Here is a 72,089-nt window from a genome sequence, read left to right on the forward strand (position 1 = left end):
CCTCTATGATCTCCATGCGTTGGTTACCCACCATATCCTCCTTTGTGATCTCCATGTGCTGGTCACCCACCATATCGAAATATGGTGGGTAACCAGCGCATGGAGATCATAGAGGAGGTGATTGCTGAGGCTACGTGCCTGGAGCTTGAGGGTCTCAATTTCTACAGGAAGCGGATCGATATGGTGGGTAACTAGTGCATGGAGATCACAGAGGAGGTGATTGATGAGGCTACGTGCTTGGAGCTTGAGGGTCTCAATTTCTACAGGGAGTGATAGTTATCTGACAGAGTCGTGCATGATTTTATGGACTCTGAGATTGAGAAGGCTCGCCTAGTTAAAATTGGTAAGTCCTTCATCAACCCGGCTTCAATATCCTGCCCATGGCGGTTCGTCATGTTTGTTATCATGGAATATTTAATGTTGGATGGGAGATTTACCAAATGTTATGGTTACCACTTCATGTTGGCCAACCATTTTAGGCCTAATGTGAAAATTAATTTCCCCTATTATCTGAAGCAGTCTCTCACTATCTCTATCCAAGCTTTACAAAAAGACCCAAATGGTGAACATGTCTGCCATGAGGGTCTAATAGTGCTTATTTTGAATACTTTAAAGGCCAAAAGAATAATGAGGAGCAGGGGTCGAATTAAAGATGCTGACTATGAAACAGAAGGGAGTGCCCAGGAGAAGGGTTATGACTCTGAAACCTCCTTGTTATTGTCTTATATTGTCAATAATTAGTGCAAAAAATATGAATTTTAATTAAAAATGATTAATTTCTCTATAATTGTAATTTGCAATGTAACACAAATTTTTATTTTTTTCATCATAATGAGTTGTCATCATTTGACAAACAAATATCCACAATAATATGATATAAGTGCACATCATATGTGACATAAAAATAATTCTTGACAGATAATACTATTCTCTATATTCATTGCCATTCACTTTTTAATCTAACATTTAAAAAAAAAAAAGATATTCATTTGAATCAATCATAGTATCGAACTTACAAATTTGAACAAAAAGTCTATAGTTACATTTTCTCATAAATTAAATATAATTTTTTTTCTCTTTTTAAATTAGTTTATGTTGTGAAGAACGAGTGCAAAACACATAACTTTCAATTAAAATAATTTAAATTTCTCTATAGTTGTAACTTGCAATCTAACAAAGTTTTATTTCCTTTTCATCATAATGAGATGTCATCATTCGATGGCAAATTATTGATAAATAAAATGAATATATGTCTACATTAAAAGTGATGTATAATTAAATTCTTGACAAATAATACTATCCTATGTATTCAATGTTATTCACTTTTAATCAAACATATTAAAAGAACGAAAAAAACTATTCTAACAAAAATTATTTTGTGCTCATCCTCATTTTCTTGCTTTGATACTTTAATTTTTGGTTACTCTTCTTATTGTTATGCAACTAATACATTTACACTCTATTTATCCTTCTTATCAATTTGATTGCTTCATAACTTCTTTGTTTGGATGCTTTGCACTAACAACATATGTTGTGCTTATTTCCAAACTAACTTGAAACACTAGAATCCAGTTTCTTTCTAGAAGATGCAAATCTTTCTCTTTTATTTTCTATTCTTTCTTTCTCTCTCACCAATTATGTAGTCAGAATCAACCACTTATTTTTCCCACTGTATGTTCTCAGAGTTGTTGTAACACCCCACTAGGGAACCCAAGAGAAACTAATCTATAACAATGCTAAGTTTGCCAAACAATTTTTTTTTTAAAGATAAAAGTATACAAGAGATAGCAATGTGAAAGTATTAACTCAAATACACATCATATAGATACATAAGCAAAGTACTAACAATTACATTTCCCAAGGGTTCCATAACATTGAATCACATATGTAAGTTTTATTAAGTTAATTTTGATAACTAAACTAGTCCATGACATTAGAATGACTACATGTGCCAAAATCTCACAAAATAATATACAGTTAGAAAAGGATGCATAATCATCCACTACACATGTCTAGGGTATGGGATGCTAAAATACTATACATCATGATAAGAACATCATCCCATAGGATCTCAACAAATGGAGTACAAAATATCAGAGTAATAACATGCAACATAATCATCAAGTAGAAATAATGAAATTTCTGCATCCATGATATAACTAGCACCGATGTCTAGCTATTGAATCTCAATGGAAAAGAATCACTATCTCCCAACCTCGTGGAACCTAAGTGGCCCCACTGGCATTGTGCTAAGGAGATAATCTCAAGACCCAAACCGGTATCAATCCAAAAGTCATGCATGCAACAATAATCTAATTCTCAAGATCCTAAAAGCAATCTATCTCAAAGGTACTAAGCACACAAGGAACATCTAATCCCAGAGGCAACAAGACACGTAGGAAACCTAATGTGCATAAGGGAAAGTTTAATCACATGAGTCAACTTTAAGGTTATATTGGCAGCCTCTCAAGGCCTCGACCCCCTAGTGACTCTATGTGGTATCAACATCCTTTCACACAGACAAGGCATACCGATGAAGCAACATTACAACCAATCACCCTCTCTTACTCCCATCCTACTTTGTACTAGAATTCGAGACATGGGCGAGGTATGAAAACTGACATCTTGTTAATTCATTTTAACCTCATTAGTGAAAATGTTATCATTTATTAATACTACTTACAATGAGTTATCCAGACAACCTCTTTAGGGCTTTGGTACCATTGTAAGCCACTTCCCAACATACACATAGATAACCTACTCTAAGCTCACATAAATGCATCTGATGAACATTCACCATAAACATATTAGTTCTATGCAATCAACTGGAATTACAAATAGACCATAAATCAAAACCCTCAATAGGTCACATCATAGAATCACAACACATGAGCTTACATAGAAGTATTGATTCTTGTCACATAATACATGAGTTTAGAACAATGGTTGGGAAGGGAATTATCGTCACTAAAACATCACACAAAATCATCATAAAATAAATTACCCACTTCCCAAGCCTCTGGTAAACTTTTCTATTTGGCCAAACTACAAGGTTTCCCCAAACCCATAACAAGAATTAAATATAACATCACAACTATTTACTTACACCAAGTATAGTTTTCTCATGAAGTTTTTAATAAAATTCCCTAAGTGGATTGAAATAATAGTTAACATTTTTGTTTGCAAGAGTTTTCTCAGTTGATATAAATTTCGAGTTTAGTGTATGTATGGGGGTAAGTTTTGTTTTCAGATATTTAAATTCTAGCTTTTCAAAATGTAGGAGGTGTTTATATGAGCATAAAATAATTAACTCCAAATGATAATAATCATTCCACAAGTAATTGTTCTATTTAGTTATTGCGTACACAATTCATACTTGATAACATTTTAATTCTAATTATAGTAAGACTAAATAGAAAATACCCATATTAAAAACATATTAAATTCCATTAAATAGATAACTAAATCTAATACTTTTATATAATAAATTAAAATTTACTTATAATAAATCAAATTAAATGTCATTATTTAAAATAGATTAAATAGTATTTAAAACTTTTTTTAATAAATACATAATTTAAAAAAGTATTTAATATTATTAACTAATTTATTTTTTAAAAAAACATATAAAATAAAACTTTTAGTAAAAAAATTGTTTGTTTTTATAAAATTTTAAATCCCCAAATTTGGGGTGGTTGTTGCGCGACTTTATGAGCTTGTGCGTGGCTTAGCTACCTTGGTAGCCTCGGTTGTTGTGGCAACCTCGATTGTTGTGACAATCTTGGCAACTTTAGTTTTTGTGGTAGCCTTGCCAGCCTTAGTTGCTGCAACAACCTTGGTAGCTGTCGTAAATGACAAGGAGGAGAGAAGGGGAGGTCGTGGCCCCCACCCTCCCAATTCATTTTTAATTTTTTTTTTAATTATAAAAATTATATAACGAGCCCTAATTATAGAATAGAAGAGATAAACCAAGATAAATATTTACTACAATAATTTTATTTACTGTGGTAAGTATTTATGTATATCTAAAAAAAAAAACTTTTTGCTAGTGGATCTGATAGATGAAAAATTTCATCCATTCAATTTTTTTAGCTTTTTTTTTTCCTAAATAAGACTTGGTTATTAATATATTTCTTTTGTTTTCAAAACCCTAGTTGTAGAACAATTTCCAAATTCAATCTATTTCCAATTGGTTTTCAATTTCTAGTTTTCACAGATGTTTCCAAGCCAAGCACATTCAATCTTTCCAACGAGGTTTTTCCCAATTCTTTTACTAGATTTATAGAAATAAAAACAATGTAAATTTTCACAGATTTGACATAGTAGTTTTCTCATTCTTGCAAGCATAAAGAAGACAAAATCTTTGAGAGAATTTCTAAAATGGAATCTAATGCTAAACAACTAGTGAATCCTTGTGCTCACTGAATTCATGCCTTCAAATACCCACAGAGAAATTTGTTTTTATTGATTCTCAAGTTACTCCTCCAAATCTCTATGTGGAGAAATGGGCTCCAATTCCCAAATAAAGGCCACCAACCCTAGTTAGGGTTTCTATTTTCCAAATGGCTTCCCACTTAATTATTTTTGTTTTTATTTTATTTTAATTAAATATTTCATGCATACTTAGTGCCTTGTATATATTATAAATAACTCCCATTTGTCTTAATTAGCAAGCTACTTTTAGAAAGTAATAGTATTATTGTGATTTCAAATAATATTAAATTCTTGTTATTTAAAAAGCAACTTCTAAATTTTCAAAGACAAAATTAAATAATTATTATTTCGCCAACTTTAGCTTTTTGGCAAATTTAATTGTTATTAATTTCCAAATTTTAGACTCTTTACCCAAGTCTTTTAATCCAATGCTTTTATTTAATTAATTCACAATCAATTAAATAAACTATGGTAATGATTTCTTCTTAAAAAAAAATTGTCTAAATTATTAAATTAATTAATTCCTTTGGCTGACTAATTACACTTGAAGTCAAAAAGTAAGTCATGTTCTTAAAAGAGACTTGACCATCGGACAAAACATAAAAATCAAACTCAAGGCTCATGTCATTGACAAATTGGATCGGGGTTGGAATTGGACTTGAAAACTATCTCCCCTCTTTTACCATTAAGATATTGTGATAGGGCATACTCATCCTCATAATTAAGGGAAGTCGGCCCACTACCTACAACTTCCATAAAAGCCGAGCATGCACACACATAAACGAAACATGCAATGACAAGGAGTGGTATATTGTGTAGATCCCAACTAGTAGGTGACTACAACTCCCTCCCTCAACCACATCAGTCACAACAAACATAAAAGTAAAACAGACACATGCACCATACACATGCAAGTATGGGGTAATTATCCATAGTCCATATAACACATCATCATAAACCTAATTGTAACCATTAAATAAAAGCATCTAAACATCATCACATGAGGAACCATGAATAATAATAACACATGAAATATCCCACACATGAAGCATCTCATCAAATATATAAGAAAATCATGAAGGTAGTATAAATCAACCGGGTAACCAAGTATAACTACATCAAATATCTTAACACAAAAGCTGGCTTAAAAGTATTCGTTAATATAATTGAAAGTAAAACAAGGTAGGCACAACAATTGCTTCTAAATTGTCATAACTAGTCTTTGGAATTTTTGCGATCCTTTTCAAGAAAGTTTGTGAGAAAGCTATGTTTGCTAAGTATTTTCAAGATTAGATGTTTTGCAAAAAAATCCTTCTTGCTCACGAGTATGATGCAGTGCAAGGTAGGAGAATCCCCAAAGGAGATGTCCTAGCCCCCAACAAATAACCACACAGCAGAAAAATAACAATAACATAAAGATTTAGATCCAAATTAATGACAATTCTCATAATTTAATCATAAGATTTACATCCAAATTTCCCTACTATAAGGCCTTCTAGGTTATGGCCAAATACATGAGCAAATACAACAATCGCTTGGCAGGATCTTGCAAGATCTAAACCCTAGCTAGCCCAAATCTGCAATCTGGTAGAAAACCCCAAGAAGAATTTAAATTTGTGCTCACAAGCCACCAAGCAACCTTCCTATTTTTCCAAGCCACAACTACTAGCTCTGTTAATAAACTTCGCTCTTTTCAACTACTCCTCTCTAGCTGACTTCCTCCATGCTGGATCCCATACCGAATGAACAATGACTCTAGATTCCACAAGACCCTCTACTTATACTAAACCAAGCCACAAGTTGGCCTAGCATAAAAGACATTAAATAAACACTCTCATTATATACACCTTCAAGCCACAAGTTGGCTTGGCAACAAATATTAAATACACGAACTAAGGAACTTTCCACTAACTTCTAAAATGCCACCTTGGTAAATGATATGCCTTTTTCTCTATTTTTTCTAATTTTTTAAATTAATTTTTCTTTATTTTTTGTTACTTTCTCTCTCCTCCACAATTTTTTTTTAAAATAAATAAAATGATGCCCTATTTTATTTTGTGATTCAAGATGCTCCTACATTAGGCTCCCCAGGTAGATAGAAAAGTATGACTATATTTTGATGCCAAAAGAAATGTCTGCACACACCTTCATCTTCACCAAAGGTTTCTAATCTATCCCAGATAGAAGAACAAATATGAAAATCAACCATCTATGCTTCATCCACTCAAACACTAGAATCCAATGAATCTCAACAACCCAATCAACAAGTTCAGTCCTAGGAACAAACTGAACATAATGCTTGACCAATAGTCTCTGCAATTGATCACTACTGCCAACAACAAAATCCTCAAACATGAAATCCATGCCAGCAACATATGGTAACTCCCAAACCAAATCAACAACATGTAAGCTCAAACTCATAATAAGAGTAACATGTAAATCCTTAGCCATGTCAACCACATGCATATTAGGAACATATAGGCTTGCAGTATCATGTAGATCCTTAACCACATCAACAACTAGTGAATCCATGCCAACATCATTCAACTCAATATTAGTCAAAACATCCATATGTGAATTCTCACAATCAACAATCTCATCATCCACAATAAGGTGCTCTACAATTTTCATGTCAGATCCATCTAATTGATCATGAAAACAAATATAATCTTCAGTTTTAGTGAAGTCATCCTTTACCTCTTCCTTAACAACAAAGTGTCTTCTCTTCTACACAATCTTCTTAATTGGCCAAACCACTCTCTTTTGGATCGGTAGACTCCAGCTCTAGAAATCTCTACAAAACTCAATTATCCCTTCCTTAACTTGATTGGTTAAACTAGTTTCCAACCAAGTAGTCATATCTACAATCTTCTTCTCCACCATGTTATAGAGATCTACAATCATCCCAAGGTCCAATCTTCTTGTAGGCATCTTCCAAGATCTTTGCAAACCCTCTACAACAAATCCATGCTCTTAACAATCACAAACTAGATCAAACCTTTCGTCAAGATCAAATTTCCATCTTCGCAACCATTGATCCATCTACAAGACCTTTGTAATTGTAAGTCAGAACCACAATCTGCTACCTCACAACTAATATATCTAGGACTCTTGAAGCAACAACCCACCACAAGATCAAACTCTTCTCTGGTACCACTTTATGTAGTGCAAGGTAGGAGAATCCCCAAAGGAAATGTCCTGGCCCCCAACAAATAACCACACAAAAGAAGAATAACAATAACACAGAGATTTAAATCCAAATTAATGATAATTCTCATAATATAATCATAAGATTTACATCCAATATGCATGGGTGTAAGGCCTTCCAGGTTACAACCAAATACATAAGCAAATACAACAATCGCTTTGCAAGATTTTGCAAGATCCAAACCCTGGTTAGTCCAGATCCGTAGTCTGATAGAGATCTCCAAGAAGAATCTAAATTTGTGCTTGCAAGCCATTAAGCAATCTTCCTATTTTTCCAAGCTGCAACTACTAGCTCTACTAACAAACTTTGCTCTTTTCAACTACTCCTCTCTAGCTGACTTCCTCCATGCTAGACCCTATGTCAAATGCGTAATGACTCTAGACTCCAAAAGACCCTCTACTTATACTAAACCAAGCCACAAGTCGACCTAGCATAAAACATACTAAATAAATACTCTCATTTAATAAATCTTCAAGCCACAAGTCGGGGCAACAAACATTAAATACATGAAATAAGGAACTTTCCACTAACTTCTAAAATGCCACCTTGGTAAATGAAATGCCCCTTTCTCCATTTAAATAAAATAAACATTTTTCCTCTTATTTTTGTCACTTTCTCCCTCTACAATTTTTTTTTTTTTTTTTTTAAATTATAAAAATTATGCCCCATTTTATTTTGTGATTCAAGATGCTTCTGCATCAAAGTACTATATGTTTTGATTCATTTTTGCACGAATTTTTGACCTCAAATTTTATTGGCTCATTAACCTAACTATGACATAGAGAACAAATAAAATCATTATATGTATTCTTTTAACATATGAAAATTTTAATTATACCTTTGTGAGAGTATTGTCGAAGTGATTGAGTACAAGCTTTTTTTCCAATATTTTAAAATTTCTTGGAGTTTTGGCTTTGAGTTTTTTTTCTTTCTTTACATTAGGATTATTTAATTTGTTTATTTAAGTTTATATTTAGTCATTTTCTTCATCATTGTACTTCTCTATTAAATCTATGCATAAATGTACAAATTTGTTCATTAAGTTAGACTTGCCTAAATAAGCTCATATTTCCTCACCCCTTCCACTCTTCATCTTTTTCATGTTCCCATCCATGTCAGTAGAAATCACAAACACCTTGTCTAAAGAATCCATGTTTTCGTTTCTATCATCCAGATTTTCTCTATGTTTTTTTCTATTTGTTCGATTAGAAATATAACTCACATACAAATATATTTTACAGGAAACATTCTATTCAACATATTTGATAAAACTATAGGACATGAGATGCTTTTATGATCTTATTTTTTTTTTATAAAAATCAATTGAGAACCATATAAGCCTAAACACTTACATATGGTTGTTTATTCTTGGATCTTTGTCTTTTAGGATGACTAACCACATTATGATGATCCCTTCCTTTGAAATTGTTCCTCTATTTGAACTATCACATCGTCAGCACATATACATTCATGATTTCATTGTTATTTATCATGATTATTTATTTATACACTGAACTTGGTTGTTCACATGACTCTAAATATTCAATCTATTACCATTTGGACAATGCACCCAATTCTAATGTTTCAATTTGTGCTAGGCTGAATAATAGATTCATATTTAATCTTATTAAAATATTATACTCTAACAATATAAGTTGTGAAATTTACTACTATAACTTATATTTCAAAAAATTAAAAATACACTTTGATCAATATAATTTTCTACTAATCAATTTTCAACATATTACATTTAACTTGAAGATGAACTTTACATTTAACTTGAAGATGAACATTGAAGCTTTGCATCCTTGTTCAAAATTTTTCTTTAATTTTATAAAATAAAATAAATTTATTTAGCACAATTTTTTTTTTTGATGGAGGTCATCGACAAAGACATTTTAGGTACGCGATACGGGCCCACGCGTGTTTGAAACCTCTTCGGCTAAGAGCTAAGGACTGAGGAGCATCCACACTGCCAAATTCGCCAAGGGCATGATCCCGACCTCATCCCTTTTTGATGTCTTTGGACCTTGCACTCAGCAAGACTTGATTCCTGGTGGGCTCTTTGTGAGCCATTCAACTTTACCAATAGACCAAGGGCCCAAAGGCCCGTTGACCCGGCACAGATTTTAGGGTCACTAACGTCTCTTGAACAAATTTCTTATGACATTTATCCATTCGAAATGGTCCTTCAAACTTCGACGTACAAATTATTTGTGCCTACAACTTTTCCACGATCAGTTCTAAATTTTTTTAACCTTCGACGTGCTAAAGGGCGTCTTCGATAAATATGGCCACACGGCCACCAAATCTAAAGCTTCGCGAAGAGCACTCTCCAAGATTAGTTAGCTAGGGTTTAAATATACTTGTTGTGGATAAGAGCGGACTGAAGTGCGGAAATGGCTTGCTGGGCAACGTCCTCGCTCCTCTCAGCATTACCTTCCGTAAAATGTGGCTATTCTCCTTCTCTTGCCATTGGAAGGCCCGCTCTCCCTTCCTTTGAACTCCCGATGAGTAAAGGCTTCAAATTGGAGAAGCAGAACCGCACAAATCATTCATGGAGAGCACTGTCATTGTCAAGCTTCGCTTCACTCAATTGTCTTCAATTTAAATCAGGTAAGATGCTTCCTTTAGGTTGCTTTAATGCGTTTACTCTTCTTCCCAATTCGATTTCTCCATTGATTTTGGTCGCCTGCGAGTGCTTTTCCTTCTTACTTCCTCCTTGTTTACCTGAATTCAGTTTTATTTTTGAAAAATCTATTTTCATTCAAAGATAAACCAATAAGGGGTGGGTTTTTTACGTTCAGGCCTAGTCAGCAAGGGGAACGAAAAATAGTAAACACTCAACTTCCAATCTTCTAACCACACTATGCAGTAAAATATACCTTGCCTATCTACTTATTCCTTATCAGAAATTAAGCTGCCATCTATTCAGAAAACTGTTGCTATTTCAATTAAGGATCTCACAGGAGGCTGTTAAACTATATCATAAATGCTAAATATGCTAGACACTCACCAACAATATCCCCCTCAGCATTAATCGACGGGACCTGAACTTGGGACCCTATTTAATACGAAGTTGAGCTGGCTGTTTCTCCCAAAAGATGCATCTATTTATGATTCTTACTGGAGGCTGTTAAACCATGTCCTGACTCCCAAAGAGATATGTGTTGGATACTTACCCACATTCCTTGGGTGCCAGGCTGTCAGCTAGGGTTGTAGGATTCCTGCATGATTAGTAGATTTTCTTTGAAAGCTCACTTCCAAAATTTTACCATCTTTACTTTATTTTCTAAGCTATCAGGCTTTGTGCTACAGCTTTTATGACTGAGCTGTAGCTGTTATTAAGATAGAAATTTGCAATATTCTCATAATCGACATTCAAATTTTGAGGACCTCCAAGATCTAGAAAAAAAGTTATCTTTCTTACCTCAGCTGAGTTGAGGTTTGACTTATTTGAATGTGAGTTCAAGTGCGTTATGTGGCACTAATGCTGCAGGTGTGGGATACTATTGGCCCTAAGGTCATTTAAGTGCTCTACTGATTTTCAAGTGACACATACTCTCTCCATCTTCCTATCTTAAAGTGCTCCTCTCAACCCATTCCTCTTATAGGGACAACTTAGCCGTTTTGGATACTTGGATGGCGGCACTCAGTTGAAATGAAGGTATATAGAGGTCATGGCCTAGCCAGCTTGTCAACCAAGCAAATGAGGTTTCTATGTGTACAGCTTCATAGATTTTGGGTGAGATTATTATATGCATGTGTGTTGGTGTATTGGGGAATATGGACACGAGTATAAGTACTACAATGCAAGAGTTAGTCTTACAAGTATATCCATCAATAATTATCAATGATCATTACTTAACACAAAAACACAAGTCTTTTGGTTATATCCACTATCTTTCTATTTTTACTAGAATATGGTTAAGTAGGAGATATTTTCCACAGCAAGTTTAATTGTGACATTGCTATCAGGATTCAACTGTGGAGTTTTTGAGTCAAATTCATTGACCCATGTTTCATGAGTAGTGGTTCACACGAACCCATCTGTCATGAGAATGAATGGATCATTTAACACTCATTGGATCTTGGTGATGCTCATAGAGGTGAATATTATTCTAAATGCTAGGTGCTTTTTGGTTTGGGTCTGTAGCTGAGGTGCATATAGTTTAGTAAATTTCACCCAGTAGGCATGCAGATGGTATCACATGCCATAAAAGGCTGTTGTGGAAATATCCGTACAACATGAATGTCATCATTGAAGAACAATATATAAAAAGCTCTGAATGGTAGTATGTAATAGTTTTAAGCTTTAAAAATTAAAAAAAGACAGTTAAACAAAAAATAAATTATAAAGGGCTCTCCGGTGGGCATTTCCAATTTATAGATTTGCATTGAGTACATTCATAATACTCAGCACTGTCCAGTCAAACATTGGCGGGCTCCATAACTCCTTATACCAGTGAAACAAACTTAGCAAAAAATGACAATGTTTCTGATAGTGTGTGTCTCAGTCCAAAATGCTTTATAAGATTGCTGCGGGAGCATCACGCTTACAGGATTTCTATTCTGATTCAATGATTTTCGGTTTTATTGTTTGATGTTTTCATGCCTGTTTGTCATTTTATTAGTCTGCAGAATGAGCTTTCAAGTTCCTGTTGCCAGTCCTAACTTCCTATTGCCAATAAGAAAACTATTTGTGGAATTAGTTGACATTTAAAGGAACTGAACCAAATGGTTGGTCAGCATTTGTGGAAAATGTCTCTTTCATATGGGCATAGATTTCCTTGAGCGGGCTTTAGCCAAGAGAGAAAGATGGGGATATTCACAAAAGGAATTGAATGGGTGTAAGGAGTGAAGTCAAGAAGAAAGGCATGTGAAACTCTGAATCTGGCTCAAGAAATCCACACAGACCGATTGAAGGAAATGACTTGAAGTCTTGGCAGTTGATATTCATGTCTGATTGATCTTTGAAGGATCAAAAGTCTCTGTTTCTTTATATTTGTAACTGTACTTAAGTCTGGAATAACAAAATGAAGTTGGAATCTCTGTTCTGAGATTCTTGTTTTGGCTCTCTGCAGAAGCAGCCTCCAGTAAGCATTTGGATTCTGCGTGTCTTCTTTTATCTGGTTCCTGTCTCTCTGTTTCAATTACTGTTTGATTAAGACATCATTGGAATAATTTTGATGTTGTTCATTGTTTCTTTGTCTCTGTTCGCTGTTAAGTATCTTTTGCCCCCTGTTTGTCTTCAAGGCTGTCATCTGATTGTCAGAGCCTTAAGAACTTGGGAGTTTGTGGGATAAATAATATGCCTCCTAGGAGAATGAATAGGGGAGGAGGTAGGAAAGGTCAAGAAGAAGGGACTTTTGAAATGATGCAGCCTATTATGGCAAGGTTGGATGCGATAGAATGGTCCCAAAGAAGAGGTGTAGTGACTGATGAAGGCAGTTATGTTGAAGAAGTAGAGGAACCCCAATCAGTGAGGGTGTTATTGCAGACCCAGTTGGGGAGGATTAGAGATTAATAAGAGCAATTATCAGTGTGGGCGCTAAACTGAAAGTAGAGGTTTTTACGTATTCCAGAAGCCTCATTGGAAAGGAACTTCTTGATTGGATTCGTGAACTCCATAAAGTATTATGAGTTTGAAGGAGTGGCAGAAGAGAAGAGAGTGAAGTTTTCCTGTACAAGGCTCAAAGGCCATGCTGCAATGTGGTGGGATCTGAGAGACAAAATAAGAATAAGGAAACATTAAATCTTGGGATTGAATGCTTGTGAAGTTGCAGGCCAAGTTCCTTCCGAGTGATTATCAAACCAATTTTTTAGAAGATTGCAGAACTTGAGTTAAAATGATATGTCAGTCAAGGACTGTACTGAAGAGCTCTATAGGTTGGTGATCTGATCTGGGCATAGTGAAGAAGACATGGAGAAAGTGGCAAGGTACTTGAATGGGTTGAAATATAGTTTGCAAGACGAGTTGAGTCTTGCATCCCCTAGAAGCCTTGGAGAGGCTTATTAACTAGCCCTCGAAGCAGAGGAGAAATTAATGAGGAAGCGAAAAAAAAAAGAGAGGAAGAGGATTTATAGGAAGAAGACAGGAAGCTGAAAGAGGGAAACAACTGCTAGGTTTAGTGGGGCAGCAAATAGTGAAAGAGGACGTTATCAAAATAAAGGAGGAAGATCATATGGAAGAGGTTGTTTTCACGGAAGAGGAAGAGGCTTTGCTGGTAAATGTTTTAAGTGTAACCAATATGCTGGTTAGAAAAGTTAGGAATGTCCAGAATCTGCACAAGGAGGGCATACCAAGTTTGAAAGGAGCAATCAAATTGTTCAAGCAGACCAAGAGAGCGTGGGGTCATTTACACTGTTACACACCATAAAGATGAACCAAAATGAGGTGAGTAATTGCTGTCTGAGAGGGTATTGTTGAAGCCACCAAAAGAGAGCCCAGAACTGGTTCAAGTAAAGGCACTGCTTAAAACCAAATTGAGGTCAAAAGGTAAGTGCTGCAAACTGACTATTGATAGTGGTAACACAGATAATCCTGTAGCCACAGAGATGGTAGACAAGTTAGGTATCAAGAAACTTGAAAATCTTGCACAATATAAAGTCTTTTGGTTACAAAAGGGCACCGATTATTGGTTTATCAACAAGCTCTTTTGAATGTCAGATTGGCTGTTATAAGGATAATGCACCATGTGATGTTATGCCTATGGATCTATGCCATTTATTTGTTGGAAGATCGTGGCAATTTGATAGGGAGGCAGTACTTGATGGGAGAGACAACACTTACACCTTTGGGAAGGATGGAGTTATGCATACCTTGATGCCTATGCAAGAACAAGATGGGGACAGCAGCAATAAGGTAATGGTGCTAAGTTTTCTTACATGATATGAAGATTGATGAAGTAGGGTTTGCTTTGATTCTTAAACCTACAATGGTGCTTACTTCTACAAAACTATATGATTTGCTAAAAGAAATGCAAATCTCAGAGGAGCATAAAGACGTTCTTGCAACAGAGTTGCTGGATGACTTGCCACCTATGAGGAATATAAGTTATCATATGGATTTGATACCTAGAGCTAGCCTACCAAATAAGGTTGCATATGGATTGACTCCCAAAGAGAATGAGGAGATTAGAAAGCAAGTGGATGAACTACTGAAGAAATGTTTGATAAGGGAAAGTCTTAGCCATTGTGATGTTCCTATTGTTTTGGTGCCCATGAAAGGAGGTGAATGGAGAATGTGCACTGATTCTAGGGCTATTAATAAGATTAATAATTAGATATAGATTTCCAATTTCTAGGATTGACGATTTAATGGAATGTTTAAGTAGTTCAATGCATTTTTCTAAATTGGATCTGAAAAGTGGTTACCATCAGATAAGGACCAAACTTGGAGATGAGTAGAAAATGATTCAAGACTATTGATGTACTCTAAGCACCTAGTTATTCCATTTGGAGTTTTTAATATACCTAGTACTTTCATGAGGCTTATGAATGAGGTTTTGAAACCCTTTTTCGAAAAATTTGTGATTATATATATTCATGACATATTGGTCTTTAGCAGGTCAAATGAGGAACATTTGGGGCGTTTGAGGTTGGTTATGAGGGGTTTCATGAAGAAAAGTTGCAGATTAACCTCAAGAAATGTGTATTTCTTCGACCGAATTGGTTTACTTGGGCACGTTGTGGTGTCCAAAGATTGATAGAGAGAAGGTTCAAGCCATTGTTGATTGGTTAACACCAAGGAGTTGTATGGAGGTGAGAAGTTTCCATTGGCCTCACTAATTTTTACAGGAAGTTCATAAATAATTTCAGTCATATTGTTGCTTCTATTCTGGGAACCATTAAGGGGAGAAACATAAAACACAATTTGAATAGACACATTAGCCTGAGGAAAATTTTAGAAATCTTAAGCAAAAGGTGAGCGAGCAGCCCAGTCTTGCTTTGCCTGACTTTAATAAGCATAAAAGTGGGCAAATGATTAAGATTGCTGATGCATTAAGTAGAAAGAGTTTATTGTTAACAGTGTTGGCTTTGAAGGTTTGAGAGAGTTATATGTAGATGATGCAGATTTCAAGGAAGCATTTGAAGCTTGCAGCAATCCTATCAGTAGAAATAGGGGACCATGGATAGATTATATGTTATAGGAGGGTTTTCTGTTCAAGGGAATCAAATTGTGCATACCTAGAGGTTCTATGATAGATAATATTAAAGGCAAAACATTGTGGCAGCTTCGCTGGTCATTTTGGAAAGGCCAAAACTAATTTGCAGCTAAGTACTCATTATTATTGGCCAAAGATGCAAATGGGTGTCAAGGGATATGTGGATAGCTGTAGAGTTTGTCAGCATGCCAAAGGAAGGAGTCAGAATGCTGGTTTATATCCGCCAGTACTAGCTCCATCTAGACCATGGGACTCTGTAAGTATGGATTTTGTTTATGGTTTGCTCAAAGAGACAATGATTCAATCTTTGTGATTGTGGATAAGTTTTTTAAAAATGGTTAATTTTATACCATGTAAGAAGGTCAAGGATGCTACTAATATTGCAAATTTGTCTTTCAAAGAAGTGGTGAGATTGTATGGTATTCCAAAAGCATGATATCTTATAGGAATACTAAATTTGTGGGACATTTTTGGAGAACTTTGTGGAAGAAATTAGGGACAAATCGGAGTCCTAGTTCAACTTATCATCCCCAAATAGATGGCCAAACGAAGGTTGTTAATCGAAGTTTTGGAAACATGTTGAGATATTTTGTTGGCAATACACCTGCGAATTGGGATTTGGCTTTAGCCGAAGTGAAATTTTCATATAGTATTTTGACAATGCAAGCGTAGGTTTCAGCCGCTTCTACATTGTGTATGGTTTGCTTCCATGGGGGGTATTTGAACTTAGAAATCTTGGAGGTATGGAGAAAGGATGTTCAAAAGTAACAAGGTTTGGATGATAGTTCTCAATCTCGCAAACTCATCCTTGTACTTCGAAAAAAATTTGGTCACCTCAAACTCAAACTCTAGAAAATTATCATGCAAGATCAACAATTGAGGCAACTCATAGGGCCCATGATTAATCCAAATACAAGTTGTTTCTCCAGAATTTCCATAATCAAAATAAAAACTTTCAAACCTTTCATCTTTAAGAGCAAGGAAAGAAACAACCTGGTGTGACCCAAATTCAAATGGAACCTGCAAATTCTCCATGGTCTCAGGAAGTCAAAGTTGGTGGTGAACCCTCCCAATAGCATCAACACCGAACTCATTGGTAGTCCAGGAAGGATCAATCTTGGAATCAAGCTCATGAAATATCACCTTTGGGGGCTTGTCCCTGTGCATAGTAAACCATGAATCCTTGTGAATCTCCTCAAGTGTATCCTCAAAAATCAAGGATTCCTTGATATTCTCCCCATCAAACACCTCTCCAAGTTGCTTGAACACAATATCCAACTGTAGCATCAACCCAAATTGTTCTTTGTTTTCTCTTTCTATGGGAGCAACTTGATCACCATTTGACAATCCTTGCATATCCTCGTCAATAGAAGCTGCATCATCTAGCATGTAATTTCCCTTTGAACTCTCTTCAGGAACATCTTGCCATTCTTTATGTAGACTCTCACCAAATATAGCACCTTCAAGACTAATAGGAGAAACATCATACGTCTTTGTGAGTTGCCCATCAACTCCCATTTCAAGAGGCAAAATTTCTGGAGGTCAAAGTTGATGGTGAATCATGCCACTTGCAACAACTTGATCACCTTGAAAGGCCTTGGGCAATGACTCCTTTTGTATTTCTTCTATAGGATCTTCAAGCATCCCCCCAAAGAATGTGGTGGAGATAGTGCCTTGTATTGGTTTATCAATATTTTCTTCGTGTTTGAACTCTCTTGTGATATCTTGTAATTCCTTGTTCAACTCACCCACTTGATTATCTTCCTCTTTAAGGATATTTGAAACTTCTTGCAACCCATCCTCAAGATTTTCCACTCGAATTATGCATGAAGGATCACCAAAGATTTCCTTTTCGTCCACCTTTCGATGTTCCATTTGTAGTTCTTCGTGTGTGATCACATGTTGACCTTTGCCTACTATCCTTTCTCTCTCTGGGATAAACTCAATTGTTTCCTCAATTTTCTTATCAACCTCTCCACCTCCTGATATAATGTGTGAAGGTTCATCCACTCGATTGTCTTGAACATTAGAATCAACCATATCATCTTGATATATCTCACCCTCTTCATTCTTTGGTGTCCAACTTGAAAGCCAAGAGAAATTCTTACCACCCCCCATTGATATTTCCTCATACCAACCCAATTGAAACTCGACCAATTCGATAGTGTCTTGGCAAGATGGGCAAGTAGACTTTGAATATATGACTATGTGCAAAGCACCAATAACTTTTTCCACATCTGTTTTTTGGTTCCCTAGATTTGATATCCTCTTTGAAAACAAGAAAATCTTCCTCTGAATTGACAAAGACCGCAGGCTCATGTATTTGTGAAAAAGAAAATTTTCCTCTTAACGCCATGTCCACTCTTAAGAGAAACACCAAACAATCCATCTCCCCATGATCCGTAGTGCCATGTATCCTACATTTCTTTGATGCTGCAAGTTGAGACAAATTCAATGGAGGTAACCTTTAGTTCAAATTAGACCAAATGGGATGAATGTCCACTCGTCTATCCATTGAGAAAACTTTCTTCTTCCTTTTTGAATTTTTTTGATTTTTTTGATTTTTTGAATTTTTTGATTTTCTAACTTTTAAAAGAGATCTCTCATCTCAAATCTAACTTTGAAAGCTCATTCCTCATCAATCTCCGCTTCAAATCAACCTTCCTATGAACCTCGATCAGGCCCTCCTTCTAGCGCCAGATAATGTTGATGCGAGTTTTGTATCACTTACATAACATATTAGTAATTGGATATTCGATACGGAGTATCAAACATACAATTCCTCTCTTGAAAAGTGAATGCTCACAAGACATGAGTATAACTCCAATGTTCCTTACACCGATGGAAACTCGCTCAGTTTTATCAATGCGATTTGCTGGTAATCACATAGGCAGCCGTACACTATTCATTCAAGGATGACTTGGACTTTGGTGGAATGAAGGTGATGGTGATGGGTTTGTGAAACATGCGAGTGGTAGATAATGTTGATGGTGGTGATGATGTAGGATGTGTCTACCAATGATGATGTTGGTGGAAAAACAATGTTGGTGGAAGGTGAATAGATGTGTTCTGATACTTGACTTACTTCTCTAACTTCCTTTTCTAAACTTCGACTACTCAGCTACTCACTATTCTACTCCTATTCCTACGAATGGAAGGTTAGCAAATAGACGGGGATCGAACCTAATGAAGGTTAACCAACGACCCCACCTCCATAGATGCAAGGACTGAAAGGAAAGTAAACTAGTGTCCACACAAAGCTTCCCAACAAGCCACTAGGATGCTAGTGGTCTAGTGTTGATCCCTATCAAACATCTAACAATGCTACCCTACAACTATCCATCTACTTTACTCTTGCTTAAACAACTTGAAATGAAATTTGCTTCAACAACTTGAAAAGAAATCTAACAAAGTGGAAGTAGAAAACATGCAATAACACCCAATGTTCTTAATTAACATGCAAATCGCAACAATGAAAAAGAGAGCAATTTTGGTATTATCTTCGCAACAATTTCTCCAACACTTTACAAATGAGAGCAAATGGCCTTATATAGGGGCCAAAAATACAACAGACGGTGGAGATCAAAATAAGATCAATGATCCAGATTGGATCCTCAAAACCCTAATTAGGTTTGCCACCCCATCGGCCAATGAGAAGCCGCCACCTCATCAATGGGCCAATGAAAAAAGTTCAAAAAGTGGCAACCAATGAGAAGGCACCAAAATGGTGGCCAATCAGAAATAGATACTTGTCCTATTCTAGAAGAAAGAGAAATTGCCACTTGGGCTTACATCAAATGATCTTCTAATATAAATTTTCCCTTTTCTTTCATTTTCTTAGCTAAGGCAATGAACTTAGCTAGCCTTTCATTAACTTCTTCCATAGGAGGACAAGGTGTGTGCTTCGCCTTGAGTTCCGTTGACTTCACCACGCCGCTTGCTGCTTGTAGTATCCTTTCATGGTTCTTCTCATATTCCTTCGCAAATCCAATAAAAGCATTGAGAGAGGAAAGGGTGCCCAAATGCCTTTTCTTGATAGCAACCTTTCCTAACTCATCCAACCTTGATCCAAAATCTGTCTCATTGATATCCTCTTTGCCAAGGGGGATTGTCGTTCTTTTAGTTTGTCCTTCATCCGTATCATGTCCACTGCACCGATATTGGTGTCGGTTATTTGCTTCATTTTCGAGAAGAAGGGTGTTTTGGGCATCATATTCTCTCTGTCTTTCTTAGTGTTTGTCCGCTTGGGATTCTTACTCGCACTAACATGCTCCATACTCGTTGCCCTATTATGGGATGGTAGAGTGGTGGACCAGAAGGCAAGTACAACCAAGGGAAGCAATCCTTAGACTAGAACGAAAGAACGATGTCAGCTTAAGGACCCCTTTCAACTCTAAATGATTAAAATTCACCTTAACCAATAATCGTACAACGACTTTTCGGAATTAGGACTAGACCTCAAGAACTTCAAAACCACTTGCAAATTAAAAATTTACCATGTAATTCACCTCCAAATAAAACTACCCAACCTAGGGCAAAAATCGCAGCCCCTCTTGAAAATCATAATTTTATCTTCCACAAATTCGGCTCCCTCAAATTTCGGTCCCACAAAATTAGCCAAGCAAGAAGAGTGCAGATCTGCTCTTGCAAAATCGCCAACACCTTGAGAGGGAGAAGGGAGAAGTGAGGAGGAAATGGGAGAGAGGCCTCCTCTTATACCTAACTTTCTTACTCCCTCTAAGTTGGCCGACTTGGACCCTGGGAAAAAGAAAAACAAATAATTAATGCAAAATTATGGCCCACAATTAAATACTTAACCAAAATTAATTTTGCCATGATGAAAATTGCCTTTTAAAATTGCCAATCAGTTCTAAATTGCAAAAAGAAATTAAATAATGCCTTGGGGGTGTTAAATATTTTCATTTAATGAGGATTTAGTAATTAATACGTCATTAAAGTTGGATTTTGGCTAATCGAAAGCCATTTTTCAATATTAAATTACCAATTTCATTAAAGGCTTAAGAGTTTTCAAAGCAATATTAATCCATTTAAAGCCAATTTTTGTAATTCAATTGAAATCGATTTTACCAAGCAAATAATTTTTTTAACACAAATAAATCATTTCTCTAGAGTCTAAAATCGATTTTGCAATTTGATTTCATCTTCACAAAAATTAATTTCCTCACCGAAAAAAATTCAAGATTTTCCAAATAACCCAAATCTAACAAAATTTTTATTTTTTGAAAATTATCCAAATTTACACAATTATATCCAAATTTTCAAAAGAAAACGTATAAGTACAAAATTTACCATTCTATCCTGCCAAGTTGGAATTAACTTTGAAATTTGTTTGGCCTAAGGATGAAATTGGTGGCTTTGGAAAATCAAGTTGACAGCGGGTGAAAATAAGCTAAGTCTCTCCGACTGGCCTGAAGGTGTCCAAGGCTCAAAATTTTCAAAACTCAAAAAAAACTTTTGGACAACTTCAAAAACTATTGCCGAGGCAATCAAAAAAGGGGGGTCCCTAAATTTTTTTGGGGCGATGGTGTCAAAACCTCACAACAGACAGAAGGTTAGATTTTGGGAAGATGTTTGGATCTTGGACCATCCTTTGATTGAGGATTTTGAGGATATGATCCAGATTGATAAATGTAAGCAACTGTATGACAATCTTGTGGGACATTACTGGTTTAACAATAGTTGGGTTAGCCTTATTGATATTAACCAGGATTTTCATAATATCCAGATTATGTTGAATGCCTTTTGTTTGTATTCTCATAAGGAAGATAAAATGATATGGAGTGCTGATCCCAGTGGTTGTTTCAAAGTTTCATCTGTGTTCAAATCTAAGGAGAAAGGTGCTCGACCTCTGTGGACTAGAGCTGAGAGAAAAAGGTCTTATTCCAAAAATTAATATCTTTTACTGGATATTGCTTCAGAATAAAATTCTTACTCAGGACAATCTGCAAAAGAGAGGCATAAATGTGGTTAACCGGTGCAGCCTATGTAAAGAAGGTTATGAAGATAGAGACCACTTGTTCTTAAATTGTACTTATAGTCAAAAAGTTTGGAGTACTATCCTCAACTTTTGGAATATTGCTTGGGTCCATCATAATAACATTGAACACTGTTTTCAGAGCTGGAATTGCTCGTCTAAGGATAGCAATGCTGGTTTCTTGTGGAAAATTACTCTTCCCCATCTCTGGTGGGGAATTTGGAAAGAAAGAAATAACAGAATATTCAGAAACAAAGAAATGCCTGAATGGGTGCTTGGCCAAAACATTGTCAGAGCTATAAAGGAAAACTTCAAGAGACAGTGCATTGAAGATTTCCAAATTGACATTCCAATGCAAACTACAGGTTCTAAAATGAAGAAAGAAATCAAAGACTAAATATTAAATAGAAGGCTCCTCCTATGGGATGGATCAAAGGGAATTTTGATGGAGCTGCCAAAGGAAATCCTGGCAAAGCGGGATGCGGAGGGGTATTGAGGGATCATACTTGTAATGTTATAGATGCTATTGCCATTCCCATTGGTACCTCAACTAGTCATAAAGTTGAGGCTACTGCAACTCTTTATACGATGAGGCTGGCAGTGGAAACTGGTTACCGTTACCTCTAGATGGAAGGAGATTCCCTAAATATGCTTAATTGAAAAAACTCGATTACATGGTCTATTGAAGCTAGTGTGACGGAAATTAAAACCTTAATGGATAAATTTGATAAAGTCATTCTCTCTCATTCCTACCGTGAAGGAAACACTGTGGCTGACTGGATTGCGAACCGGGCTGTCTAACAGGAAAGTAAGCTAAGGTGGCATGATGACCTCAACAAGAGTGTGGATTTGAAAGCACTTATTAATTATGACAGAACTCATGCAATAGAAGGTAAGATTGCTTAAGATCAGCAATTTAATGATAAACGGAGGTGGGAATACGAAGGACAATGTTATATTCCCAAGGAAGTACCTAAAAGTGATTATTACCTATGCTTGGCATGTAAGCGTTTTAATGAGCTCCTTGGTTGCTTTTATGAGTACTTCGACTCTTCTCAATTTTTAATTTCTCCTAGTCTGCTCTACTTTGGCATTTTACAGAGAAACACAATTTTTGAATATGGGCAGGGAACCGAGAAAACAGGAGCCAAAGAACTATAAAGCGTGGAAGGCCAAAGCCCTTGTTTGGCAGATTTTGGAGAAGGGTAATGTTACTACTTACTTGGAGCGCCTTCATGGCTACAAGCCTCATATCATGGAAGCCTTCTTTAAAAATTGGATCGAAGATTGGGTTTCCATGCATGGTGTAACAATTCACTTAATTGAAGATTTCACCACTGAAGTCACAGGGCTTCCTAAGGAGGGAATAAAGTTCAGCAAGGAAACCAATATTTCTAATGCAGCAATCAAGAAATTTCCGAAGACAGAAGAGGAGGAGAAAAAATTGGAGAAAAACGAAGATTTTTATGAGCTGAATCAAATAAAAGTTATTTGGCGAGACGTTCTCTCTTGCATCCATGAGTACTTCATTCTTGATGGTAGGGCACAAAGAGTTCATAAATCTCATTTTGGTTTCCTGAATCATTTTTGGTACAAGGATAGGATCTCTTTTCCGTTTTATTTGAGGTTTTCCTTATTTCAAAGCCTTCAAGCCCATATGAAAAAAGATTCCCATCCTGTCTTACATGAAGGGCTAGTCCTTTTAATTGAAAATTACTGTAAGAGTAAGGCCATTATTTCTTCCCTGACCTTTAAGAAAAAGAGAGGTTCTGTTAGTGAAACCCATTCAAGGAAGAGTAAGGGAGACAAAGGGGTAAGTGTGAAAAAGAAGAGTCTAAAGTAGGACACCTCATAAAAATGCTGAGGAAATTACCGAATCTGAAAATTCAGACAAAAATGATGAAATGAATATGGAGAACGAGGAGAATACGGAGATGGGGGACTTTAGTTCCAATTTGGATGGCTACTCTGGCAACAAAGGTGAGTCTGGAAAGGTTGAGGTTGAGGACAGCAATGACAAAAATATAGGGTCGGAAGATATTGGAGAAGAAGATAAAAACCAGAGTGAGCAACCCAGAAAGATAGGGAGGAAAATTTGGAGGAAGATACGGGGAAGGAGAAGGATGAACCAATTGGCATGGGTGTTTCGCTTTGTTTCCTTCACACTACTAAGCTTAAGGTAGACTCCTCTTTCCAAAGTGATTCTTGGATGTACAACGAGTTAATGATTGAAAAAAAGAATGGGAAAGATGCAGCAAGACCAGGAAACTGACCGGGCTAAGATCATCCAGATGGAAGAGCAGGTTGGTAATATCCCAGAGAAGTTAAAGGAATATGAACATGAGCTCCGTCTTTTGATCAGAGAAAGTGGTAACAAGATGGAACAAGCCACTTCAAGCCTTTGTGTGGTTGCTGCTAGCTTGGGTAAGAAAAATAATGAGGAAATCATGTCTCTTGGTGGGCCAAGCAAAAGAACAAGACAGAGTTCAAGGAAGGAGGCTGAGGCTACTGGGGGAGTTGGTTTTGCTACTGCTGGCATAATTCAAAACACTGTGGAGGCGGGCAAGGAGGTGGGGAAAATGATCAAGGAACTGCAATAGCTAGTGGTGGTGGTTCTGGTTACTGGTCTCTGGTTGGGGTTTCTTAGGTGGTTTTTCTTCCGTTTGTTTAAACTCTAGGTTCCAGGTCTTTTTAAAACCTGGTTTTGTTTTCTGGTCCTTTTTTGTGGTTTCAGGTCCCTGCAAAACTTGGTTTGCTACTTTCATACTGCAAGTTTCAGGTCCTTGTAAAACCTGGTTGTGCTTATTTGAATATCTTTTGATTTTCTATTAAGGTTTTCAGGTTCCTTCAAAACCTGTTTTAACCTGAATCTAAAACAAAGAAGGCAGACTTTAAACATGAACAAGAAGATTATAAATCATAGGAGAATGACATATTGCAAATGGTAAACTTCTGACTTGAACAGTGATAAAGTTTACGTATCAAAGTCTCAAACTGATTACATATTGAATTAAGCTTGATAAACAACAAGCTGATACACACAAAAAACTGATTTATTTTTCAGAAATCTTAATCAAGGTCCTTAGCTATGATTCTCTCCATTGAGTACCTGATACTTGGGTACGTGTCCCTAGTACTTGGGCATGTTGATACGCATACTAGGGGTGTGGGTACGTGTACCCGTGCAACCTAGTTAATTTTTTTATTGCATATGAATGTTTTCAAGTTTGGAGGACTCTTAATTAGATATGATTGCTGGTTATTATACCTTGGCTGTTGTTTCTTACGTATTGTTTTGAGGGTTGAATCAACATTGTCACCCATATAAGCCATTGGTCTTGAAAACTTGACCCTCCATGCACCCTTGAGAAAACAAATCATTTATCAATAGTACAAGAGTAGGAAATAAGTTTTTATGTGGCTCATTACTTATTGTTACACTTATGGAATATCTGAAGAAACAGACACACTTATGTTGGGGGGGGGGGGGGGGGCGGGGGGTAATTGTTAATTGAATGCATCCACACAAATAAGAGACACAAGATTTAATGTGGAAGCTCTTCTGGGAGTAAACCGCAGTGAATAGCTGCTTGGGTCTAGCAGTGAATAGCTGCTTGGGTAATTGTTAATTGAATGCATCCACACAAATAAGAGACACAAGATTTAATGTGGAAGCTCTTCTGGGAGTAAACCGCAGTGAATAGCTGCTTGGGTCTATAGTCCAAATCCAGCCTCGGCAAAATGAAATCATCTTTATAATAATTTGTATGCACCAATCCATAGGAGACACTAATCCACCAAGAGACACCAGTCTCTTTCAATGAGAGCTACCAACCTCCCAACATCAAAAAATGGAATGCTTCAATGTTCAAATAGCATTATAAATCTATGCGAACTTCCCGATGTAAAACATCTCTAAAATCTGCACATAATCTTGTCCAAGTCTTTGCAAAAACTCTTCCATAAATCTTGTGCAAGTTTGCTCCAATTTTTTTGACAAAAATGAGATTAAATACAACTCATAGATTTGCTTAAAAAACATTTTACGAATCTTCTTGAATGTCCTCTTATTTCTGCTCTTCATACACAACATTATTGAATTTGCTTGAAAAGTAACCCTCAAGGGTCTTTAATATAAACCATGGTTACCGGGAGACCCGTCCCCCCCCTAAAAGTTGTGTCTCGGAGACCGAGACGCGCGTCGGAGACTTTTCGCGTCTCCGGAGGCCTCAAAAAAGGTTGGAGACTTCATGACGAAGTCTCCTGAAGTCTCTTCGTCTCCTAATCCAAAAAATGAAGTCTCCCCGAAGTCCCTTGGTAAAATATAAATGTAAAATATAATATTAAATAATTTTATATATTTTAGCCCTCATTTTAATGTTTGTAATACAAAAATTAAGACCACCGACAATTTAAATGATTAAATCATTTAAAATATTTTATTTAATAAATTAATAACTTTAAAAACATTAGAAACACTTTAAAAAAATTATTTTTATTCAACAATTTAAATGATTAAATCATTTAAAATATTTTTGAAGAGTGATGATTTTTTGGAGAGTATGATAGCTGAAGACCTTGAGATGGATGATCACAACCTTGTGGAATAGATGATAGTACCATCGACATACTAATACTAGATATATTTCTATTTTTTGTTTATTGTACAAAGTGTTCATTTTTGTTTGCATATCAGCAATTCAGCATCAAACTTTACTTTTTTGAATTTAAAATTTGAATATGTAATGATAATCTCAGCGATTATCAATCTGATATGATTGTGATCATATGCACTATTCGAAAAACAAATATGTCTATGAGATACAATATTGTGATCATGTGAGTTTTGAAATCTGACTCTATGAGTCTATTTTAATTTTTAATGTGACATTACTATTATTATTTACTTTAGTCTTACAGTATTACTATTTTCAAATTTTGTATTTACTTTTAGTATTAGACTCTTTAAACTATTAAAAAAAAATAAAAATAAAAAAATTTGCCGTCTCCAAGTACCCCTGTCTCCTATTTGAAAAATTGTCGTACCGGTACCAATACCAGTACCGGAGACCTGAAAGTCTCCCCGTCTCCCGGTGACCTTGATATAAACCATCCACTATGCACTTGTTCACCAAAAGATATGCCTCTGGTTGACTAAGAGGCATGAATATATATATTTTTTATGACCTAATCACACATCATCCATTTCAAATGGGACCCCTTGTCTTTACAGTTTTCTTGACCCTTTTTGGTCTTGGCTCAGAAGCTCTAGCTCTAGTCTTCGAAGATCCTTGTTTTCCTAGTTGAGGAATGGTTAGTTTTTGATTGGGTCCTAAGTTGAGCTTTGCCCCCCTTTGCATTTTTACAATTTCAATTTTGAATTCCTGTTGGACCCATGATTGTAAGGTGAAATATGATTTTTGAGTCATTTTAGAAATAAGCCAAGTTCGAAGTCAAGTTTTGTTCCTCAACCCAAAGGATTCTAGTTTTGAAGTACTTCTTCATTTTGGGTTTTGAAGTTAGATTCCTTAGAGATAGCCTATAAGATCTCAAGCCTTTATGGATAGTGATTTGATGGATTGTAAATGTGTCAAAGTATGTTGGATAATGGCCCAGGAATATGCGTAGTCTCTTCAAAAGGCAGGGACACATTCAAAAGTATGAAAGTGCATGCCTATGTCAATGTGTTCAAAGTTCAACATTCTAGCAGTGCATGGTGGGAGAAAGATGAAGATTGGCATTTGTTGGAAAATCATATGCATGGGAAGAAAAATGTCTGTTTTCTAGAGACTTGAGATAGTTAATGCTAAGAAAGTTCCTTAGGGTTGCTTGTTTAACGACATTATAAACATCTTAAGGGTTAGCTATGTGATACCCATGAATTCAAGGAAGAGGAAACAGTGCTAGATTTTGTTAAGCTAGGTTAAATGATAAGTTTGTTCCTCCTGTCAATTTTTGTTAGAATCAAAGCCTAAAAGAAGTCAATTTAAAAGAAGGGGGGAATAAAACAGTTTTTGGTTAGCTTCGATATGTGAACATTTGAGTAAACATCCAAATGTGCCTATGTACTAAGAAATAAAAAACGTGAAAGTCTTCAACATCGATGACGTGGTTAAAGATGTAAATCTAAAACAAGGAGTATAAAGACTTTTTGCAAATTAATGCAAACAACAAAGATTCCTAGAAGCACATTTTAACATTGGAGTGCTCAAAAGTGCTACCCCGGATGTGCTCCCATCACATCCGAGTGCGATTCCAATGAAGTCAAGGAACTTCATCAAAAATTATTGCGCTCGCTCATAAGGAAGGAAGATTTATGATTTGGTCCTTAAAATTATCCTAAAATGCAGAACTGAATTAGCAAGTTCCAAGGCACGAAAGACAACAAAGTATTGGCCCGAAAAGATGAAACCCTTCGTCAACAGAGAAATGATATCACTATGGGGTACCCAAATATTATGCAAATAATTGTTGTGAAATTCAAATCTATTGTAGTTTAGGAATCCCATTCAAAGTTGCATGAAAATCTTGCCGTTTTAAAGATTTGTGTGGAATAATGAAAACTAGAAATCAAAACATCCTAAATTTCATTACCAGAAAGGCTGTTGATACTAGGGGAACATTCAAGATCAAAATATACTTTTGAAGGATGAAATATGTTGCAGTGTATGTATCTGTGCCATAAAGATTGTGCACACAAGCTATAAATGCCTTTGATGTTGCATTTGGTGATGCAAATCATCCACATGAAGGACTACCCACGTGTCCATTCAAACATAAAGCTTGCTAGAGGGAAAAGGAACACAAAACTTGCTTGTATTGCATTTCCAATGCAATTTTGGCATCACATACATCCAAATATAGTTTTGCAAACAAAGGAGAGTGAGGAATAACAATTACCCATTTAAGTTTGTTGCTAGTAGAGGGAGATTATGCACACAATATAACCATGGATAGTATTTTTGTTTATGGAGCAAGAAAAACACTCTAGTCCTATGGCAATAAACAAGGGGAATGCACTGTGGAGAAGCTACCCATGACAATTCCCAATCGTGCCTTGTGGAAATAAATGTCTACTATAGAGGCCTCAAAATGTGATTCTCGCATTTGGTCTAGCAACAATTGCATACATTCACACCCAAGATTAATTAGTATGGATGAAGAGATTTCTACAAAACATGTATCCATCCCTCAATGTAGGATGCGAATTGTGGCACTTCATACGTAGAACAGAGGAAGGAAACTCATGTGAGGCCCTTCAATTGCCCTAACATGATTTATATGGAATTATCCCAATAGTGCACGAGGAAGGTGGTAGAGAATGAGGAAATAAATTTTTACTTTTAATACCAATGGATGACCATTCACAAAAGGATTGCAACATTGTTTAAGGTAATTCAAAGAAAGACAATCCCAGAATCCCATTCATTGCAAAATCAACGGTGGAAGACAATGCATGCTTGGTGAATAATAGAAAGGAATGAAGGAAAGTTTTTGAATGAGACATGTCCACAAATGTTTTATCAACAAGCTTGAATATATTCTGAAATGAAAAAGGAGGCCTTTGAAGGGAAGTGAGGAGCTCTTTGTTTTCATCTTCATGACATGCAACAAGCCCCAAATTGCACATACAGTGCATTCCCGACACAAGATAAGGAATGAAGTTTCAAAGAAAGGAAATTCCGTGACTACTTTCAAAATAGGCACAAGCACATAATTGCTTTAGTTAAGGAATTGTCGAAAACTCCAAACTCCACCACTACTCCTGAAGTGTGCCTACATGTAAATGCCAATGCAATTTCCCTCTTTGGTTGTGGAATGTTCGAAAGTTTAATACTCCACAACCCTACCAAATGTGCACCCAAGTGCAAAATGAGCCCATTTGCAGAATTTGCTCAAATTGAAAAATTTGGAAATTTTCAAAATTGCAAATCTTGGAGAAATGCAAAAATTCTTGGAGAAAATCAAGAAAAATGGGAAATTTTGAAAACACATTATTTTGTGAATTTGAAAAAGCAATAAAGTTCAAAAATGATAAAAACAAAATAAATTGATTTCTTTGGATTTGCAGAAAATTATGGAAAAACTTCTTTATAAAGACAAAACACTCAAATCGGCAAGTTTTAAAAATTGGAAGAAAAACCATGACAAATGGCATTTATTGTGGAAACTTGGAAGCTAAGTAAATGCAGTTGACTAATTTTAGCCCACAGTTTTTAAAGCAACTTTTTCATATTGGAAGTGTATATAAGAGGTCCTCTCTTATTACATTCCTCGCATAGGTTTAAAGAGGAAGTTGAGAAAAAGAGCTTGAAGATTCAAAAGGCTTACGAGAGGACTCTGAAAAGGTTTTTTTTGAAGAACGTGCAATTTTTGAAGAGAGACAAAGAGTTGCATGAAAAGCGTGAAATTGCTTCCAATTGAAAGATTCAAGAGAGATGTGAACTTTAGGAAGAAAGGGAAATTTCAGTAAGTTCAAAAATTTGTGAAAGAGCACAAATTTTTGTAAGAGACAAAATCCAACTCAAGAGGAATTGGAGAAATTTTTGAATTTTCTTCTTTCTGGAGAAATTGTATCAGCTTTTTTCTCTTTCTATTATGCTCTTATATGAATTTTTTTTTCCATTTTGTTGGGAAGAGAGATGGCAAAGTCTAGAGGAACAAATGTAACCATAAACAATTGATAAAGAACAAACAAAGGGGATTCTATCAAGAATTCAAGATTGTTTCAAAATGGTCAGCAATTGGAGATACCAACCTTAGATGCTTGGACATGAACGAGTTACATAGAAGGATGTTCGGTTCCAAAGATCATCTCCCTACGCACTAGGTTGCTTGGATCGCGAACTGTGGAATTGTAGCTGCAGCTGGATTCCCTCCTTTTCAGCATCCTAAGTTGACCGTGAAATATGCAAAACATTATGATTCCAGAGATAAGACAATCAAGGGTCCAGAAGGAAAGGTCATTGCGGATCTCTCTCCGCTAACCATTTTGGGAGCATTTGGAATCCCTTCATCCAAAAAATTAGTATTGAAGACAAAGGAACAAACAAACAAAGTTTATACCTCCAGGATTCAATGTTGTGAGATTGTCATAAACGATAAATGGATAAGGAAGAACAAGTCCACTTCACCAAATTGCCTAAGGAGCTAGCATGGTTGGATTCTCACCAAGAATACAAAGACTTAGGCATGAGGAAAAATCTTTGGTGTTTCACATTCCTATTTGTTCGAGGTGTAGATGTGGCATTTTGTCAAACAACTATTTGAGCACAATCATGAGAGTTGGGCTGGTAAAATTAGTGCAACCTGGACAAGAAGTTGATGAACCTAGAATAATCAAGAAAGATTTACATGATTTCCTATGTCATCTATATGTTGGCACAAAATACAAGATATGAGGGATTAAGGTGCAAAGGGACAGTTCAGAGTGGCAATCTACGCTTGAAAGTGCATGTTACCCTCAATTACATCTAGGTGCCAAGGATGACTATGTTAGAGTCAACGATGCATTTGCAAAGTGCATCATTTGGACATTGAGGAAAAGTCTTCAACTAAAATCATCCATCGGAGCAATGAAGCTAGTAGAGCAGTATGGAGCATGTTTTATTCAATTCCCCACTTTTCCATACATCTAGTTGTAGGGATTCTCTTTACAACCATATAGACTCCCAAGATATCCAACAGATAAAATGGTCCTATTGGAACTCACTTGGTAGTTGACAATATATGATAGAATTTAGAAAGGAAAGAAGTTGGGGTTGGATTTCTTGATTTTCATCCAAAAAGACAAAGTCAAAATGTGCCTGTGTTTGAGAGTGGCCGAGAGATCACTAGATGAGCTGAATTTCTTCCATTTGCCACACTATCAAGAAAGGTTTGATTTTGATCTTGACGACAGAATAAGAACAACGGGTGTAAGATACCAACACAGAGTGTACCTTGAGGATTCTTGGGTTAATGTTGCCAATAAAAATGGGATTAGGAAAAGGATGCATTCCAAACTCCCCCTTGAACATCATTAGACCATGCAAAATCTTTCAAAAGTGATATAATCCAGAAAGGGAGGTCACACATCCCTATGACTAGCAAAAGGAGGAGATTACAGACCTTGATGCATCATCAAAACCAATCTTGGACTTTACAAAGTGGTGGATTGAATGAAAATTTGATAGGATGACCATACCAAAGGATGAGTGGACATACAAGTTGCTAGATCATCAACCACTGCTAGATGAGAGAGCAAAACAACCTTTGGGAGGAAAAATGGAAGAAGGAAAAATCTTATCAGGACGTAGAATGGAGAAAGGAGAAAAGTGTTGCTCAAGAAACACACACAAAGAGGAGGTAGGAGCTGCACATTGAAGAACCACAAAAAAAGGCAAAGGTCTGAAAATGTTCCATCCTCACCTAGTCGGACTTCTAGTGTACAATAGATAGGCACTTTTGCTAGTTACATAGTAGAAACAAGTAGGAGGATGTAAAAGCAAGAAGAGCATTTGACTAGGTCGATGCATGACATGTTGGGTGTCAATGCTTATTAGAGGCCTACTTAAGGAATAAGTAGGGAACAAGATATGCTCACTGAAGAAAGTCTTGGTGCCTTACTGGGAAAAGAGATGATGGTGGAAGACCTTCCCAAAAAGAAAAACAAAAATTCTTGAAGCAATGGCAGAAAGTCCTATAGTCGTGTAAGAAATTGATGTAAGAATAGTGCAAGGACAAAAGCCATTAACAATGCAGAAGGATCAAAGTGTTGGTGTTCCAGAGTGGGTGAGGCAAAGGATTCAGAGAGATCAAGAGAAGGAAGTTGATTCTATAGTTGAACTACAAGAAATTATGGACCAAATCATCTAATCAAAAGAGAAAGGAAAGGCAATGAAGTTTGCAAAAGTTATTAGAGAAGAATTAGGATCCAAAACTTTGCAAATTGCAACGCTTGCAATTGACAAGACCAAGGATATGCGCCAGATGAGTGCAATGTTACATAAATTGATCTAGCTCATGCCTCGCATGTGCAGGTCATGGAAGAGTTTGACAATTTAATACAAGCTATGAAAGAAAAGATTAAGAAGCTTGAAGAGAAATATTAGAGGGTGAAAGGCGAGATTAAAGCCTTGCATGAATTCATAAAAAACCTACCTCGTCTAGCGAGAGAAGAAGGCTCATCCTTTACCCCTCTAGTTATTCCGATTGAATCAGTAGAGGGCATAGACATGATCAAAAGAGTTGCTTAGAGAGCAGAAGTTTGGATTGAAGGCATTCAAAATGAGGCATATAAGCATACTAAGGACTTCGTACAAGTTCTTGGTAGGGAATTAAATATACTTTCCCTGTTTCATTACATGGAGGAGTCATGGAAGGATGTGCACATTTATCAGGTTGAGAGGATCTCCAACTTATAGAGTTTGATGGAGTCACCTAGGCAAATGTTGGTCAGTGGTAGTGTCATTCAGGAAGGAGAAGCATATGATCTTGCTTAATAGTCTGGTGCAATGCTCATGGTGAAGGAAATGTTTGAACATTTCATTGGAGAGTCTATATGTTTGAAAGGGATAACCGAGAATATCTGATAGGAAGTCTTCAACATCGTTGCATCATTGCAATCACAAAGGTTGGCTGAAGATGAAATAACAATGAGAAACTTGGAAAGCTGATTGAATGATTCCTTCTGATTGAACTTCTTCACGATGGGTGACTTTGAGAACTTCTCCACATTGTCAAATGGCATGCATACAACCCAAGACTTGTTGCTAGAATGGGAGGATAGCTTGAGGAAATTTGAGTGAGCAATGATAGCCTTGGAAATCAAATAGGAATCAACACCAAGTATCAGTATTGATGAATTGAAGACTATATTGGGTAGATTCCAAGAATTCAAACGCCAAGGTCAAAGATAGGTAATGAATGCATTTATTGCATAGTGGTCATTTATTTCACCCCACTCTCTTCCTGGGGGAACATGCTTAGTCGACATTTATTACGAAGGTAGTGGATTTTTCTTGGTTGGTCAAAGTTGACCCGTGCATTAATGTATATTTTCTTTTCCTTGCCCTAACGCTAATTAGGGCTGACATGTCAAAATTTGAGCCATCAATTATTGTATCAATCTGAGTCACCCATTGCAATTGGGGACCTACATAAAGGCCTCACTTCTCATTCATAAAGTATTGGAACTTTGAGATTGTTGCTAAGAGCTATTGAGACAATAGAATTTTTATTGAAGTTTAGTGATTATTTGATTTGCCTTGGTGCTTGCTTGGTTTCATAATTCCCTCATTAGATTAGATTGTTTAGATAAAGTGTTTTGGTTGCAACTGAAAAATACGGTGTATTGATGAATTCATTTGGTTCGCACTTTTGACAGATTGCTGATTGTAAGTTGTTGTGCAAAGTTAGCCTGGACCTCACATCTGTGTATGCTTAACTTTTGTCATTCACGGGCATTGATCATTCTAATTGTGTTTGTAGTGGTAAGAAAATCATTTATGCAAACCCTTGAAGATTGCACCAGTTCACGTATCGTTGTAGTATAACTTGGCGAAGCAGAACTCAGTTATTGAAGAATTTGTCTACCAAAGTAGCATCTATTGCTGTCATTACCCTTAGGAGTAGATTAGAATCTCTGAACCCTTTCCCTTTTATTTCCGCATATTTCGTGAAAACCCCCAAAAAGTACTTCATTGCATTATCTTTCTATAGCTCCCACATCTAGTATGATTTGAAATCAATATGATGAACATATGTAAGGCCCCTCGTGATATTCAGAAAATCACATCAACCAGTGAGCTTATCCACATACAAGATCAAACACAAAATGAACCTTGGAGTCTATTGTGTGATCTTTCGCAATTTTAGCACGCAAACAATTTTGATCAAGAGAGGATAGGATAATTTGGTATTTAGGTATATGGGATGAGCCAGAAATCCGATCCATGAATGCCCTTAGCTCCACCCACCCCAACTATATCTTCCCACCCTCCCCACTCGCCTGGTAGGGGCTCGACAAAGCAGCTTGAACTGTCCACTATAAATCATATCAATAGCATAAGTTATTTTTGTCAATCCTTATAAAGCAAGTGCTGCTCATCTATTCTTTGGCTTATGCAGGTCCCATTTTCTTGTTTTGTAGATAAATAAATTTTTTGGTATTTGTTTTGCTGGTTGTAATTTTTTCAAGGCCAAATACTGGTCTTCATTTTGTGTTAACTTGTTCAATGTCTTTTTGTTTATTTCTCAAATTTCGTGGGCATTTTTTTCGTTGTTGCTTAGAGCAGCTAATTCTAGTCATATGCTTATATAGAAGAAAAGGCTTGATGCTGATGGGCATTGTCATAAACTAACAGGATCTTATATGATATCAGGCCTGGGAAATTAAGTGAAGAATAAATATAAAGTTTGTTGTTAAATTCTTATAGTCTATGAGAAGTAATTATTTACCTTAAAGAAATGCAATGCAATGAGATGGAACAAAAATTTGCAGGGGATCTTAGTACTACTAACTCATTATAATTATATCCACAGTTACAAAGAGCAGTTAATTCTGGTTCGGTAGACATGCTAGGCTTGGTTTATAGAAAGCAAGTCTCGGTGCTGGTAGGCATCATCTTAAACCATTAGGATCTTATACGGTGTCAGGCCTGAGAAAGTCAATAAAAAATAAATATGAAATTGTTGCTACATTCTTCTTGTCTATGAGAAGTACTTATTTTCCTTGAACAAATGCCTATGCAGTGAAAGGGAAATGAAAACGACTGGTAGTTTTAACTTGTTATAATTGAATTCGTGTGTACATTTTCAAGCTAACAGACAGCTAGAGCCTGGATCTACCAAGGATAAAGCTACATGATTTTATCGCTAGGCAAGAGTTGCAAGTCTGCGAAAACTCACAGATAAATTTATTAGTTAACTCAAGATGAGCTCTACCATGTATGAAGCCTTGCATTTGTAACCTGTAGCTCCCAATTTGTAAATTTTGGAAAACTCTTTCACGAGGGTAAGGTAACCCCTAGCTAATCTCCAGGTTGTGCTAGCAGCCTCTTCCATTTTGGCTTGGTAGATAAAAGCAAATTCCTTACAGAGTGCCTCACTTAAAGTGAAATCTGAAGTCAACATGCCTAATGGTGTAATTGTCTATTTGACAAAATCAATTATTATATCACTCTCTTTCTATTATGCTTACTATGGTTTCTAACAATTTGTATAGCATAAGGAGAATACATGATCACTTTGACTTATATTGAAAAAGTTAATTTATGCTTACTCTGGTTTCTAATTATGTTTCATCATTTGTATAGCATAAGGAGAATACATGATCACTTTGACTTATATTGAAAAAGTTAAATTTTCTTACCCTGAACTCACAAATTTTGCTTTCAAGATATTGGATGCTCTGCTGAATTCACTTTATATTATGCTAATAGTGACAATTAGTTTTCACCACTTGGGATGACATTATAGTAGATGTCATGTTCATTCATAAGCTATAGATATTTACTCAAATCAGTGCAATATATCGTGCTAGTTTTAATGGATTGCTCATTTCTTTCCAGAGCATGAATTTTCTAGCTCTAACTTTGATTTGCTGGGAGGAACAAGATTCTTTTGCATGAGACATGGTAAACGTATAGCAAAGCTCAACAGACCTGCTGACCAGAGACGTGCATTGCTGCGGGGCCTTACCACAGAGATTCTTAGACATGGACGGATTAAGACTACAAGAGCCAAAGCCCGTGCCATGAGGAAATATGTAGACAAAATGATTACATTAGCCAAGGAAGGAACATTACATAAACGAAGGCAAGCATTAGGCTTTATTTATGATAAACAATTGGTGCATGCTTTGTTTGCAGAGGTTCAGGAGAGATATGGTGAAAGGAATGGTGGATATACAAGAATTATACGGACTAAAAATAGGCGAGGTGATAATGCACCAATGGCATTCATCGAGCTTGTCTAGTTTCTAGGGCTGATGCGCATATTGTAAACAATATTGGTTTGAGACAAATTGACTGTTTTGTATATTCTTAGTGAATTGGAACTCAGTTTTGTTGCCATTTATTTGGCATAAGCTACTTCTAATGGAGTAAACATCTGCTTTATTTCATATGGTGTTGAAACTCAGGCCATGGATTTGCAGAAAGAATTGTTTTGTATTATAATCCTTGAGCAGCAATTAATTAAGATAGGGCTAAAAGAGAATGTCTGTCTGTATTCCAGTACTTTGATCAACCATCAATTTGGACAGGGCTATAAGGCAGACTTGCAGAACATTGTTTCTATTTTCTTTCCCAAATTCCTAATTTTCATTCTATGCCTGTTTTATAGTGTTAGTATCTACTTACCATGATGACAACCAAAAACTCCAGGCAGCATTCCATACATTTTTTTGGCTCTAACTCATAGTTCTCTAATTATTTTTGTTAAAAGAGAAGCAGCCAGTCTGTCCAGCAAGAGAAGAAAGTTACTGATTTACTTCATTTCTTTGCATTATTTATAAAGACTGTAACTTCCAGATATATACGAGACTGTTATTTTTTAAGCTTTAATTTTGCCGCTTTATGTCCAATCATTGATACATTAATTAAGCCAAAATTGAATTATGTTTAAGAATTTTTTCCGTTAGTGAATGATGCAGGCAAAGGATGAATAACTAGGGCCAAAGGCACACCTAGCTATCCAAACCACCTTGCAAGAGCTAACACAATGGAAGCAAACACGAGGAACAGCGCCAAGGAAAGAGAGAACAAGGATATATTTATTGATTCATCAAATATTCAGCATACATGCCCAGCTGTAAGGCCTTCTGGGTTACGGCCAATTACAAATGTACAACTTCCAGACCTCCAAATCAGCTTTTTAAATCCACATATCTCTTTTCTTTTGAACTCTCCCCTAAAATCTGCCCTAACCCTAAACCTAAACACCCTACTTATACTTGCCAAAATGGCTTATGGATAATTCTAGAACATAGAAAAACCACAAGTCGGCCCTCATCAAATATAATTAACTATACCAAAATTAAATGTGAGCAAAGTTGGCCAAATTGGAACTAGGCAGAATGAACTAATGTGCAGGATTACAAAGAAACCCAGGATGCTCCTGCATCAGTGAATAAGGAAGGCCTTGGCGAATGCCACATTCACCTTGTTGTCTTCCTTAATTAGTAAGCTATCTGCAACATTTTTTCGCTTTTAGTGATGATACTACAACCACTTGCAGGATACACCCACACCCACACCCACACCTGAAATCTTCATCCATACACAAGGGGCTAGTCAGGAAATTTCTGCTCACATCTTGAATTCGTTGTTTTATTTTGTAGTGTACTGTACCAGCCAATACATAAAAAAATGTTTTCTGCAGGTTGTTTCATGTCTGTTGTAAGAACTGAGGAATGCAATGGAGGTTTCGGCGCAGATTGTCTTCATCATATGGAGTAATGTTTTGAGAGGGTTCATTAATTACACATTGATTGTTAAAACATCATAAAACATCAAACACCTATAGCTATATAATGACTACTCAGAAACATCCTATGTAGTATAGTGCATATCTATTGGGTATAACCAAACAATTAACAATGACAAATAAGACAAATCGGGTTAATGTTTTTTAATATAAGAAAGCAAACATCGACAAGAAAACATGTTATTAGCGGTAAATAACTATAATATCACATCTAATTAAATAAATAGATAGGAAAGTGGTTGGTAAGACATACAAATTGCACATTGCACATTGTGTAAAGACGAAATGTTCCAAAAACTGTATTAAGAACGAAAAAAATTGTTGCAATCATTATATGACCATTATTTGTGAGATGCCCATTCAAAGGTATTAGAATTTTGTATTCGAAACAGTACAGTCCTTTTGGCACAGGTTCTCTATGAGATCTTGTATCGAACAACTGCCCATAAAGCTTGTGCGTACTGTTTTAATATTGCCCTCAAGTTGATACAGAAAATTATTTTAAAAATGTTCAGTATTCGGCATTAAAGGTGAAGGGACTGAAGTGAGCAAAGCTGACATTTTGCCCATGCTGCATGATCAGCACATTAACATTTATTTACATTTACCGTTTATATTAATATATGGTCGACTCCATGAGATATTGCAGATGCATAACAATTATGGCGTGAATTCTATTTTGAGCGGCAAGGAGAGAGGGAATCTAAGCTTGCAAATCAGAAATAAGAACGGCTTTCATGGATTTCCAAATGCTTGTCCAAATATACCATCCAATTCTTTTAGATGCTATTTTCTCATTCATACAACGAGAAAGTATTTGTTCAATGCCGTGGCTAAGAGAGAGTTTGGATTTGCAATTTATGTTTTCTTCATGTCTTTTTAAATTTGATTATAAAACTTATTTTTTTGAAGCTGAATTTCTTTGGCTTTAATATTGTTCTTGCACACAAGATCTGACACCTATCCTTTGAACATCTATTTAATGAGCTATCAGTTTGGCATCCACAAAGCACACCATTTTGGAACCCTAAGGTGACAGATTACTAGGTTAAGCGAGCTCTGTTATTGACTCGTTGCTAAATTATTGGCTTCCTTAGTTTTGAACTTGGCATAATATCTTCCTTTATTTTAATCATTTCACGAAGAAACCTTTTTAAGTTTTTAATCTTTTATAGTCGATATTACGCTCTGCGTGCTTTAGACCTCTTCTCTTTTTGTGCTTAAAGATTCTTCCTTTGATTTTAGAAAATGAAGTGTCCCGCTTTTAATTATTTGATTCATCTTTTTTTCAAGGGCTAACTCATGGCAATCAAAGAAAACATTTTTATAGCAACATCAACTCACACAGAGTATGGAACCCAAAAATTTTAAGATCCCACTGGATGTGTTTTAGCCTTATAGAGTGGTTATTTGGTGCAACCAGTGAGCTCAAATGGTTTAGAGGACTTAGAAGACATGTTCTAAAGTTATCTCTGCTTTATAGCACATTCTTCAAGTTTATGAAAACAGCATCTCTTCATTGTAATTTATCTTAATCATCATTCATCGTAGTTTTTGATTACAATGTCTTTTAATTGTTTCATCTCGGGGATAATATTAAGCTATATTTTAACTAATTTTACCAAAGTTGTTATTTTGATTAAAATACCTTATTAGACAATTTAGTACAAGTCCAGGGTCTTATGGAAGGGGGCTTCTTAAAAAATAGAGTTGGAGCTGCTTGCTATTTTTTAAGAATATTTTATGTTTGACATTCTTATAGAGTATGCGACTTTCTTGAGCTTAAAAATGTAAGTAATGAAATTTAGGACGTTGGTGGTCTCTTGAAACTAATAGGTTTTGTCTTTCTATTTTGGCATAAAAATTACTTTAATTTTACCAAAGTTGCTATTTTGATTAAAATACCTTATTAGACAATTTAGTACAAATCCAGGGTCTTATGGAAGGGGGCTTCTTAAAAAATAGAGTTGGAGCTGCTTGCTATTTTTTAAGAATATTTTATGTTTGACATTCTTATAGAGTATGCGACTTTCTCGAGCTTAAAAATGTAAGTAATGAAATTTAGGAAGTTGGTGGTCTCTTGAAACTAATAAGTTTTGTCTTTCTATTTTGGCATAAAAATAACTATAAGTAATTTTCTTTTAATAACCAAAAGTTGAAATTGACAAATGGGAAACAACATTCCTAAGCTGGAGGGGCAATTTCTAGCCCCACCCACTTTTCATCCTAAAACTAGGGGCTCCTATTTTTGTGAAGATTCCAAATAATTCTACCTAGTATAAATAGATCCTCAGATCTATTCCTAAAGAAAAAAGAATTCGTAGATGGTACCTTCTTTGGCAAGTCTTTTGTAGTTGAGGCTAGGCATTGGAAGCTCCTATTGAATTCTTATGTTGGGGCCTTGGGACAAAGTATTATTTTCTAGAACAATAGGATTTTCTTCTTCAACATTGGCATGGATATACAAACAACAGTGATCAAAATCTCAAGTTGTTAGTTAGCTAACCTCCCCTCCATATACCAGGGGCTACCCCTAATAGTTAAAGAGGTTAAAGCTGACTTCTAGTCTACTAGCCTAGAACACTCAAAAAAAGCTTGGAAGGGAAAACTCCTAAACCATGTGGGGAAAATTCAATCGCTGAAATCCTCACTTTAGGGCATACTAGTGTATTTCCTCTCCCTCTTCAAAATTTCAAGAGTTATGGTAGAAAAACTTGAAAAGATTCAATGCAACTTCCTCTAGGTAGGGATAGAGGGGAAAAAGATGTTCTTAGTCAACTGGGACACTGTTTTTCCCCCAAAAAGGTTTGACAGTCTTGGACTAAGGAAAATCAATAATCTAAACAAGGCAATGATTTGCAAAGTGGCTTGGAAACTGAGTTTTGGGGACTTATTTTGTGAACAATTTATTGCAGAAAACTTACCCCAAGGGTTGAAAATCTAGAACAATCTCAACAAATGCAAAACTTTGTTTCAAAAAGATATCAAATGGTAGCTTGGTAATGGGGAAAATATTAGGTTTTGGCTGGACAAGTGGACTGATGGCATGCACTTGGAACAAATTTCTCAATTTTCACAACCTACTTCCTCCTAAGAGAGTGGCGAGGTTCCTAAGCTAGGGGAAATGGTCTAATTTGGTCCAACTAGCAGGTGATAATCAAGGTATTAGGAAGGTTTCTCAAGTTCTTTTGGATGTTCTTCAACACATTAGAATCCCTCAATTTGGAGAGGTTGAAAAGATTATATGGTGCCCCACTACTTCTAGCCTATTCGCCACTAGGTCGGTCTTATGACCTAATTGTAACTTCCACCAAAAAAGTGATGATTGGGTCAAAATTTGGGACCCACATCTAATTCCCAAAATAAATTCTTCTGGTGGACCCTTCTTCATGGGAAAATTCTCACCTAGGATAGACTGATTGAACATGGTTTTAATTTGGCCAATAGATGTATTTTGTATAAAAAGGCGACTGAGGACATCAAGCATCTATGTATCCACTGTGAATTAGTTTCTTTCATATGGCAACAGATCCTCAAAAAACTAGAATTGACATGAACCATAAATGAAGAAGTAAAGCAATTTGTCAGTTGGTAATGCACCTCTACACACCCTCTCATCTGAGTTCTATGGAAATTGATACCTCCTCACATCTGCTGGTGCATCTAGAAAGAGATGAACAATAAGATGTTCAAAAGCAAAGAAAGAACTCTCCAAACCACCCTCCACCTAGGGCTTTGCATGTTGTCGGAGAACATTTCAACTTGTAATTGGAAATATCTAGATTTACCCCCTCGCTTCTGGATCAAGGGATTGCTATAGACTAGAACTTCCTATAGGGGTTTGACATTTTTGACAACTCTAAAAGAGTGGCAAGAGCCACTTTCAGATGGTCTCCACCACCCTTCAGGTGGTGTAAACTCAACTTTGATGGCGCGATAAAAAATCATATGTAGGCAGGGGGAATTCTAGGGGACCATAAACGACAACTCATGACAACTTATGTTGGACCATTAAGGGATCATACGATCAACTAGGTTGAAGGTATGGCCCTGCTATGAGGGTTGAACTTTGCCAACTCTATAAGCATCACCCGGATTGAGGTGGAAGGAGACACACAAATTATTGTTGAGGTTGTCAAAGGTGGAGGTTGGGCTACAAAGTTAATACAATCCTCAATGACTTTGTCGCCCTTCTGCATAGCTTCCAAGGCTACACAATAGGACCCATATACTAGGAGGGTAATGTTGTTGCTGACTCAATGGCTATAATTGGGTTACCACTAGAAGGATTAAGATGTTGGAGGGAAGATAATCATATGTCGAAGGATGCCCGGATCCTTCTAAGGAAGGAATAACACAATGCCAAAAATGTTAACCATGCAGGACAACAATAATATGATTTAGAGGAGCTCGAGTAATGGTAATGATAACTATGGTGATATTTCCCAAATCATTTTAATGATGACTACCCATTATGGCGACACCTAGGATTATTTAATGATGACCTAGAGCAGTGATGGCAATGATCCTTTATTGAATTATATTGATATTTGTTAATCAGGATAAGGCATTTGTAGTGTGTGCATTACAAAAGTATTTATTACGTCATCAGTCCCAAGATTTTGTTTAATAAGAAAATAGTGGCTCATAGCAAAAATGACCCTAAATTTGAAATTTCACACATGTACCATCTTTCGGGACACATTGTGGGGAGGTACTTGTCCAACAATCATTATTACAACAAAAGCGGTGACTAAGACAACAATCAAAAGGCAATTTTAGGTTTTATTAATTTTGAACCTGCTATTTTCATCTTTAGACACATTACGCTATTTTTTCATTTTGCTATCATGGGTGGAGGCAAGCTGTGTATTGAGCTTAACAAAATTGATGACACCTTCAAGAATATTTTGAAGGTTGTGAGGAAGGAGGAACCGAACCCTTCATGGAGTGTATGACTGGTGAACATGACAAAATTGTTTCCAAACAATTTCTTTATTCATGGTCTGAGAGAAGGGTTATAGTGCAGGACATTAGCTTTGAGATAAATGAGGAGGTCATTGGTAAGGCTACTGGGCTCTCCATGGAAGGACAAGAATGGAAAACTGAGCAAAACGTTAGATTATGATGCCCTCAACCAATTCTTCATGCCCCTTGATGAATAACCTATGAAGGGACAATGAGAGTTTAGCAAAGAGGACCTTCCATGCACCTATCCGCAAGTTTACCACATTATCACGAAATATTTCACCTTGGAAGGTAAGTTTACTATCTTCTACTTCTATCATCTCCCTTTTCTCAATCATTTTCACAATAAACAAATCATTTCCATTCCGTTCTTTTTGCTTCATTGAATTGAGAGTAATATAGAGGCTATTTGTAAGGACAAGGAAAATGTTATATTTCATCAAGGCCTTATGTTTAGGTTGTACAATTTCCACTGTGTCCTGTGTCCCTCAATCAATGTCCCTATCATTACAATGAATTAGGCTATCCCTCCTAGCACTACCCATGATGCTGGTCCCTCTCATATTGGTATCAATAGGAAAAGGGCTAAAATCGAGTCTTCCTCCCCTTGGTTTTAGTTAAAAAAACTAGCATTGAGCGTACTAGGTCACTCAAAAAAAGTTAAAAAAAGGTTTTTACGGTTAACTCTAGAGACCCTTGGTGTCTACAGGTCTAATAGAATTGCCAAAGAAAAATGCAAGCAAACCATGAAAAAAACTAAGCCCACGAAGTCTAATAATTCCATTGTTAAAGCCACTTATGAGTCTTCTACCCACTCTTCAAGCAAGACCGTTGACTCTCCTTCCCCTGCTGGGAAAAAATCCACCCCCCTCCTTCCATCATGCTAGCCCTCTACAAAACCTGACCCTAAACCTCTCCCCTACCCCTAACCCCTCCCCCTCGGCAGGTTTCTATTCAGGAAGATACAAAGAACACTATCACCCCTAAGGTTGGTGGGATGATGGGGAACATAAAGAACCAACTGGTGATGATCAAAGGTATTGTCAAGGAGTTGAAGAAGGAGGTTGACGATTTCAACAACGCATTGAATACTCCTACAAATTTTCTCTCAAGGTCATGCATGCATGCTCTGTCACTCTCTACATGATGCAGGAGAGGATAATTGGTACTAATGCCAAGAGTGATGAAGACTACAAGGAATTGTTTGAGTTCGTTAAGGAGGAGCGGACCATTATGCTCTTGTCCAAGCGGCTGTGTGGAAGTGTGAAAAAGTAGTTTTTATGGTTTGTGGTAATTTTTTCTTATCAGTTCATGGAAGCCTAGATGACTTTATAAACTTTTTAATTAAGACTGTTAGTACCCGCCTTGCATGGTGAAGCATTTATATTTAATTTCATTTTAAAGACTTTAATGTTGATACCTTTAATTCTTCGCACTGTGGTTCGTATTATGTTTTTGATAGCAGTAAGAGTAGGGTTGCTTTCTTTTGCTGTGAATGTGCTAGCTACAGCTAATGTGCTATTAATGCGCTAGTTCTGTTGTTCCAAGAGCCAACACCCTCTTGTTTCTTTTATAATAAAAAATAACTACCAACCGTAGAGAGGGGTCATTTGAAGGGAAAGAGAATGTTGAGGGTAACAATGAAGGTGTAGGAGTTAAGCGTCTCTTCTCTTTTATGGGATTTATTTTATCAAGTGCAAGAAATTTGAAGTTTAGGTTGCTTAAAGATGCATGCAAGTGATTCATCAGTTTTTGATTGCGTACAAACAAGTTTTGAAGGGGCTCTAAAAACCTATTGCAAGAGAGAGTTAAAGATGGCAACCATTAAAGCTCAGTAAGAAGAACAAACCTAGACTCGAAACAGGCTAGGCCAAAGATAAAAGCTAGCTAGGTAGAAAGACAACAATAATAGAAAGGGCCACACCCACCAAATAACTACAAACCCAAACACAACAAAACACAAGAAAAGACAAACTAAAGCACAACTACCCAAGGCACTTCAACAACTCAAAAAATTATGCTCCAACTTATCCATCTCTATTGTCACTTTCTTTATCTCTTTAACCTTAGTGGTAGCGGTAGAGTCCTTCCTCTTAGTGCTAGCTTTAGTTCTTCTGCTAGGGCCAACTTGATTGTCCACATGAGAATCATTGTCATCAATGACCTTAATGATTACTCTTTCCATAATGAGGTTCTCTAGTTTCCCTAGAAGGATCTTAATATGCTCATTCGAGGCCTTTAGAATCTTATAGCTTTGGTCAACAATGCCCTTTAAATAAAAACCAAGGCTTGAAATCTTATCTTCGAACGCTAAGAATCCAGGTGATTCTTTAATTTGGTGTAGGCATTTTGGAAGATATGAGAACAAAACAAGGTTGTCAACAAGTAAGACTAAGGCTTCTTCGGAAATGAGGAACTATTGAAAAAATTCACATCCAAACACAAATTCAAAATTGCTACAATTTTGTTACACCCTCCATGCTCATTTTCTATCATAGTGGAGATTAACTTGTTAAATCATTAGTGCCCTTGAGTTGGGGAAGATTATAGTGTTTTGCAACATGGTTAATCACTAAGCATTGTAGTAAGCACTAACTATTGAATTTGATCAAAACAAATTCACATAACCCATATAATACTTGCATGCAAAAACCTGTCATAGAGAAGTAGAGAAAAGACAAATAGATGAGTTTTTCTTTGACAATATCCAAGATTGTATTATCAACCAAATAGAATGAATGAAAAGTACAATAGATCAATCCTTATAGAAGGAGATAGAAAAACCTAGTAGGAAAACCTAAAGGTAAAAAGATATTTAATAATTAATTTAATTACTAAATGACTAATGCAAGTGCATGAAAGTGAAATCTTAAGAAGGGAGTAAAGTTAATTTAATTAATATAATTAAAATAATACTTTACTCTAACACCCCCCTTAAGATGAGAAACAATGCAACTATAAATAATGTAAGAAGAAAGCAAAGGAACTCCAATGTTGAATGCAAACTTGGGTCCCGAAAACATGGCCTGATGAGGTACCCAATCATAACCAAATCTCTATGAAATGGAGAAATAGGGAAAACCATTTGGGAAAAAGCCTACTCCAGAAAGAGATAGAAAGATGTTGAAAGTTGAAAAAAAAGGAAAGCAGACCTCATAGAGACCCCTAAGGACAACTTTCTTCACCCTAAGCATAGAACACACCTGAAGATACCATGCGGATGCAAAGGGTTTAGTAAAGATGTCAACAACCTACTTTGAAGTGGAAATGTACTCCAAGCTGAGAGAACCATCTTGAATCAACTGCATTATGAAATGTGTATGGATCTCAATGTGTTTAGTTTGCTGATGCTCAATTGGGTTGTGAGAAATATGGATGGCACTTTGATTGTCACACCAAAGAATAGTGAGACTATTAGGAGGAAAACCAAACTCTTTCATCAACTGCTGAAGCCATAAGACCTCCTAACTAGCTAGCATAGCTACTTGTTACCCTTCCTTTGTAGATGATAATGCAAGAGCTGCTTTCTTCTTGCAAGACCATATGATGGGACAAGAATCGAGAAAAAAAACAAATCCATAAAATAGACTTCCTATCATCAATATCACCAACCCAATCCAAGTCTGTGAAACCAACAATGTGAGGATCTCTTGATGTGTAGTAGATGACATAAGAAGTAGTGCCCGAAATGTACCTCAAGATATGTTTGGAAACTTTCCAATGACTCTCACGAGGATCATGTGTTAATTGAGAGACAAGTCCAACCACAAAGGAAATATTAGGATGTGTGCGAGTTAGGCACAAAAAAACCCACAATACTCGACTGAAAAGACGTGGGAGAAGGATTACAATCAAGCATGCTGAACCTAAGAAGCATATCAAGAGCATACTTATTATAGAGTATGGAAATCTCATCCGAAGACTGAATAATGTGTAAGCCCAAAAAATAGTGCAGAAGTCCAAGATCAATCATCTCAAACTGCTCTCATAAAGCTCGTTAACACCCTGAATCACGAAGGAATAATTGCCTGTAATAATGAGATCATCAACATATAGCACAACAATATCAAATGATCGGCCCCATGATGCTGAATGCACATTGTAGGATTAGAATGACAATGTGTGAAGTGTGATGTAAGTAAAAAAGAGTCTATCTTCTCATACCAAGCCCAAGGAGCTTGGTTGAGACCATATAATGAACTCCTAAGTCTGCACACCATAGAAGAGTCCTACACAATACCTCAAGGCTACTCCATATAGAACTCCTCATGTAGATCCCCATGCAAGAAGGCACTCTTCACATCTATATGATATATTGTCCATCCTTGAGAGGTTGTAAGTGAGAGTACAAGGTGAATAGAATTCATTTTGGCGATAGGAGAAAAGGTCTCAGAGTAATTAATACCCTCCACCTATGAGAAACCCTTCACAACAAGACATTCCTTATACCTATCAATAGAACCATCTGCAATATACTTGGTACATTATACCCCATTTGCACCGAACCATCTTTCTTCCTTTTGAAAGATGACAAAGATCCCAAGTGTGATTCTTCACCAAAGAAGAGTATTCCTCATCCATAGCCCTATCCCACGTAGGGTGTCCTGTCATCTGTGAAAATATCTAAAGATCATCTGAAATGACATGATTCAAAATGCCAGTACTAGATGTTTGAGTATAAGTGTGATGAGTATCTTAAGGATCACCTACCAAAGGGCCAATTATACTAAGAGTATCATGAGCCCACTTGGGCACACACTGAATATCTAGTGGAGGTGAGGAAGGTGGATCATCATATGAATCATCCACAAAGAAGATAGAATCCTGAGGAGAATATGAAGTACTAGGAAGTGAGGGAGAAGTTGGTGATGGAGGATTCATCTAAGGATAGCACTCATCAAACTTGACATCTCATTGAAACAAGACCTCTCTAGAATCAAGATCAAACATGTATGGCTTTATATCCTCAAAGTAGCCAACAAATATCATTGGTTCGATCTTCTTCTCCATGGATTTTCTCTGAGCATTTGGAACAAATTCCCAAGCCTCACTACCAAAAACTCTAAATGTAGAAACATTGGGCTTGACATGGGACCAAGCATCCTGAGGAGTCATATGTTTTAATGACTTATGAGGCATCCAATTTTGAATGTAGTTAGCACAATTCACTACCTTTGCGCAGAAAGAAGGTTGTATATCTTGAGACTAAATCATACAATTGACCATCACCCACAATGTTCTATTCTTTCTCTTAGCAACTACATTCTGCTGAAGAGTATGGGGAACTGTCAGTTGATGTAATATACCATGCTTAGTGAAAAAAACATAGAAAGACTGATTCACATATTCCCCCCATTGTTAGTGCATATCCACTTGACAAAAAGAGAAGATTGCTTCTCCAAAAATGTTTTAAATGTTCAAAATTAATCAAAGACATCAACCTTGTACTTCAAAACATACACCCATTTGCATCTAGAGAAGTCATCTATGAAGGTGAGCACATAAAAGGCACCAGAAAAGTAGTGGGAAATGACATAAAATTATTGTGTATCAAATCCAATGGTGCCTTAGCATATAGGTTCTACCTGTCAAAAAATGATCTTGATGATGTTTTCTACGAGCACAACCTTGACAAATACCATTAGTACAAGAGATCTAAGGCATCTTGATCAGTAGCTCTTGTGTGCTCATCTAATGTAGATATTTGTAATTGAAATGACCAAAATGCTTATGCCAAAGATTTCTCACCATGTCTGCATGAGAAACAAGAGAAATACACATAGAATTAGAGACCTCGAAGCCATCAAACCTATATAAGTGAGACTCTAAATCAATACTCTTGATAGCCACATCCAAATCAAGATAATGGATATCTCATACAACCACATCATGTGAAGATAACTTGACTATTTTACTAGAGATAGAATGACAAATCTGGTAAATAGAGAGGAGGTTTGTAGAAATGGTAGGAACCAAAAGAACATCCTATGGAGAACCACCATCCAATGAAAAAATACTTGAACCTGAAACTGTAAGATGTGGTGAGTCACAAATTGCAATATGTGTAGTAGTATTGTGAGCAAGTGAGGTGACCAAATTAGGAGAGTGTTTCATATGGGGCAAAGCACCAGAATTGAGGATCCATGTAGGAGAAGAAGGAAAAGCTTGTGTAGAAAGAGCATGTCCTTTTCCTGGAGGAGAAGGAGGTGGCTTCAAAGAAGCAATATTGTATTGTTGCATGGTTTCCTCAAGAGCCTCGAGTCTTTTCCAACACTTGGAACTTGGATGCCCTTCCTTGCCACATAAACTGCAAGGATCACCTCTATACTTCTTAGTCTTGGAGGAAGACTCACCAGACTTAGAATATTCTCCATTGGGAGGGGGTTTCTTGTTATCTGATTTTTGAGGTGGCTTGTAGCAATGGCCACTTCCCACTGAATCTGATTTGGGCTTCTCTTTCTGCTTGTACTCCCCCTTAGATATCTGTGAAACCAATGTATGGTTCTTTGATCCAGTGAGAGAAACCAACTGTGTAATCTTGGTCTTCTCTCTAGTCAACCAATCATAGAACACCTCAAAGGTGGGCATCTGGAATCTAGGACCCAAGGCATCCATGGTGGAGTGAAAAGTAGAGGAGAAATTCATAAAGTTCCCTCAAAGCTTAGACAAAATCAGGTAAATGTGCTCATTATTAGTCTTGTTCCACCGAGGACCCTGAAGAAAAGATCTTTGTTGTTTGAACTTCATCGAAAAGTCCTCAATAGTGGGGAATGAATTTGGTACTATTGAGCTGTTGTTTTGCACGATGTTGAACGACAGGGATCCTTTCAAATCCCTCTCTTGAAAAGTTGATCAAGGACCAACTCCAAGGTTTTGGGTGGGTTTTTCAACCGACTAGATAATTGAATTGAATATAAATGTGTATGTTCACAAGGAGGCCTTTGCAAGTTCTAACCAATCTGCACAATCTATTACTGTTTGAAATGTAACTACAAAAGAGATACTTTGTATTTTCTATTTTATGATGAATGCAATTTGTTGATGCAACTATATGAATTCCTATTTTAACCAAATTTTTGAAAATAAAATAAAAAAGATAGAGTAATGAGAGATTGGAGCAAATAATTGAAAGGGAAATTCCTAATGGACATAAGCCAATAGTAATAACATGTCTATGAATTAAATTATCAAAAGGATCAAGTAAGAAACCAATGAAATTAGGAGCAACGCTTCCTCAACTCCATTGATGCAATCATTGATGGGAAATTGAATAATAACCAAAAGATGTTTCACATTTCATCAAATTATGAGGCCACGGGGAGTGCACTCACACAAGACAAGATGCTATGTGAGAAAAAAGATGATCCTTTCTCCAATTTGTCACGACAATGGAATTTGTTGGCACAAGGAAAACACTAGAACTAAAAGATCACACAATCATAAAAACATAATAAAATATTGCATCCATTATTATTCATAAATATGCATTTACAAAAATAACATGCTTCAACAAGATTTACTACACTCAGAATGAGAGCACCAATAACATATATTATTGCATCAAAATAACGACTTGGAGTACATATTACATCCATATATTTTAAATAAATCCTCTCCTCCCTTTGTGTTAGGAGTTAGAGATCTTATAATGCAAACTCATGCTAAAAAATAAATAAAATAAAGCTATTTACATACAAACTAACTCTCTATATGGTGCTAAGTAGGTCTCCAACCCTTTTTATATCCAATAATAGGTGCATGAGCCTTGACATGACTTAAAACAATAAAAGAAGAATGCCATAAGAAGATAGAAGTCATGAGATGATTTGGGAGTCATTGAGATCTCTAAAAATGGAAGTTTGACCTTCTCTACATGTCGCTAGGAGTTAAACTGCCACCATAATGTGTTTCTAATGCACAAAATGCTCTAAAATAACAACTACCAGTTAATTGTCTGTGCACTGCTTCTTCTTAAAATATGTTGGTGCACCTTCAAGAAAAGTACACCTTTGAAAAAGACACACCTATGCACCTATGCACATGCACACCTTGGTTACAAGACCCAAAAATTCTTCTAAGTGTCAAAACTGAATTTTCAACATCTAGGTTTTCTTCCCCTTCATAGCAAAATGATGTCTAGATGTTTCCTTTTGAACTTTTGGATGATAGATGTGATTTGTTGAAGAGTTAATAAGTCAAAAGACTCATAATTTTCCCTCACTTTCCTATGGAAATCATGAAGTGTGATTTCTTGGGCATTCCCTAGAACTTGAAAGTCATGGGTTTGAGTGTGATCTTAGTTGCTACAGAAGACAAGGAAGCCATGGTAATGTTTGGGACCTTGGGGGGCCTCTATATGCTTTAGATATGTGCACCTGCTCACCTTTAGAGACAATTCATTCATCAAATCTTCAGATTACGCACTTGTGCTCCTTCGCACTTGTGCACCTTCAGGGAAGTGTTCAAGGTGCCCAATTCACCAAAAAATCAAAGTTATTAGTTTTGAAAATGATTTCTGGGTTTTTCTCAAATGAGGTCTAGGACCATTCTTGTGTACTTATTTAGCTATTTTTGATGATTTTGGCTCATTTGTGCACCTTGTGCTCTTGGACACTTTGTAAAATTGCCCACTTGTGCACCTTAGCATCTTTAGGACTTTGGGAAACTTCAAGACTTTAGAATTGTGCACCTTCACACCTTCACACATGTGCACCTACACACCTTCTGGAGTCCTTCAACTTACACATATTTCAAAATTACAATGGGCACCTAGGCACCTTTTTGAGACAATTCCTTCTTCATATCATGAAACTGCACACATGCACACCTTTGCACCTTCATGGAAGTGCAAAAGGTGTTCAATTCACCCAAAAATCAAAGTTCCTAGTTTTGAAAATGGTATCTAGATTTTTATCAAATGGGGTCTATGAGCACTCTAGTGTACTTATTTTGATCTTTTTGATAATTTAGGCCCACTTTATAGCCCAACATTGTCATAGACTTGAACTCCTTTTGCTTCTTCTATCTGAAAACCCAAGGTGCCTGTTTTGAAAATGCACATGTAGTACCATGATAATTTTTTGTGCTATGGATGATGAGGATACCATGATTACCTACACAAAAGATAAACATCAATATACTACTATTATAGTTTAAAAATGATGCTAACTGACAACACTCCTAAACCAAAACTACAAAATTTCCACTCCTTGAGGTACCTTAGAAGATACCATATTCTGATAAATGAGCTTCTGTGAGCCAAGAAAGGGGGTCTTCATTTCTAAATTCAAAAATGGGGCATGTGTTGTGGAACCACAAGAGGTACCAATGATGTCAACTCTGCCTCAATCTAAAGTGCTCTAAACTTATTAACAGTGCCAAACAACCTCTCAAACTTGGTCCAAATCTCATGAGTGTTACGACCATCAAGATGAAAGAGAAGACTATTTGTAACATGCAATGATAACAATCCCATAGCCTGATCCATGTTGTTCCTATGTTGCATAACCTCAAAATAACATGTCAATTGCGACTAAACCTCATCCAAACAAGACCATAACCCTCATGATTTGAGAAGGCAAGTCATACAACCTTTCCAGAGATGGTAGTTATGCAGAGTAAGAGGCTCAATTGAAGAGAGGTTTTCCATGTTACGAGTGGTGCCTCAACTACTCTGAATTTGTATTATTAATGTGATCTCTTAGAACTATACAAAAGATGTAGAAGGGTTTTTTGTGTGTGTTTTTGAATGCTGATTTCTAATATAAATAACTAAAAACAAGAAAAGCACCCCCCATAATACAAATAATGAAACCCAAATACACTTTGGAAAGAAAATACAATAAAGAGAGCTAAACAATACTTCAATATAAAATCATGTGTACCTTAATAAAATACTAATGAAAATAGTAGACAATCTGGGTAGTACTAAAGAAGAGTTTTCCGACGCTTCTTTTGAATTGAAAAATGGAGCAAAAATGAGCAAGTTATGCCCCTTAGAATGTAAGAAGGATAATATGAATTTAACTAAGATTTTAGGTACAAAGATGAAAAAGTGCTAGCTAAATCTCCATGAGAGTGTCGAGCTTGAAAAAAGATTTCTAGTGATATATGATATGTCAAAAAATTCCTCCATATGACCAATATATCAAAAAAAAGATTAGGTACCCTATTATGCAAAAAATATCTCTATAGGGCTCAAAAAATAGCCCCCTAGGTCACAATATAACCACCTGTTGGGCAAGGAGGGGGTCGGTGGCTTATAAGAGGCATTGCATTGACAAAGGTTGACAGAGCGATGAAGGAGGTGGTGTTGCATTGACGGTGATGCGACTCGTGGGAGCGGAGCAAAAATTGTACATGAGTGGTGCCTTGGTTGCACCTTTTTTAATACAGGTTGTATTTTTAAAAAAATGTTTTAAAAAAATAGTGCCTCGATCTACATGTAGGCATTATATGGCCTTGGTAGATTTTTTTTTTTCTCAGAGGTTAACCATGTCTAAAATCAAAGAGTCTTATATGGAAATAAAGGTTTTGATGTGCTTTGAGTCCAACCGCGATGTCTGTTTGGACTCAAAGTGCTCTAAATTTTAGAGACCCTCCTATTTCCACAAAAAATACTTAAAAATGCTAGATCTATTATGTCAAACCCTTGTTCCTCTTTTTCTTCAAACATGAACAAGCTATTGCAGATCTGACTCTTATACCATGTTGAATTTGATAAAAAAAATTCATAAAACCCATAGAATAGTTGGATGCAAAAACCTGTCATAGAGAAGTAGAGAGAAGAAAAATACAAAGGTTTTGCTCTGACAATATCCAAGATTGTATTATCAGCCAAAAGGAATGAATGTAAAGTACAATAGATCAATCCTTATAGAAGGAGACAAAAAAACCTAATAGGAAACCCTACTAGGTAAAAAATAATTTAATAATTAAATCACTAATGAAAGTGCATGAAAGTGAAATCTTAAGGAGAGAGTAAAGATAATTTAATTAATGTAATTAAATTAATACTTTATTCTAACACTAACAAGGATAGAAAGTACGAATAATACTCTTCTATTTTTTGAGTTCAAAATATATATCCAAATAAGATTGTATCAGTATAGACATCTTAAAGAAATCTATCTAGAGATATATGTCTCGAGGTACTTATTTATTCTCAATAATAATTTTGATATCTACATGATTTAAATACACATATTTAGGATATCTATACTAGTACTATAAACTAGTAATCACATGCTTATGTGCAGGTAATTATGATATACTAGAAGATTTGATTTCCTTCTAAAATCCTACTAAGAATTTATAGACCTTATAGAATTTGGAACCAAGTTTATTGTTTAAGAACATTGGACTTTTCTTTATTATTTCATGTGGATGTGGCATTAGATGGATTCAATATTAGTTAATTTAATTGTGATTCAACGTTAAGGGATCCTTAAGGAATGTAACCTGTTATGTATGTTTATGTATACTTTCATTTGAATGTTGTTATTGCTTCCATTACTATGTGTATGGTTTAACTTTCATGTTTCAAAATAAAAATAAAAATGCTACCAAACTTAGTGAAAATTTAGGTTAATTCTTTTGGATCCCTTGGCGGGGCGTTACATTTGGTATAAGAGCTCGAGTTTCTACATTGGGAGCTCTGGGTATATTGGAACTAAACAAGGACCTTGAACTATCATGTGTATCTTTTTCAAACTGAAACTAGAAACTAGGTGAACTAAGATAGAACTTAAAACTATTACTTGCATATGTTTCATATTGCAACACTTAGCCTTCAAAACTGAAAATTCTACTTAAACCAAAACATAGGCAAAATTGAAATTGAACTTAGTCTTTTTGTAAAACATGTGCCTTTTATGCTATACAGTAGCATGCATTATGGTTGTAATAGTATTTTGTATCTTGGATATTTTTGTAGGATGGTATCTGGGACAAGGTCTTCTGTTAGAGGCTATGGTAGAGGCCATGGAAGAGGCCGTGGATGTGGTAGAGCTATCAGTGTCCATGAGTCTGTTCGTAACCTGCTCAGGAAGAGAGCAGAGGAGAGCATGTTAGTGAGCAATAGGAAGAGAGCCTTAGAGGGGACCAAGTTGAGTTTGAGGAGATTAACTTGAGATAGATGATGTAGACCATTCTTGATCGCCTACCTCTTGTTCATGATCAACATAGAGCACATCAGTCAGAACATGAGCATAGATCCAGGTCTAGGAGCCCTCGAAAGGAATGACATAGATCTGTTGTATCTACTTAGATGAAGGACCTTTCAAGATTCGAGGTCAAGCCCTATAATGGGCAAGGTTTTGGATATGTGGCCGAACAGTGGCTTATTACCCTTGATAGGATTTTTTCCATGCAGGACTTTGACAATAATGTTAAGGCGAGATTTGGCATTACCAATCTAGAGAATTTTGGGGCCACTTGGTGGACAACTGAGGAAAAGAAGTTGGGCATAGATATGAACAGTGTCACTTGGGAGCTATTCTTAGAGATTTTTCGTGAGAAATTCCTACTAGAGGAATGGAAGCATCAAAGAGCAGATGAGTTCCATAACCTCAAGTAGTATTCTATGACTATAACAGAGTATGAGCGCAAATTCTATGAGCTCATGTCCTTTTTAGGATTCAGTGACAATTCAGCTCAGTTGACACAACACTTTATCAGAGGTTTGAACAACCGTATAATTGGGGGTGTCAAGGTATTTGAGCCTAAAAACCTCAAGGATGTGGTACGACGAACCATCCTTGTAGAAAAAAGTGTCAACCTTGTTCAGGGAGATTTTGTGGGAGTGCCTACAACATTAGGATCTAAGGGCAACCACAACTCAGGTGAAAACAGGAAGCCTCATTTTCCTAAGGGGAAACAATATCAACAATAGTCTCAATAGACATAGCAACATAAGGGATTGTATCCTCAGGCTCAAGGTGGTGGCGGAGGTTCTAACTCCAAGAACAACTGCAATGCTCGACACAATAAACAAAATCAACACAATTAGCCTGCTCAGAGTAGTTAGTCTTTTGTTAGTAGGGATAGTTTCCAATAGTCAAATGCACCACCTATAGAGAGAGGATTTGGTAGAAGTACAAGATGTTTTACATGTGGGTAGGTTGGACATTTTGTAGCTCACTATCCACATCAAGTACCTCAGTATTCAGGTCTTAGGCCAACAACATCAAAGCCTATAGTTGGAGATGCAACTAGAGCTCATAGAGTGTTTGCACCAGTAGATCACCATCAGGGAATAGTGGTTGAAACCATAGGAGCTATTTGAGGTACACCTCTTTCAATGTTGTTTGATTTAGGTGCTACAGATTCATTTATTTCTCCATCTCTAGTTACTAAGTGTAAGTTGGAAGCGGTGAAGCAAGATCATGGTTGGCAAGTGGAACTAGCCTCAGGCATTATGGTCTCCATAGATTTCATAGTTCATAAGTGTGGGCTTAGCATATGAGGATTTGATACTACAGTTGACCTTTGGGTCATACCTCTTGGTTCCGATGATGTGGTTCTAGGTATGGATTGGTTTGGATCTCATAAAGCTAGTATAGACTGCAGGAAGAAGATTATTATGTGTCAGGATGACCAAGGGAAGGATGTGAAGATTGTTGGGATATCGAGGCCTATATCTTTACGGATGATTTCTACTATGCAATTGAAGCAAAGTTTCTATAAGGGATGTCAGATATTTGCTGTTATAGTAAATGAACTTGATGAGGAAGATCCTATGAGAAAGACTTTAGATCACCCTATTCTACAGGAGTACGCAGATTTTTTCCAAGTGAGATTCCAGGCATGCCTCCAAAAAGGGACATCGATTTTAGTATTGATCTTATTCCAAGAGCGGAGCCTATCTCTAAAGCTCCTTATCATATGACTACACAGGAACTGGGTGAGTTGCATCTTTAACTAGAGGAACTTTTGGCTAAAGGGAGCATTTGACCTAGTGTGTTACCATGGGGAGCTCCAGTGCTCTTTGTGAAAAAGAAAGATGGTTCTTTGAGCCTTTGTATTGATAGACAGCTGAATAAGGTGACAACAAAGAATAAGTATCCTCTACCAAGGATTGATGACTTATTTGATCAGATCAAGGGAGCTATAGTATTCTCCAAGATCAACCTTAAGTCAGGATACCATCAGCTTCACATTAAGGAAGCTGACATTCACAAGACCACCTTTCGAACTTGGTATGGGCACTATGAGTTCACAATGGTACCTTTTGGGTTGACTAATGCTCCATTAGTTTTCATGAGCTTGATGAATAGGGTGTTCTGAGCTTATCTTGATAGGTTTGTACTTGTGTTCCTTGATGATATATTAATATATTCTAAGTTTCAGAAGGAGCATGAGGAACACCTGTGATTGGTTTTACAGTGCTTGAGAGACAATCAACTTTATGCCAATGCAGCTAAGTGTGAATTCTTCAAATCAAAGATTCAGTATTTAGGGCATGTCATATTAGGTGATGGTATTTCTGTAGACCCTGCGAAGATCTAGGCAATAGTAGATTGGCCTACACCTACTAATGTGTCAAAGGTTCATAGTTTCATGGGTCTAGCTAGTTATTATCGTAGATTTGTCGAAAACTTCTCCAGGATAGTGCATCCTATCACTTCCCTTCAAAGGAAAGGAAAGAAGTTTATATGGATGGAAAAATGCGAGGAAGCATTTTGGAAGCTCAAGGAGCTTTTGACTAGTGTACCGATCTCAGCAGTACCTGATCTAGAAGGTGATTTCATGGTGTGTACAGATGCTTCCCTTGAAGGGATTGGAGTGATTTTGATGCAGAATGGATGGGTGATTGCATATGAGTCATGCAAGCTCAAGGATCATGAGATAATTATCCTACACATATGAGTTAGTAGCAGTAGTTCATGCTTTGACAAGGTGGAGACATTTCTTGTTGGGGCACAGATTCAAATTACATAGTGATCATCACAGTCTTCAATACATTTTCACTTAGCCTAATCTGAATACTCGCTAGAGGCAATGGATGGAATGTCTATGTGAGTATGATTTTGAGGCAAAGTACATTCAAGGAAAGGAGAATGTGGTGGCAAATGCTTTGAGTCGTAGGAGACATGTGATATCATCTATGACTCTTAGTGTTGATTTGAGGAGTCAGATTCTTTAGGCACTTCCTATGGATTCTTGGTACTAGGAGGTGTGCAGAGAAATAGATTTAGGAAGACCTTTGGAGGGTAATTTTTTAGGCTATGTCCTAGAGTTAGATGGTCTTTTGAGACATTCAAGAAGGATTTATGTGCCACTACTGGATGAGCTTCGCACTTTGATCCTAGTAGAAGCCCATCGTGCACCTTACTCGGCACATCCAGGTGTCAAAAAGATGCATGCTAATTTGCGACATTTATTCTATTGGTCCGGGATGAAGCATGACATTGCTGATTATGTGGCTAGGTGTCTTGAGTGTCAGAGAGTCAAGGTAGAACACTAGCATCCAGCAGGACTCTTGCAACCAAATCTCATTCCTTCATGGAAGTGGGGCATCATCTCTATGGACTTCATAGTAGGATTACCTATGATTGCTCATCATCATGATGCTATCATGGTCACTATTGATTGATTGACTAAGGTGGCACATTTTTCATCAATCAGGTCTTCCTACATGGCAGCTTTTGTAGCTAATGTCTTCATGCATGACATTGTGAGACTACATGGTATTCCCCGAAAGATCATTTCAGATAGGGATCCTATATTCACATCCGCATTCTAGACATTGCTGCAGCATGAGCTTGGAGTACAATTGAATTTTAGTTTGGCATATCACCCAGAGACAGATGGTCAAACAGAGAGAGTGAATTAGGTTCTGGAAGATATGTTAAGGATGTATGTGATGGATAGGCAAACACATTGGGAGGAATATCTCTACCTAGTGGAGTTTTCTTACAATAACGAGTATCATAGTTCTATTGGCATGGCACCATTCCATGTTTTATATGGACGTCCTTTTCATACACCCTTGAGTTGGGATAGTCTTGAGGATCGCATCCTATTGGGTCTTGAGATGCTTCATGATATGGAGTAACAGGTAGTGCGTATCCGCGAGCACTTGACTATAGCACAAGATAGGCAAAAAAAGTATGCCAATGCACATAGGACAGATAAGCAATTTTTTGTGGGAGACAAGGTATTCTTGAGAGTGCATTCATGAAAGAGTCTGATTTGATACAAAAAGGGTTCAAAGCTAGCACCTCACTTTGTGGGACCATTCGAGATTCTTGAGAGGATTGGCCCAGTTGCTTATTGCCTTGCTTTACTACCCAGCCTAGCTCACATTCATGATGTTTTCCATGTTTCAGTACTTAGGTAGTATATCCTTGATGTTTCACATGTTCTTGATTGGAATGCATTGTAGGTAGAGGAGGGGCAACTGGCTTTGGAGCCGGTTCGTATTTTGGAGCAGCGGGAGTTGACCCTCAAGGGTCGAACCATAGAGTAGGTAAGGGTCCAATGGGACCCTACTGATTACTCTTCAGCTACATGGGAGGATGTAGCTAGATTACAAGATTTATATCCCTACTTGTTTGTAGGCTTCCAGGAGTAAGCCTAATCCTAGGGGGGGTGGATATAGTGCCTACCCTCATTTACATTTTTCTAGATACATTGTTGCTATCATTGCCGAACTTTGTTAGGCCAATTTAATGTTGATGGTTACTAGCATTGTTTTGAGACTATTAGATATTGTGTTACAGATTCAGTTGATATATGATGAGATTACTTAGACTCTACATTTCATGTATGCATGATGACTATTAAATTATTCTTAGTTATTGATGATGTTTAGTTAAATGGATTATTATGTGTGTGTTGTTTTATGGATACTTACCCCATACTTGCATGTGTATGGTGTGCGTGTTTGTTTTCTTATGTATGGCATTTCTGATGTGGTTGAGGAAGGGAGTTGTAGTCACCTACTAGTCAGGATCTACATGATGCACCACTTCCTACCATTGCCTGTTTATCTTAGCATACATATATTGTATGTACATGCATGGATTTTATGCAGGTTACAGGTACCGGGTATCGACTTCCCTGAATTGCCAGGATGAGCATACCCTATCACACTATCTCAATGGTAAGAGAGGGGAGATAAATTCTCAAGTCCAAATCCTAAACCCTTAAACCATTTGTCCTAGAAAGGTAGGACAAGTATCTAAGATGTTTTACCTTCCAAATGCGTCGGATGACATAATTCGTGATTTTAACCCCTTAGACTAATTTTGTATGGATTGTTCTATGATGGGTTTTCATATTTTATTCTGGAAGTCTATGGTGAATTTTCTATTAATTAAGTCTAAAATTAAAAGATTTAATTATTTTGGGGAAAATTAATGTAATATTATGATATTATGATATTTTGATTTTAATTAATTAAATGAGAAATTAATTGAGTAAAAGAATTAAATAAAAGAAATTAAAATTAATGATAATAAAAATAATAATAAAATATTAAATAAATAATACTAATAAAAATAATAAAAGAATTAAAATAAAAGTTATAAGTCTACCTAGGAGTAAGCGCACCTCTTGAATGCACGTGTGTCTACAACACAGGAGTTAGCATTCAAATTAAGCACATGGTGTCTACAACCTTGTGACTCATCTAGAAGGTTGGAAAAGGCTCGTGCTTAGTTGTCAACACTTATCTTATCTTCTAGTTGTTTCTAGAGACATTCTAGGTGCTTCCTGAGAGGTCCTTATGTTCAGGCACTCCTAGAAGCTCGGGGAGCATGTTTGGGTGGATCTGCGAACGTTGGAGAAGGAAGGAGCTTTCTCTGTAGATTCTGAGGAGAAGTGAATTAACATCAGTGTCCAGGTAGACACTTGTGATTCTGCCTATGTTATTTTCACTTCATCCACTTCTTGTCTTCTTTGTGTTTTTTGAATGCTATCTAAGGATTCTATGCGTAGATGTTTTAGCTATATTTAGTCTTGTTAAGAATATTTAATTTTTTATATGAGAAAACCCCCACATGCATAGATTTGAGGAATTTATGGGTCTAGGGTTTAAATGCTTGGACAAACCTATTAGAAGAATTAAATAAGTGAATTCAAAAGGGATACGTTACATGCATACCCCAGAATTGGTCTTGAACTCGATATATGTACATATGTTTAAAAAGATAGTTGTTATGAGGAACCGGTAGATATATTTGTTTATAGGCCGAGATCCCTAACAATAAAAGTATTTATTTTAAATTGATGTTGAAAACGTTTTAGAAAAAAAAATAAAAAATTAGCAACTTTGAAAACATTTATTAAAAACATTTATATTAAAAATATATATATATATAAAAAAATGCTACTTTTAAAAATCATAGTGGAAAAACATTTAATGAAATTATTTATAAAAAAATTCGAATTGCTTTTGAGAAAAGCGGTTATTAAAAATGTTTAAATATAAAAAAAATATATTAATGGAGGGACGAACCCGTGCCCATTACCCCTGTGGGTTGCAGGGTACCTGCCGTCGTAGGTACTGCGAGGATAGGGGTACTCTGTACCCACTGTCGCCGCAAGCCCTGTGATAGCAAGGTACTGTGTACCCACAATAGCGGTTCATACAAAAGGGTTGTTTTATGTTTTTTTTATATAAAAACTTTATGTTATGAAATATGAAATGTTATAAATATATTTCGAATATTATTATATTGCCTTTAAAAAAAAGATTAATATTATTAAATATATATATATATATATAATTATTAATTATTATAAATGAAGTTTTATTAATAGTTTTTCTTCTTTTGATAATTAATTATCTCATAGTAATTTGACTTGTTAGAATATTAATATAAATTTAATTTAATTGTTTAATTGAATCCAATTATGAAGGATAGATAATAATGAGGAATTGGTAATTACTCATGTTAAAATTTACAATGTGTCCTATTGGAACATGATGGGGGTCATTTTCAAATAACGTTTATATTTACAATATATCATTAGAACAATTAGAAAATTGATTCTAAGAGCTATGGGGAAAAACTTTAATCCATCAAAACTAATTCACGGGTTAGTTATAAGGAAGATGAACAATGTTCCTTCATTTGATAGCTAAAATTAAAACAAAAATTGAAACCCCACACTTAACTCAACTATGTGATTTTAATGAACCAAAATATGTGCTTGTATTTTGTGTTTTCTTTATGCTATCTATTTTGGGCTTTTGGGTTGACTAAATTGTTGAGCAGTTATAGGATGTCTACTAGAGGCTCGGGAGTTATGATTGTGATGCCATGATGATGTCTTTGATTTTGATTCTTTTAAACCCAACCATGGTTATGAGATGTCATGCTCTATGGTGTGTGTGGTTTACTGATTAATATGTTTCTAGTCTTCTTGTGTAAGCTGTGATTTATGTAACCATTTATGAGTTATCGATCAGTTGTATTTGGATTACTTTCCAGTCACCTTGATGGGATTGAAGTTTTTGTTTTGATTTTGATGATGTCATGATGTGACATGTTTTGACTCAACCATTTTGGAGTCTTCGATCAATATTATTGGCTTTGAGATGCCTTTTTGATTGCTTGTTGAGAACCAATGGATATTGTGATTTATTTTGAGATACTATATGGTTGCTCGATGAGGACCGATGGATATTGTGATTATCATTGTTACCTTCAGTTGCTAATAGAGAACTATTGTGGTCATGATTATCAATGGATACTTTTCAATTGCTCATGGAGATTTGATGCTCTTATTGTGGATTATCTTTTGGTATTTTTCCAGTCGCTTGTATAGGACTGTGGTGATTTTGTGATTTATGATTCCATGAGCCTAGGGTAGGTTATCTACTTGTAGTGTCAAGAAGTGGCTTGCAATGGGGGTTGGGGCCCTAAGTGGCTACCAGGGTAACTCATTGTAAGTTGTTTAATAAGTGAAAACATTACACCTAATACTGACTTAAATGAACCTAATAAGATAATTGCTTGTTCTTGCCCATGCCTCGAGTGCTAGTACAAACTAGGATGGGAGTAGAGAGAATGCTTGGTTGCAACCTTGTATTCCGTAGTATGCCTCGACAGTATGAGAGGATACTAGTGGTTGCATAGGGATCACTAGGAGGCTGGGGTCTATAGAGAGACTACCAAGATAACTCTAGCGTGATCCATGTGATGACACTTTCCTGATTACATAGTAGGTTCCTATGTGTCTTGTGTGCCTCTGGGATTAGATGTCAATTTATGTTGGAACCTTTGAGTTTGTATACTTTTAGGATTCTTGGACTTAGAGAGTATTTGTGCTATGTGATTTGATAGCCTATTTGAGACTTGAGATTATCTCCTTAGCATGGTGGGAGTGGGCCATTTAGGTTCCACACGGTTGGGTGGTAGTGCTTTTTCACTCTTACCATTTGAGATCCATCTGAGACTCCGTGGCTGAAGCATTCCTTGATGGCATCTATCTTCATTTTGTTCTTGGATTATGATGATGGACACATATCCTTATATTGATGATTAGCATATGATAGATGATGTTATTTACTTATCCTATGCTTTATTTTGCATGATTAGATTTCTTATGCATATGTTGTAGTATGTTAGATTTCTTTCTACATATGATGTAGAATGTTTTAGGAGTGACATTCCTACTATGATGATATCGATGATCTCTTCAGTGATTTGGGATGTTATGCACGGAGGGATGGCTAGGGCCCATGATGGTCTAATGATGCTATTTACGCTTGGGAGGAACTGTACACTTAGATAATTGTGTTATGATGTATGGTTATCTTTTACGATGGATGTATATAACTTCTATGTTGATGTATCATGTATGGAATTTTTATTTCATTTACTTTATTGCACTTGCATCATGGATTGGAATAAGATGATGTACTTTATTTCACATATGTATATTCTTTTATGTCTTTCATACCCTGTGACATGTACAGTGGATGATTGAGCATTCTGAAATGTAATTTATTAAGGGACATTTGGAACCAAGTTTATTATTTAAGAACATTGGAATTTTCTTTATTATTTCATGTGAATGTGGCATTAGATGGATTCAATATTAGTTAATTTAATTGCGATTCAACGTTAAGGGATCCTTAAGGAATGTAACCTGTTATGTATGTTTATGTATACTTTCAGTTGAATCTTGTTATTGCTTTTGTTACTATGTGTATGGTTTAACTTTCATGTTTCAAAAAAAAAAATGCTACCAAACTTAGTGAAACTTTAGGTTAATTATTTTGGATCCCTTGGCAGGGCGTTACAAAGAAGATCTTTTGTTCTATTTCTGAAATGGGAGGTTAAATAAGCTTAATATAAAAACAATATAAAATTCAATAAACCTATATTTCCTATAAGAGATATTTTAATGCATATATTCTATACAGAGGAAAATCATGCAAAAATCTAGAAGAAACCAAATATAGAAAAAATATAAAAGGTGCATGCAAATATTTTTCAAAATTAAATTCCATAAATTATGTCATTACTTTCCTGACGTAGATTCCAAAATCTAAATCATAATTTTTCTATCAAAATATACATGAAAACCTTAAACACCACAATCCCAACTTGAATAATTATTTCAACAATCACACAAAAAATTCTTTAAACCAATACATGAAAATTCATATTGGCATGAAGAAGAGAGTAAACAAAATTGAAGAAAGAAAATCTCAAGGAGTCAACTTCAGAAATAAAGAAACCAACTCCAACCCAAAAATTAAAGCTCTATTTTATACAAAAAATGAATTGAAATTAAATTATTTTGAAGTGCTACCTTAAAAACATGAAGCAATTTGAGCAGAAGGGAGAACAAACTTTCAACCAAATTTGTAAACTTTGAATTACTTTCTTTTTTTTATTCCTCATAAAATCTTAAAAGTCCTACCTAATAAAATGCACCACTAAACTTGTTGATCTTAGACTGGTTTTGACAATTGAGTGTCAACACACTTAAACCATTTGCTAAAGTTCATGCTGAGCTAGCAACATATGCTGAGTATAATATATATACAAGTGCCGAGTAGGGATAACTTTAAGAAACCCCTCCCAAAAAAAAAGCCTAAAATGATGGTAAATCCAACATCTTGAGGGCAGTAAAATTTTAATATCGAGGGCAATTTTTTTTGTTCCATATAGGGAAATAAAATATTATATGTTGGCAAATTTTTTTTTGCCCTAGCAAAAATCATTTTAAATGTGGCGAATTAATGTTTTTTTTCATTGACAGATATATAAATGATGGCTATTTTTTCCCTTGTCAAAAATAAATTAATAATGTTAGGGGCAAATTACTTGTTTTGTAGAAAAATGAATAATAATGGTCTTGGCTAATCTTCAGTGGTAAACTGAAAAATTGTTTAATCTGAAAGCAAAATTTGCACATGTATTGGCTAGTGACTGTACTGACTACTGAGTAGTCACTTTCAAGTTTCAACTTGTGTATTGTCTTAGGTGTGTTATTAATAATGTTGTAACATCGTTACGTCAGTGTCACAATTATCAAGTCAACTATCATCACTTTTGTTACATTAATAGTAAATACAATAGTTTTATTGACCGTTGATTAGTTAGAGATCAACGATAGTAGATGCATCTCAGGGCCACTCGCTTGAAAAGACTTGGAGTCGCATGTAATTTTTTGAAATAGAGACACGTGGAAAAATTTGCATGGAAATCATTAATCATGTCAGACACTATTGACTGTCTGACATTAATGTCAGCACATTTTGGCATTTCACACACTTGAAAATTAATAGGAATACGAAAAAATAAGATATGGAAGATCACGAATGCCAAAGAATTAGATGCAACTGCAGTTTGCCATTAAATAGGCTCTTCAATTACTCTTTCAATATCATTTCTCATATTCTAATTTCTTCAATCTAAATTTGGTTTGTAGTTGCACCTTGTAGATTTTTTAGTTTCTTGAATCGTAGTCATGGATACGCCAATTCACCTGAAATGCACTAATATGGCTCTGCAAAAGCCCTTTTTGGGCAAAATTCTTGATGATGTCTTTGCCATGGTTTGCAAGGTAAATGGCCAAAGTCTTTTTATCCACCATGCTATATGCCTGGTACTCGGCCATGAATTCTTGAGAAATGATAAGAGGTACCATGTGTCCATGGATATTACCTCCCGCTTCCTCGCGTCTCTTCTCGACCTTGGAGGCAGGCAAATAGACATGTTAATGCTTCTGCGTAACGTTTTTAAGAAAATGTTTTAGAAGATGATGTCAAAATTATTGTATTGGCCGAGCAGGTACTGGAGCCAGGTATTGGCATCCCTTTTGTAGATGTAGCAGACAAGTGCTGGGAGGAAGGTATAGGGTGCATTATACATAAGCATCCTTTCTTGCTTGGCATGAATGAATGTCAATTGACTTGCCATCAAAAGTGGGTGCGGCTTGGAAGAGATTTTCTGCAAAAATGGTTGTTGTTGGATAATGATGTTAGTGAGACAAACTTCACATGGCTGGACGAGTCCAGTGACATCATCTTCTCCAATAGATTCCTCACGGATGGAATTGAAGACCTTTTTGATTAAAGGCTTCAATCCCTCAGCCCCTCAACCCACTCATGCTTCTAGCCTCCCTAGTTCCCTGATTTCCTGTTCAGTGTTCTTTGTTCCCTTGGCCCTTTAGGGAAAAAAAATGTTTTGATTAGGGCAAAAGTTTGCCAAAAAAATGTTTTCAAGATATCTGTATTTTTCTTTGGATTGGGTTCTACCCTTTTTTGTAAATTACGAAATAGTAAAACCAGGCTGATTAGTGATTTAATCAACTATTTTGAATATGTAGGCTATGAATCAGTATTATGTACATTGTAAAGTCTAAAATATTATCAATGAAAAGAATAGCTTTTTGCTTCTCAAATCGTTGTTCTTCTTACTTTACGACTTTGTAAGTTTGTTTTTGGCATTTTGTTTCTCAAATTATACACTGTTAAAATGTTACTGTTAGTCTGCGACTTAGTTAAAAATAGTGAACTGTTAATAATTAACTATTTTCTTTTAATCTGATTGGTTAAAAGTTAACAAATGGAGCTTCAAGGAAAACTAAAGATTAATAGATTATAACCTTAACAAAGTTAAATATAATTTTGATAATTTATGTGTCAAATTTTTATTTCATACCTATCTTGTCACCTATTCCTAACTTTTTTTCATTATGAAATCTTTTAAATGATGAAGAATAGTTTATAAACAATTATCACAATTTTCAATATATGTTAAATTTTAATAATTTATAGATATTATAACTATATTATATTTTAATTTTGAAACTAAATAATAAATATGAATAAAAATAGAGCATTTGCAATTATATTTTTAAATTGTAATCATAACCATATGATATACATATAATATAATTATTTATACTATAATATAATATAATATAATTACAACCATATGATATAATCATAACCATATAATATAATATAATATAATATAATAATAATTTATAACCATATAATATTTATATAATATAATAATAATAATAATGACCATCTCAATCTGATAGATCAACGACCTAGGATGAATTTTTGGCCGATTTGGAGAATCTTTTCCTATCTACACAGATTCATCTGAAATCGTGACACGTGTCACTATTCTAGATGAATCTGTGCAGATGGGAAAAGATTCTCCAAATTGGCCCGAAATTCATCTTGGGCCGTCGATCTATCAGAATGAGATGGTCATTATATATTTTATTAAATTTATTATTATTATTATATTATATTATATTATATTACATGGTTATATTTATATTTTATTATATGTTTATGATTATATCATATGGCTATAATTATATTATATTATATTATAGTATAAATAATTATATTATATGTTCTATTATATAATAAATAATTATAAATAAAAATAATATTATTTTTATAATAATAATAAATCTTAAATGATTACATAATATAAGTAATATTATTTTTAATTGAATGTCAAAAAATATATTATAATTTATAAAAAAATACATTATTAAAATACAAAATATAAACCAATGCACTTACATTAAAAAATTAAAAATATTTAACAACAATAATAATTTAATAATTTATTTTAAAATAATAGAACATATGATATAATTATTTATACTATACTATAATATAATATAATTACAACCATATGATATAATCATAAGTATAACCATATAATATAATATAATTATAACCATATAATATTTATATAATAATAATAATAATAATAATAATGACCATTGAGTCATCAACGACCCGGGATGAATTTTGGGCCAATTCGGAGAATCTTTTCCCATCTGCCCAGATTCATCTAGAATCAAGACACGTGTCATGATTTTGGATGAATCTGGGCAGATGGAAAAAGATTTTCCAAATTGGCCCAAATTTCATCTCGGGCCATTGATCTATCAGATTGGGATGGTCATTATTATTATTATATTATATTATTTAATATTATTTATATAATATTATTTATATTATATAATATAATATAAATAATATAATATAATATAATATAATATAAATAATATTAAATAATATAATATAATAATAATAATAAATTTAATAACCATTTGATACTCTATAGATTGACGACCCGAGATGAATTTTGGGCCGATTTGGGGAATGCTTTCCCACCTGCCAAGATTCATCCAAAATCATGATACGTGTAACTTATGTACATCACTACATTATTTAATATTGAGTCTTGACAATTTATTACGATTACATGTACATTGTACATAAAAGTTAAAACCATTAATTACTTATTATTTTTGTTTTAACTATTAAACTTCAAGTATTACCTGTTTAGAGTATGAAGTTGAGAGTTCTAGAACTGTAAGACAATAGTTCGATACGATAGCCATAGGGTTTTCAAATTTCAAATTTTCAAAGAATGGCAGAATTCCATTTTGTGTTCTGATTTTTGAAGACTGAAAGTGTGAAACTTGGGTATCAGATGACAACACCAATTATCCAATCTCAATTCTAGGTATTTATTTTTTTTCAAAAAAATTCCATTGCAATTTGCAACAATAGAAATCTTGATTTTAATTGTCTTAGGTTTACACTTTACAATTATTTTGAATAGGGCCTGAAGTCTAATAACTAGTAGCAGCTAGGCATGGGCAAAACAAAGTCAAAAGCCTCCCAAATGAGTGCACCCATAAAGAAAAAAAACACCATTATAGAACTTAGACAAGTGCTACAAACCCTAAGTTTCATCGATGAATGTCATGATATTTTTGATCTTATTATCCATGGAGATTCTGGAATCATGGCAATTAGACATTCATTGTTTAGTAAGTGGAAAGATCCCCAGAAAGGGAGAAATTATTACAAATATAACAACAGTATTGGTGTATATACAAATAAACTAGCTGCTCTGGTTATTGGATTAGCAAACCTTGCTGTACCCGAAGTATTCCCTTGCCCTGAAATTGTAATGCTATATGCTCAGAATTATGATGAAAATAGCAAGGCAATTGTAAACCAAAACACTTAGGAGAAAATTTATCAATAACTAAGAGTGAATTTTTCACTCTGTTAGACCTAGGGTTAGGGTTTAGAATAGAAAGCTCTAAGGAGTGTATTGACTTGGATAAACTAGCTCAGGCTTATGACAAGCTAGAAAGAAGTTTTCAAGATTCATATATTAAGAGTTTAATACCCTCAGAGTCCACTACTAGTGTTACACTGGACAAAGACCATAAGCCTCCTTATCAGTATGATATTTTTGTGCCATGGGTTCAGAATACTATTTCTTTGTTATCATTTTTCCTAGGATTGGATAGTAACAAGGAAGTGGGGGCTAGTGTTCTTGAAATGATTTATAATATCCATTGTCGAGGTCAGTCAGTTGACAATGTAGCAGTAAGATATGATTTTGTTTGGTACATTGTTGAATCTATTCAACAACAATTACTAATAATTAAACAAAGTACAACTACAGGAAAGATGAAGACATTTAGGTTCACAAGTTACTTGTGCTACATTCTTTTAGCAAAGCATCATCCAATATTTGAGACAAAGAACAACAAGCTTGATATTGAGGTCTATAAGTTTGATGAGAAAACCCAAAAGAAATTAGAGACACCAAGTCCAGTAGATGAGTGGACACATAAGATGAGGATGACTGCTAACAATAAAAACTACAACCATTTTGTAGACTTCTTTTTGGCACCTATTTACCAAAAAATCACAAGCATTATAATGTCTAGATTGCCTGTGTCTTGTAAAGATTGCATTCAACTGAGAAATCAAATTCAATTGGTTGATTGGTTCTTCATGGAAGAGTACACTGTCTTAAGGTTTTACGGTTCAACAGTTGAACCCTGCAAACTTTCAATGCATGTTACAAAAAGGGTTTTTGCACTGGAATATGTCAGGTAGATGGAGAGCGCAGATGAATTTTTTAGCGGACAACAAAAGAAAATGATATTTCCTTCCTTGCCTTTTGCAATTGGAGGCCTCACATTTGAGAGAAAGGCTTTCAAAGTGGCAAATGAATTGGTAACTTTTTTTGGCTTTCATTTTGTTAGTCACTGGAATTATGATCCAATGAACATAATAAAAATAAGACTTATTGCCAATGGGAACTCTGCGAGAAAATATCAACACCAAGAGATGCCATTGATAGAAAAGTTAAAAAACAAGGATTCATGGGATGAGGTTAAGAAAGAGATGGAGAAACATGCAGCAGAGAATAATATTTCAATGCAACAACTATCATGCCAAATTATGACATTGCACATATCAGAGTCACACAAATTAGGGCCTCTGATATACTTAAATTTCTACGAAAAAGCATCTAAACCTTCTAAGAAGTCTATGCCGAAAGCAATTAAAGAGGCATGCATATCTAAAATGTGTTGTCAAACCAAGTTAACTGAGTTTTGGAAAATGAGGCAAAATTTGGGTGAACCAAAGACATCAACAAATTTTGAGGAAATTGATGAGGATGACCTTTTCAACACTTATCGAGATAAAGAGCATCCAACTATACTATATCAACTTGGCAGTTGTAGTGACAATGATATTCAAAGACGGAAGGACCTCTAGTCTGATGCTAACATTCAAGGTATTGAGGATTTCAGGTCAACCAGGGGTAGAGATATTATTAAACTTCAAATGAGTGATTCTTCTAAACAAACGTATGGTAAAGGAGCAACTATGATACAAAAAATGGGTTATGTAGGTATAGGGCCCATTGGTGCAAGTGGTAATGGGATTTGGAATCCAGTTCCAGTACCAGGCCAACCCAAAAGAGGAAGTAAACCAATCATTAGAAGCTCTAAGATTGAAAATGATTCATCTAAAAAGGGCAAAAAATATTATACTTTTGCTTCTGAAGGTCATCTCAACACATTATTCATTAAATCTTCAAATCTAGTTGTAGTTGATCGCACTAGCACTAGCACTAACACTGGCACTAGCATGGACGAACCTTGTGCAAAAAAGAAAAAACTTATGACAATTAAATCGCAAGAAATGTCAGTGGTTACTTTAGCAATGTATGCACCAATGGCTTCTGTACAAAACTTTGAAAATAGTCCTAAAATGCCAGGATTTGGAATGGGTCATCTTCAGTATGTTGGCAATCCTCAAAATACAATTGTAGGTGGAGTAAGTTTAGCTGGAGATGGAGGAGCATCAACATTCAATGATATAGTTGATAATTCACCTTTCAAACACTCAATTATGTTAGAAAACCTAGATTTTAGTTTGAATGAGTTTGCATCAAAGTTTGAATAGACAAGCAAAAGAAATAAGCAAATTATGAAGACTTTGAAAAGTGATGTAGTTGCCGAATGTCAAGGATCTACTAATAGAATATTTCCAACATATGATCCAAAC

General features: G+C 35.6%; 1 protein-coding gene across 1 annotated transcript; it reads left to right on the forward strand.

The window, feature by feature from the left end:
- Positions 1-9,881: 9,881 nt before the first annotated feature.
- On the forward strand, positions 9,882-37,006 carry LOC149561797 (Ribosomal protein L17 family protein). Its single transcript, XM_089825322.1, has 2 exons — positions 9,882-10,258; positions 36,358-37,006. The coding sequence occupies exons 1-2, from the start codon at positions 10,042-10,044 to the stop codon at positions 36,762-36,764; spliced, it is 624 nt and encodes a 207-aa protein (XP_089681448.1). The 5' UTR covers positions 9,882-10,041; the 3' UTR covers positions 36,765-37,006.
- The last annotated feature ends 35,083 nt before the right edge of the window (positions 37,007-72,089 follow it).

This window comes from Cupressus sempervirens, chromosome 4, assembly GCF_028749045.1.
Source record: "Cupressus sempervirens isolate cs-2001-9-10 chromosome 4, ASM2874904v1, whole genome shotgun sequence".
NCBI lineage: Eukaryota > Viridiplantae > Streptophyta > Pinopsida > Cupressales > Cupressaceae > Cupressus > Cupressus sempervirens.

Coding starts and splice junctions, on each gene's coding strand:
- LOC149561797 (XM_089825322.1), top strand. CDS start 10,042: ATGGCTTGCTGGGCAACGTCCTCGCTCCTCTCAGCATTACCTTCCGTA. Junction 10,259..36,357: donor TTGTCTTCAATTTAAATCAG/GTAAGATGCTTC, acceptor ATTTCTTTCCAG/AGCATGAATTTTCTAGCTCT.